We start from the raw sequence: 72,089 nt of genomic DNA on the forward strand, positions 1-72,089 counted from the left end.
GAGGGAGCAATCCCGCTGGCTTTTGGAAGCCCGCCCGTGATGAAGTAAAGTCCGGAGAAGGCCCAGGGGTTTTCCTCCAACACAAAATTATAGAAGTGTGCCATATGACTAATAACTGTGTCGGTGTATCGTTAAGTAAAAATAACCATGACATGGACCCTTCTTGTTCGAGTTCGTGCAAGTTTTGAACAGTAAAAAGATAACAAATACATCTCTCGTTACAGATAAAAACCAATTCTAGTGTTAACGTAAAACGAAAAAAAAACATGAGAGTAGATAACAATAAGAATAACAAATCAATCAAAGCGGAGGTGCGGAAAATGGAAGAAGAAATAAACTAGAGGTTTTCAATATTTTTGTTGTTTTGATACATCATCAATACCGTATTTTTACTTGAAAAGAAATCTTAAATAAAGATTAAAATACTGTATAAAAGAAGATGACGGACTGACGGCTTTATCAGTCTACAAGTTTATTCCCAATTTATAATGTCGGTTTAGGAGTATGTCACCAGAACACTATAGAAAATATTTGGTAAACAAACTACATCTTTACCAACAGTTTACCTGTCCATTACACGTCCAACCGTACTTGTAGCCTCCGTTGCCGAGTGGTTAAGGTGTCAGACTTGCAATCACTTGCTCCTGACCAATATGGGTTCGAGCCTCAATTGGGGAGTTAAATTCTTCAGGTGAGGAAGCAACCAGCTGTTTAACACAACGTCGGTGTTTCTACCCAGGTGCCCGCCCGTGATGAAATTATGCACGGGGGCGTTGGGGCGGAGGGCACCTGGGGTCTTATTCCGCCATTAAAGCTGGAATGTCGCCATATCACTATAATTGTATCTTTGCGACGTTAAACCAAACAAAAACAAAATAAATCTACCGTATTATCTCGTATTACGGGGTCGAAAAGTTGTCCTCCTTTAAAATGAATGCCATTTGTTAAGAAATTAATATAAAACAATAGCTGAAAATTACGTTCCATCTAGTTATGTGAAATTTCAGCACTGCGACAATATTGCAAATACATCATAACGAAGATATATAACATTTTTTTAAACTTTGGGGTTTTAAAGGCGATGAACTGTCTGAAAGTGTCTATTCATTCCGCCCTTATCAAGAATTCAATGTATATATCAGTAAATTGACAGTTGTTTTGTAAAGTAATATGTTTTACATGATGTTCAATTTTCATGTAAAACAACCCTTTCATTCTATGATTTTGTGTTATTTGAACAGATTTTATCAAATTATGGAGCTAACTACATAAGATCGCGAAATAAAGAAATGAAACTGTATAATAATCTTTCCTTTTCGCGTCATCGCGGTGGACTACATCTTTGCCGCACTCACGTTTTCCGCACAACTTGGATATCAAACTGGTTTAATGGAAACGCGTAGTACATACATTAGCAAGAAACGCATCAATCGTTTTAACTTTTGGCAATATGTAACTCAATTTAATGAAAAGGCAGTATTTATATTCCTGAATTCCACAAATACATTCTTTTCTAGGTAAACATATTGTAATTCTTTGAAATTGAATGATGAACGGTTAAATTCCATGATATCATCTTCAAAATATATATAAGAATGCAATATTAAAATAATATACTTTAGTAAATGGTGAGCTAAAAGATTTGAATAAAAAAATACAACACGGGAATATCGCACTCATTGACACATTTCAGGAGACTATGCGAGAACATTAGCACTTAGATACATTCTCTATATATTGCATTCATACATTTACTTTATAGACGACGTTACGTAATATTACAATTTATTTAATAAAAAGTCATACATTTGTCTTGAAAGGAATGTAGATATTACAGGTGGGCGGAGGTATTACAGGAGGCGAAGATATTACAGGCTGGCGTAGATATTACACGCGGACGGAGATATTGAATGGTGGGCGGAGGTATTGAAGCAGGGCGGAGATATTACAGAAGGACGGAGGTATTAATGGAGAGCGAAGCTATTACAGGTGGGTCGAGATATTATGGGTGAGTGGAAATATTACAGTTGAGCAGAGATATTACAGGTGGGTGAATATATTAGAGGGCGGAGGTATTACAGGAGGGCTGACATATTACAGGTGGGCGGATAGATTTTATATTTCACCGAGCTGTATGCGGTCTCTATATATAAAACAACCGCGTGCTTTGTGCAATAATGTAACAAAATCCATAACTGTGATGTAAAATAGAAATAATTTGTCTTATTTTCAAACATAAAATTGCTAGGAAATTATTGCCATATTTCTTATGAAGGCTAACTTAGTGACAGGTAATATGTTATGGAAACTAATGAAAATGATTTGTTTTTTATTAATTTTTCAATTCAAATTTGCATGGCTTTTCCGTGGGATACCAAATGTGAACTGCCTCAGTTATAAAGCTTTATATAAACGATCGTTAACTACGAATTCCTCCATGGTGTACTGTTCAAGAAGGAATATTTACATTCGCCCTATTCTTTTCCATTGTAACTTTTGACGTTCATTTCGTATGAACAGCAAAAGGAAAGGCGCGAAAGTTACGTCATCGATGCTTAGTGATAACCGACCGCTGTTTTGACGACGTCCGCGTATAATCAGGGAGAACTTTCCTTAGCTTAGATGACGTCGCAGTTGTTCCGTCTGGCGAACAGAATGGCCGGGGAGCTGATTTTAATGCTAAATGCTACAAATTATATGCAATTCATAATATTATATAGTTTACAAATGGAAAGGAAATATAATGTAAATATAAGAAATGAAACTATTTTGTTCGGTGTTCATGCGAAATGAACGACAGAATAGGATCGGCAAATTAAACATGAATCGCTAGCGCGATTCATGGAAATGCCGATCGTATGCTATCGTTCATTTCGCATGAACACCGAGAAAAATCATTTCATTTTTTAAAGGAAAGTTATTAATGCCAGCCCGGGCTCGACTCTGGACTCAGATATTTAATGTTGATATCACTGGGTACTTGTGTCAACTTATTGCCGTAATAACTACAGACTTGACTTGACTTTGTAAAGATACCTGTTAGATCTATATGTCGATCTTCTCAGATCGTTTAGCACTTTTATGTTGTGATATTTGTACTGTAGTTTTTCAGATTGAAAATTTTGACTTGGATGATTCTAATACTCCCAGTTTCATAGCTTTTGATATTGTAAAATTGTTGTCTTTGTACTTGTAACGTGTGTAAACGTTCTGTTCTACCCGGGCTAGAAGACGTGGGCGGTAGCATGCATTTCCGCTAATGTTCATGAACAGGCTCAATCAAACCGAGCCTTCAACATTTTCATTTTTGTCGTGTTTAGCGCGGCCTGTGGAGTTTCCATTATTTTTCATGAATTTGAAACACGTTTATCTGAATCAGATGTAAACAGGAAAAGAATTAAAACAAAGCCAGAAATATTGTACAAAAGCAAGATCATAACTTTATTCTGTACAAAACAGTCCATCGGAACAAGGGATGAAAGGTGATAAAAATGTTACACATTGAAAACTATTAAATATTTTAAGTAGTTAGAATGGATTCATCACAAAAGGCTTCTGAAAGTTGAAATTTCATTTTCATAATATGCAGGGTTACTATTACATATCAATCCGTTGGAACGCAGATCACTTTATGCAGCCTATTGGCCACGGCTTTCCTCACGTCTAATGATAAACCTTAGATTCGTCCGAAGGTGCATCACCACTGCATGTTTTTATGGCATTCACGTTAATATGAAAAAAGTTTGGTCGGAAAGTCATTCTGGATAATTCATTTTATTTTTCCCTAGAAAAATTTATTATACACCAGATTCGAAAGCTGTTTTTACAACGCTTTTCTTAGAACTGTCATCACTTGTCACAAAGTCAACCCATGATGCTACTATTTCGGTCATTGGAACTAGTCCATCTGTCGGGTTGTAGGCCTTGAAGAACTTGGTATCCAGTGCTACGTTTTCATGACCAATTGCTTTGAAAGCTATCAGAAACTCATCCTCAGAAATTGACCTATCTTTATTTGTATCAATTACGTCAAAAATGGTATTAAAACATTTGTTGATATTATCGACAAATTTTTTCTTGTCTGTTTTCAAGTCGTTGTTGAGACTTTCGACAAAATCGGTCTCTGAAATTTCTCCTCCTTTCCCTCTGAAAATATAGTCATTCCACCACTTTTCGAAGTTCTCCTCGACTAACTTTTTCTTCTCAGCCTCCAAATGGTGCAGTTCAGAAAATTTCTTCCTATTTTGAACATAAATAATAGCAATCAGGATTTAGTCAGTATTAATTGAATTAGACATGAAAGATCTGTTACAGTTATAGAAACAATGTGAAGTCGCATTTCAAATTTGTGGTTGTTAGAAAATAGATACTTTCAGAAAAATACAAAACAAATCATATCACAATATAATTCTCCACTCAATATCAAAATGCAGATCTGACTTTAGCCATGTGTCCTTATGTGAAAGTGAAAGAAACACTAAATTATACAAACTGATACGTGTTAAAACAATACGAAACGAATTGATACTGTTTATGGTAGCCTATTTTCTAGTTAAATCATTTGTTATGCAACCATAATTATAAAACGCCTGTTTGCATTTCTGACCAATAAATTCATTATTTACTAATTTTATGACAGAGTATCTAACAACTACGTGCAAATATTTAGTCATATTTAGTTTATATTGTAGTAAAATGATCATTCACATTGTAGTAAAGACTTCATATATAGTGTAGTAAAATATCGTTTATATTGTAATAGAATATAATTTGCATAGAAGCAATGTGCCATTCATGTTTCAGTAATGTATTATCTACATTGTATCAAAGTATCATTTATATTGTAGTAAAATATCTTTTGCATTGTAATAAAGTGTATTAATGTATCATTTAAATTCTAGTTTCAGACAGTACCTTGATTCTTCAACATCCTCTTTTGAAATTACCCCGTCGTGGTTGACGTCAAGTGATTTGTACCAGATCTTCCACTTGGATACTAGAAAGTCATTAGCCATTTCTGTCTGATAACAAAAAGGTATAAATGAACATATTATAATACAATTTATTATATACCTATATAAAATCTGTCAAAATACAGCTTGTATTTCACAAGTCAATGTGAATAGACGGACAAAAAATCCGTACTGTATCTTGCCAGACTATTTTCGTTTAATGTCTATAAATAGAGCCAAAAATATTTCACTAATTTCTATTTTAACGTTGACAAACATTTAAGATTTCGTCCGAACAAAAAGGTGGAGGTATATGATAAAAGGGACGTTAAAACAGTAGCTAGAGCTGGGATTTTGTATTCGGCTTTCGTAGATTTTGCAAGGATGGATTACACTCGAATGCGCTGGCAAAATCCACTCGAGCAGAATACAGCAACCTAGATCTAGCTATTATTATAATAGCCCCAATATACACCTTTTTGATTATCACTGATCAAAGAATACATATTTTCTTGATCTTACTAAGCATTAGTTAACATTAAAACGGCTTGTGTTAGATATTAATGTTAGCTGTTTAAAACTCGATAGCTCAAAATTCGTTGATTCAAGTAAATGTTTTACATTACCAAGCTTGTTACGCTCCAATAGAAATAAAGTTTGATAACATATTTAATGCAAATATCAATAAAATCTATGTAAAGATCCTTTATATCATTTGCTAGTATAGAACGCAACCAGACAACGTAAGAGTAGACTCAGTTTGATTGAGTCTGTATATGAAACACGAAAGCCCCCTGATAGGATGAATAAGGACACCACCATCGGTTTAACACCTGGCTTAGGGTGTAGAAGAAGCTATCCAACTAGTTTACGGAAGGTCGGTGGTTCTATAAAGGTGAGACTGTGTCTGAAATAATGTCAAGGAGGACACCTGGTGTGTGTGTTCATCTTGAAAGGCCGGAAAGTCCCCTTATGACCTAAGCTGTGCCGATATTGTATGAATTCCAACACAAAAATATTATCGAACTCGCCATGTTTCGAGTTAGCATTGAACAAAAAGTTTAATAACAAAATGCAGAGTATACACATAAAAAGTATAAGAAGGAAATATTAGCAAATTTCTACTATTATTCTACTTGTAGCAGTTTACATACTGTACGAATCACTTTTCTAAATGCTATTAATCTGCTAAAGAACCATTCTCCAGACCAAACCCTTCTGTCTCCAGGTAAGATGTTAGTCTTGACGTCGACTATCTATTTGCATTGTCTCGAATTAATAGATAACGTCGCCGATGAAGTCAATGAATCTTCTACTCCCTGGAGAATGCTTTCACTACACATAAACATGCTTCAATCAAAAACAATAAAAATATTTTAGTAAGAAATAATAAGCAATACTAAAAAGGAGCAATATTATTACAAAAATAACCTAGACATTGATTATATGAGTATAAGGATAATGTGGACTCAGCTCTTTGAATTATTAGTGTTCCACTCCGTCCTGTTATCGAATTGTACTCCAGGGGCAAACAATACATGGCACCAAGTTAAATGATACATTAGTGAAATATAATTAACTAAAGGAAGAAGTTCGTGGTTATAGGAATGAAATTATTTTCTGCATTGTTTTGCTGACATAATGCTTTTTTTGCATATAAGCTAGACTTCACCTTATTATCAGTGAAATTGCATTTTTATCGGAATAGAATATATGTCACAATGAGTCTCAGCTAAAGCTAGGCAAATGCCCATTTTTAAAAAAAAAAAAAAACGAGGAAGTGTAACATCGTACTATGCTTAAATATATTATCATTTTTCCAAAGGAATAAAAGACACATTGGTCGACAGGGCTAAGACACTTTCCTGTGAAGGCACCGGGTTCGATTTCTGGCTACTCCAATTGCAGTGTTTCCTTGAGCAAGGAACTTTATCACGACTGCCTCAGTCGAGCCAGATGTAAATGAGTACCAGAAAGTTGCTGGGAGTAAGGCATAATTGGTTTTAACTGTTCTTAAAATGGGGTCGCTAAAAAGCTCTACAGAGCTTATATTCATTGTTTCACAAAGCGACGGTAAATTAAAATTTACCTTTAGCTTTCTAAAAATAATAAGTTGTTACCTTCAACAAAACGAAATAACTTCAGTTTATCAAGTATATGCCACAGCTAGACACGTAAGTGTGATTTCTCTACAGACGAGCGGTAACGGTAATGCTAATTAATATAACCTTTATTGGTTAAGGATGAAATACTTTAAAGAACTGGTAAACAGCCATAGCAAAAATAAGGTATTGTACATGGAAATGGTATCAAACTAGTGGTGGAACGTGCTTCTTGAATTTGTAAATTGTACCGTTCTAAGATCCCGTAAGATCCTTTACGCATCCGTAACGTGAAAAAAGTTTTTGCGTCTCATGACCCTTTCACGCTTCCGTAGGATCAATATTTTTTTACACAAAATTCGTTTTGAAAATATTTCTGCAATATGTAGGTCTGCAGCTCTCAAATACGGAAATATCAGAAACTCGAGGTATATACTGACACTTTTAGATAACATCAAAAAGGACCTTTTGAAAGATTCGATGAAACCGCTGAAAATTAACTGCCCATTAGCAAGAAAAAAAAAAGAAAAAATAAGTCCACGCGCATACTTTTAGACGGGGTGAACCCTGTCCGTGAACCCTGACTATACACCAATGCAAATGTGACTTTCATTTTCTTTACTTTCGGAAAAAAGCTGAAGGTCATCTGATGTCAGTTTCTGTGATGTCAAAAACGTGGCTATGCCTGACATGATTACATAAAACTGTAATGGCCGTACTTAGGATATATTTCTTAGCGTATAAACGTTTTGCTTTTTACCTTGGTTTTGGAGTGTATATATTTGCACGAGCATTTAACGAATTAGTTGACCTAAATGTCAGTTCGGATGTTGCTGGAAACTCATGATGATGTACATTATACTTCGACAAATAACTTTTGCAGCAATGATTTTTACATTAACTATATTTAAAAGAAGATCTTTTGGAAGCAAAGAATGCAACCAAGAAGAAATAACAGCCTCGTTTTGATGAGTCTGTTCAAGAGAGTAAATGGAAAGTGCAACGCCCTTAGCACATTCTTGTGTAGAATTCTTACTTAGATAGTGAATAGACAGACTCTAAAGAAAATAAATCAACACCGAAGTCCCTTTTTAATCAATATTTGGCATCTCTGTTATGACGATCTTTCTGTTTTTTTCTTTTTCTTTTTTAATATTCTGGAAGTAAAATTAAGTAAGGCTCTGATTCCAATCTTTATCTTATTGTTTCATGTCCCATGAAAATTTGTAATTTTACAGCTAAAGGATTTTACAATGTTTCCATAGTTTCTTCTGTTACGACAATGTCAAATAAGAGGGTGTCCTTAATTACTATACCGTATGCGTGTATTTTAAATCTCCTGCAGTGAAACATCGCTCGCTCGAGGTCGCAAGGGGATGAGCTAAATGCTCGAGTTATCCACGGTTTCGATCGACCCAAATATTGACCAACATACAAAGAAAATTGAAGTTTGTTTTCCCAATTGTCATCGGGACCATTTACAGAGTAAACGGTGATGCGTGGTAATAACACACTTGAGATTGTGTAACCATCTTATTAACTTTTATGTGAACAAAAAATAAGTATGGCCGCAAATGTAACAAAAAGCAATTTTGCCTTATTCAAGTTCCAAAACTCCGATTTTACTGGAGTTATCTTGTTCATTATGAAACACATTGGATATCTTATGAGCTTAAATAGTTTATGAAAACAATTTTATAAGAGGAATATTTTGAAGCATAACAGGCAACTAAGCGAAAAAATAGCGGACCCAGATTTATTAAGTATGTTAGTGAGAGGTTATGCAATTTGCAATACCCTGAGATGCCCAAACGTATGCACAGGCATCGGCATTTTGTCGAAGATTGGTCATGAATAATTTAGTTACTAATCGTTTATCTATGTGTTATATGACAATTTTGACTAAGGGTCATGAGTCTTGCGTTATTGGAGCAATATTGTGCGTTATATTTGTGTCAGAGATCTTAAGACCATACATTCTTCGCACGGTTCATTTAACAGGCTCAAGAATTATGGCCTCTAAAATGTCAACAATGAGATATAAGGCAATTTTGATTAATTCAAGGGTCGCAACTCCGTTGTTTCTAAAGAAATAGTTCTTAGACTTTAGGCCATATACTTCTGTGTAAGTTTCACGAAGATTTCCCCAAAAATGTGGCTTCTTATTTGTTTACTTTGTGAGGCCTAGACATTTTGACGAATACAATGTGCCATATCACAAAAGTTACTGAAACAATTCAGCCTATTAGCTTAGCCATGTATATTGTGTACATGAAGCAATAAAGTCTGTATATTTTGTAGAATTTTGGACAGACATACGACAATATAAGAAAAGTGATCAAATTATGTCACTTTATGCTCAGGTGATCTAAAAATGTTGCATCACAGACCCTGAAGATCATCTTGCAATGGAGGGATAACTAATAAAATAACTCGATACGGAATTCATGGTCTATATTAAAACAAGGTCGATGACAAAGTATATCAGCCGACTAGTGTCTGCGACATTTGACGTCAAAGTGAATCAAAGTCATCGGTCACATTCCTACGTACGATCTGATGATGCAAGTCCCGCTGTTTTTATTGAAATGGCTGAAAGCGTTTGGATGATAACGTAACACCATCAATGACGTGAAAAGTCGCATCAACTCTCATCTTGTACGTCCATCTTGAATGAGGATGTTGCCGTCGGGACGATTTAAGTTGAAGAAAAACTGCCAATGTCCGCCAGTTTGCTCAACTATTGTCACTTGTCAGGGATTTAATGGTGAATATTTGGACCTAGGAAAGTAAATACTCTTTGCCTTATACACCGGCCTCAAATGCCTCTTTAACAATACTTTTTTTAGAACTATCGGTACTGGTAGCAAAGTCCACCCATGAAGTGACAATATCCCTCAAAGGTACAAGACCATCTTTTGGGTTATATGCCTTGAAAAAGTTTGTGTCTAGCGCGACATTCTCATGGCCATATGCTTTGAAAGCAATAAGGAACTCATCTTCGGAAATCGACCTATCTTTGTTAGTGTCAATCACATCGAAAATCTCGTCGAAGCAATTCTGCATCTTGGCACAAAATTTAGCTTTGTCAGCCATAAATTCCTTGCTGAGGGTATCAACAAATTTCTGCTCGGAGATTTCACCGGTCTCTCCCCTGAAAACGTATTTGTGCCACCATTTCTCGAAGTTCTCCATTACCATTTTCTTTTTGTCAGCATCAAGATGGTGCAACTCGGAAAACTTGTTCCTGGTAAAGATATGTGACATTTTTATATAATGTACAATACACTATACAATAAAAAATGAGATGCTACTGTACGTTTATGATTACGTGTACAACACTTGAACCATGTTTTCCCTGGCTCTGCAACCAAAGTGGCTTATATAGTTGCATGCCATGTTAATACATAGAACAATATTTATTCAAACTTTTGAACTTTGAAATGCCATTTAATGAAATGTATTTATAAGCGATATAAAACATCAAGAATTAGAGTTTGAACTTCTTCGCATCGTGCACATCGATAACGTATGTACAATATTTGACCAACCTGTACGAAGTAGGGACAGTGGAATAAGACACGCTTAATATATTACAAGTAGCGTACACAAAGGGCAGCATAATTATGGAACAACATTTAAAAGCCGTTCGGGATTGACCCATTTTGCCATTGGATTTTCACAAACGTCTTAAAAGTTTAATACATACTAAGACACTGCGGCCATAATTTGTTTATCACATATCATTCTAAAAAACATGATACAGTTGTTTATAAATGTCCGTACCAGTATTCAATTTAAACATTTAATCTGGTCTCATTTCTCTGAATATAAATGTTTTAATTAAATTATTTTATTCGATAATTTGAGAGTACATTCTTCAACAGGTTTGCAAAATTCTCAAACATGACATAAAACTATACACCTTTGATTCTTTTGATTCAGGGAAAATAATTTTAGTAAATGTTTAGTGTTTTTTAGAAATGAAGTTGTGATAATGCTGTAATAAGAACGGCATGCCAAAGAGATTAAGTAGGCGATGGTTTGAGCATCGGACATTCATTTGAATGAAACGTGTGGTAAGCACTTTTGAAATAGTTGTATCGGTACAAAACAATAAGAAATCTTGTTTCTTTCTTGCGTTTTATACATAATTCAATTAAAAAAAAAACATATTGCAGGATTAGGTCTGAAACAGATATATATTCAAAGGTGGTCAGTCACATTCGAACATAGGTTTATGACATTTTTTCATTTTTAGTATATTCCGTGGGAAGGAACAAAAAGACCCATTTCATGCTCTGAGTTAGATCCCTATCAGAAATGTGTGTTTTGGTATTTTTTATGAAGTTTTTTTACATGTATCCCCCCTACTTTAATATCAAAGTATTCAAAAAGTGGACTACTGCTTTTGAGTTCAATATACTTTATTCATTTACATTTGCATTTGGTAAATATTGAAATATTGCACTTAACAGAATCAAAACAGTGCGTAGATTCGAAAGTCATTTATTTTTTAATCTATTCTAGTTGCGCTTGCTAAAATAGCTCTATCTTAGTTGGGCAAACAGGATAGGAAAATCAAATTTTAAAAACACCTAAAGTGAAATTTTAACATGTATCAAGCAGACAGTGAACACACTGCCAATGTTTTTGTTAAGCTTTCGACCAAATCCATTACTTGATCAGAATCTGATTGACTTCCTTCAAATGCTACAGGTATAACCGTTATTGATAGCTCACGACGACATTAAGTTTGCATAAAACCAAGCTCCTTTTTAAATAAAGAGAACTTTACAAATCGAATAAAATCTAAATATTACAAATTCCTGTAAACATATATATTCATAAAAGAACTACTTACCTGGACTCCTCGACGTCTTCCATTGAAATGGTACCATCATGGTTGACATCCAGGGATTCGTACCAGATCTTCCACTTTTTAACCAAAAAGTCGTTGACAGACATTGTTACCTAAATGATACAACAGTGTTAATCGTATAATAATTTGGCGTAGAGTCCGAAAGTTACAATACAATTGCAAGGACAAAGTGGTGATATCTTTTAAAGTGGTAGAAAGGTAGAATGGTTACTAGAAACCAAACCGGCGTTTTCAAACATGAATTGTATATTAATCCCAACAGCAAGTAGCGACACCGCATAGACAATCTATTTCCAGATGATCTTTAAAAAATTAAATGTTTTGTTAAAACTTTTCCCACTTTTCACATTTCCCAGAAAACGCCAGGACAGTTCTTTGTGCTCTGTGGGTATCGGGAAGAACTCACGTGATAAAGGACGGCATTCTTAAACAGTTTGTAATACTGGGATAACGTGTAGGAAACGTTCGTTGGCAGCAAAGTTGTTTGGCGACAATAAAATCCATGAAAGATTTTCGGGAATTGAAATATGCATACGGGTACATGCTCTCTACAACGAGCGTCATACGATTTAACTGAATAACTCACTCAACGTTTTAACGAAAAGTTTATACAATTCGAATACGTTTGGACACGAGTTACATTTTCGGTTACATGGCAGTTTAGCTGTACATTGAAACTGCAATGTTAGAACATTTTTTTAAAATTCTTTTAAAATTAAAAAAGAACGACTTGTACCCGTACGCAGGTTTGTTGTTAGATAGGAAGGTTTACACCAAATGGCTGCTCCTTGTCCCTGGATACTCCGCCATTGTTAAAATTAAGGCAGTGGACCCGTAATGTAGATCGGTAATTTCCGTGCAAATTCGTATTCTATTCTCGTCTGTTAATTCGGAGTTCTTCGATCCATACAAACCGCAGAATGACGATATCACATAACGAGAATACGATATCAAACGGAAATTCCCGATTGTCATTATGAGTCAACCACATCTGGATATTTTAATGGTGTACATGTGTTGAAAATGGACAGTTTTTCAAGCAGAAGAACGACAACTGGGAGGAAGGGATTGTCTCCCTTACTGAAGGTAGACGGTGCTGTTGCCATGCTTCAAACTCGTTTGCATTAATCGCCGCTTTCATATACTTTATGACATTATTATTTGCCATTGTCAGTATAAAGCAAAGGCAGTTTTTCATTGATGTGTACCTGAAGAAAAAAGGCACACCTATAGGCATTTTTATATGTGCTCTTAAATCATGATAAATTATGAGACATAATTTATATACCTGACTCAGGCGATTCATTAGTGTGGAAAGATGTATACTTACCAGACGTTGAATTTCGTCTGCTCTGGAATGACTTTTGCGTTGCCCTTACATTCTCTTCGGTTATTGCAAATGAGCAAAAATGTTGCATAATTGTTCGCAGTGAGTAAAAATGTCGTTTACAAAACTTTTAATTTGTGTTTATTATTTGCACCGATAACATTACTTGATAAAAGAGATACAGGGCGTGTCTTGCATTTTATCGCTCGTAAAACTGTTTTTATGCGCATATACCGGTGTAGCAATAAGTAGAAAAAAAGAAGAAAAAAACAAAATAAAAAAAGAAAAAAAGAATGCATTAATGTGTTTTCGGTTGCTAAGGAAACACATAAATTTCTTTGATGAGCAGACTCCATCGTAAAGTTGTCATCAAAACAACGTTGTTGGTCGTATGTATTTGAACCAAACAAACCCTTAGAAACATATTATGGCTATTTTTGTGTATTTATATATGAGTTAGCGACGGTGTTAGGTATCATGCAGACAAGTTCAAGAAATTCAAAGGCATGCAGAGTTTGTATGCGTAAGTAAAGCAGGTTTATTTTTGCCACTCAGTAACTATGTATTAAAATACCAAACTAACTTGGTTAAGCCTAAATGAATTTATTGCAGTTATTAGAAAAGTTCTTACAATGCTGCTTGGAAGTGATTATAAAACATATTTCTACAAGATTTAAGATAATGTTATCATAAATATGTCGAGCTGTTCCCTGAATATTTAAACATATTAGTAATTAAGAAATTTAATCACGTTACATACACAAAAAACAAAACAAAATCAATGGCAATAAAGTTTCTGATACTGTTCCTATTTGCTTATGATAATAAATAAACATTTATTTATCGCAGAAACTAAGAAATATTTGTTTATGCCAGCTCACTCCAAAATATGCTAATAAATGAATGTGAAATGTTCAGTAAATGAGCAAAGATAATGAATTAATTATGCTGCGTATACATCATGGTGGTGATTCTACACGATTTTCTCGAACATTTTTTGAGGTAATCTCACTAATCGTTTTATTTGAACTGACATTTCGGAGGTCTTTTATTAATCGTTTTTATTTGAACTGACATTTCAGAAGTCAACTCACTGATCGTTTTGTTTGAACTGACATTTCGCAGGTCATTTCACTAATTGTTTTATTTGAACTGACATTTTGGAGGCCCGGCCTAGCAAAAATATTCGTTAAATGGAATTGATGTAGTCATGTGCACAGTACTTGATATATGCTGTTTGATTTCGACCAACGTTTTGTTTATACAGTCTGAGAGTAAAATATTCTACAGCAGTTTCAAAACTACAGATTACGTGAAAAACATACAAATTTTCTTTTTATTTCATGTTTTGAATCAATCTATCCATTTTATAGTTTCTTTCCAGTGAGAAATATATTTGATATATCTCACTGTGAAAATACTAGATATAATTCACACTAATATTTTGATAATTCATTGAAAAACATGTACATCTATTAAAGATATAGAAAAAGCGGATAACTTTTGAAAATATACGTAAACTATTGAAATATCTTGTACTGCTGTGGTATATTGATTTTATTACAGTATTATAAGCAAGAGTTTTAACATAACAAAGACTGCCTCTGTTGCCTAGTGGTAAAAAGTCCGCTTTGAGTGAAGAAGGTCGTGAGTTTGCTCCCTTCCCACTAAATTCAAACTACAAACATATTCCCAAAGCATTCATGGAAATGATACAAATGCACACATTGTTAAACTCTGATAGAGACAAATGGTAAAAATACTAAAAAAGAAAAAAAAATATTCATTTTATCTCTGATGGGTTTCAGTCTCCCTGAAATAGGTTGTATATCAAATAAAATAAATTATTTCGGCTGAAGTTACTTAAAAAAACAACCGCAAATATTAGTTGTAGTTGGGTAAATATGTCGTTAGACTTCGGTCAAAAATGAATAATTTTGGCTGAAGATAAAGATTGTTTTTTATACTTAAATGCTAGTATTATTCGGGTAACATTGCCATATTTCCTTATTCTTTGTCGAAATGAATAATTTTAGATGGCGTCAAAGCTTTTTGTACATAAAACACAATGACAGTAGTCATCGGGTAACATCGGCATATTTCGTTAGTCTTCGGCCGGACCCGAATTATTTCAGCTGAACTTAAACTTGTTTTAAACTTAGAACACGATCAAAGATGCTGGTAGTAATCGGATGACATCGGCATATTTCGTTAGTCTTGGGTCGAACCGATTCATTTCAGTTAACGCCAAAGCTTGTTTGTATTCTTAACTTTCTACTGCATGTAATTATCAGATAGGTTTTGTATTTTTTTTTTCGACAAAATATTTCGAAATAAGAAAAAACGTAGAATTACTAAGTTTTTGAGATCAAACATGCTTCGTTTTCTATAAAAAAAAATCCCTTCATCTCTCTAGGAAAAAAAGAGAAAATGTACTATCAAAGATCAAAGGGGACGTAATGATAAGAATGGATGGTAATGACTGATACAAGTGCAGTTGCAACATTAAGTAGTAAAGTGACAGTGTATATAGCGAATGAAAAATAGTCTCATTTCATTTACAAGGACATTTTCTGAAGTAATTTACATACTGAAAATGTGATATTTTGAACTTATAGATTAGACGCAATAATTAGATTTATATTACAATAACAGTGACTGCACGTTTATGATATAAAAAACAAAAAAGCGAAGAAAAAACATTGTATATGAATATTAAAATATAAAAGTAAGATTACTTTCACTGATACAATCTTTTTCATTCCTACAATATTAGAGGTTATTGGGTGTCAACAAAGTAAAATTATCAAGGTTTCACTGTACTGAGATTAGATGGGTGCGGCAGTCAACTTTTCGGCACAGAGCGGTACTTCTTATACGTAAATGTATACTAGTATATCCCTATATTTGTTTTCTTCCGTTGTGTAAATAAAACTGCAAACTAATCAAAAAGGATACCTTGCCTCCCGCAAATGTAACATACGCTTTAATTATTTCGTGAAAGTCTGAACATTTTATTTGGACTTTAATTTTAAAATGCTGATTTTTATTTGCTTTATTTTCATTATTATAACACACATTTCTATTATGCTCTAGTACACGATCAAACACACCTCTGATAGAAGAAACAGCATCAAGGCAAGTTATGGTATAACTAATTCTATGTATATACCAAATCTATGTCAGAAAACAAAATGTCCAAAGATACATGTATGTTTGACTCACTAAAGCGTCCATTGATTTGGAATTGCAGAGCATTATATTTCCATTGACAATGTCCAATTAAAAACATACGGAACGGTGACATTTCCCACACTAGCATCGCTTTAGACTATTCAGTTAAGACAGTTTAATTATGAGTGGGTGAAAAAAATAATTGGCTTCATTGAAATGTACTTAGAATAACGTACAAACAAAAAAAATTGCTTTAACCTCATCTATAATGTGGGTTGTAGCGTGGGTCGCCAGACTTTATCGCCTAGAAATATATTAATTACACCCATTCTCCTACTCAGTAACATTCTCTGTCTTTCGAATTTAGCCAATTTCTGTGTCAGATGTTAGTATCGATATATTTTCTTCAATAGACAAACTGTTATGCATTTGAGCCGCGCCATGAGAAAACCAACATAGTGCGTTTGCGACCAGGATCCATACTGTTCGCTTTCAAAACCTATTGCAATTAGACTGGAACAACTGATACGTATTAGACCTTCCTGAATTAGAGAAGCCGTTAGCGAACAGCATGGATCCTGACAAGAGTGCGCGGATGCGCAGGCTGGTCTGGTTCCATACTGTTCGCAAAGCCACTATGTTGGTTTTCTCATGGCGCGGCTAATTTGTTCTGTTGTTGCTACGCTACATGTGAATGATGAAAAAGTTAAAACAATAGAAGGTATCTCACAAGATTTATGCTGGTAATGTAACATTATAGAGAAATAATGTACTTTTTCGTGTGGTACAAAAAAAGAAAGAAAACTAGCAGTATATTTTACTTCGCAATCAGTTTTACATTTTCTTGCACACTAGGTAGTAATATCTGACACGCCCTTAGATGTGCACTATGTCGAATCCTGTCTGCATTATATTTGCATTTGTATGGAAACACATATCTTAATGTATGATGACATATGATTAGTCTACATCATGTCAGAGATCTGGCAGTTGTTAACATAATGTCATTTTCTTGACAACTTCTCTCGTTAAAGCAGCTAAAAACACGGCCATTAATCTAAAGTAATTATCTATGATGGTGCCACGAAAGATACTACAATGAAGATTTTATTTTGTACGCGCCTCAAACTTGTTTTTAGACATGTCTTCTTCGTTTGATTTGGAGTTGTATTAAATTTATCAAGGAAAACTATGATATAATATATGCTTTAAAGATGTATTCTGCTCATCTTTCATTGAAATATTTTATATTAAGACACTTACTTCAAATGCAGATAATCCTCATCAAATATATTCAACTTCACTAAATATATAAATAAATTGTCTATATAGAGCTACATTCATAATCAAATGTCATGTAGTAACAGCTGATCGTGTAAAAAAACTTTCAGTTTTTTTATGATAGTACACATTTATACTGCTTTCACCTGACATGTATACCGTGTGTACTATTATCAACCAAATTCATCAGTGTTAATACACATAAATCTGTTTATTCTATTTTCACATAAATTACTGGTAGTAATTATTTTCATGTTTTCAAATATGAAATTAGGGTCTAGTATACCTTTAAATGGAACCAATTGAAAGGGAATAATGATTTTATTGAAAATAACATCATTCAAAATAGCTTTATTTAATATGCTATTCATTATTAAATGATCACCATCGGTCTTTATTAATCTTTATTATTATATGACGACATATAAAAATCGTCGGTTCATATATAGTTTAACCCTTCCCATGCTGGAAACGATAGGTTTTGCCTTTGCGACTAGTGTAGATCATGATCAGCCTGCACATCCGTGCAGTCTGACCATGATCTGCACTGTTCGCTATTCAGCCAGTATCGTTTTGGTAAGCATCCCTTTTAACAGTCAATGGTACTGTCCAAATTGGAAAATGAATAAGTTCATTATAGAAATTTAGCAGGGTAAGGGTTAACAACAATTTTTGTAGGGCTAAAGTCAAAACTTGGATAAAAAAAGTACGAATGTCAGGTAATGAAACACTTATTGCCGGTCAAAAAGTATATAATTTAAATCTTAAACACTCTTTAAATTTATTACATTTAAAAAAAAAAATAATCAAACACTGCCATTTTCATCAGTATAAAAGTGGTAGTAATGATATGAAATATTTCAATGGAAACTAATTTTGAAGAAAACACTTATTTTATTGTTTGTTTTGAGAAGTTTAACGAAAAGAAGACTGTTAATAAAAAAAAAAAATACCATGTTTAACTATGTTTGCGTATGTTATGTCAAACATATTCCCATGGTATTTCGCAAACGTGTTTATAAGTTGCTAGGTACGAAGAATGAAGGTGCTAATATTATTGCTTACGAATCAATAAAGCAAGAATGTAAATGAAGAGTCACAACTCTCTGTTGCCATACAACAAAGTTGCTAATTAAGAGGTAACTATTTAGATAATTCCGACATATGTTTCTGGTAAGTTTGTCTATTTTCATTGGGGATAGACTCATTAGTTACTAGATTTAATGTAATACTAAAGGCAACAATCTATTTCTCTCCGGAATCATATTATTCAGAATGGATGGGATTAATAAGTGTTTGTTTCCATGTCTTTGGTAGTATTACTTCGTACATTCTTGCGTCCCTGTGTCTAACTCTCGCGCATATTTGTATCGTTCAAATCTCGCGAGGTCACATTCTATAGCGGTTTCGTCTTTATGTTCATGTTTTCTTTTCATAGATCGCATCTAAACTTTCACAAATACTACTCGCGCACGGTATTTGTAACGATAACATGTTTATGTTATTATTGAGAAAAGGGGAATCGGGTAGTGAAAACATTATCCGTGACAAACTAGTTGTACTACTTTCGAATCGTATTGACTATAAAGAAAACCCTGATTTACCATGAAGTAAACCCTGAATTACCAGTAAGACATAATCGACTTTCCGATAACGTTTTCGTTATCGTTTTCTATTTATACAACTTCTTTTATAATGTTTACCACGCGGCTTAATTTCAGAACAGTAACTGTTTTGAAACAATATCTTTCCAGTGATTGGGCCAATAATTAAACATTAATCTATTAACTTTAGACAATGTTATATTAGATTTTGACACAGAATGATATTTTAAAATTAGTCCTGAATTTCCAAAGAGAAATGAATCTTCTTTTATCTTCGAACAGATTTAAAATCTAGATACAAAGAGAAATAATCCTGTCTTCACTTTTAACACTATTACTGAAAGATGCAATGCGGTTATGTATTTCGCTATTTTTTTTACTATTCATGTTGCAATAGGATAAAAAAAAACTATCATTTCTTTTAGCCATTTATTTAATAAAACCTCTGATATAACTCACATAAGGTAGATCAATTACAAGACAACAATAAGAAATGGTCACTCTAGGATCATACCGTCCCACAAGGTAGAAACGTTGGCCCTCGGCCGGCTTCCGGTTGCAACAGACAACTTCACAATTTCGTTTAAATTAGTAATAATTCTTTTTTTTATTCCATTTGAGCCCCGCATATGTTTACTTGTTTAACTTTACATTATTATCATTTCCTCGTTAGCCTGTTACTAAATCTTTCTCTTTTACAACTAGCATAATAAGCCTTCTTTGAGCATGTACCAAGTCGAGAATAAATATATACAAAATGTCATATGTTAATCATGTTTTTGCATGTCAATGGTATATGGAAAGAATTAAACACCGGACTCAAAGGCTGTTTTTACAATGCTGCCTGATTTTGAAGAATCATCACCGGTGACGAAGTCTATCCAACTGTCGACAATCTCTCTCAGGGAAACAAGGCCGTCTTTTGGGTTGTATGCCTGGAAAAACTTTGTATCCAGAGCAACATTCTCGTGACCATATGCTTTAAAGGCGATAAGGAATTCTTCTTCGGAGATGGACCTGTCTTTGTTTGTGTCAATAACATCAAAGAAGATATTAAAACATCTGTCCATATCTGCCTTGAATTTGGCTGAATCGGCCTTCAAGTCGTTGTTCAAAGCGTCGATGAATTCGGTTTCAGAGATTTCGCCCGTTTTTCCACGGAAGACAAACTCATTCCACCATTTCGTGAAGTTATCTTGAACTTGTTTGCTCTTTTCAGCGTCAAGCTTGTGCAAGTCGGAGAACTTGGCCCTAAAATAACAACAAACATAAATTGGAATATTTCTATAAAATAGTGTTTCACTCATTCCTGATCTTCGTTGCTGCAATTTTGTTTTCTTTTTCTAATAATGCCTTGAAATAAATTTCGTTCATTAGTTTTCGTTCAGCCTCTGTCCCCTTTATATCTTTATATTCACTAGAGGTCTGATAAAATGCTGTTTTTAAATACACTCTTTCCGGTGAACTTTTTCGAATTGTGACGTTTTCTTTCTATAAAATGCGTACGCTAGAGTCTCTGTATACGAGATTGGGGATTTTTTCCCAAAAACAGAATTTCTTTAAACTTTGGTTATTGAAGGACAATCATCTAAAAGACAAAAATATGCAACAAAAGTCATAGGTCACTAGTATTAAAAAACACAGTTATCTGCCCTTGAAAACGGCATTTCCGGCAATTTCCGTACCTTTACGTATTCTCGTTATGCAATTCGGCATCCTTCGGCGATTAAACATGACTATCGTTAAAACCCGAAGAATGCCGAAATTTCACACGGTGAATACGTTATTTGTTGATCGTCATTATGGGCCCCTTGCTATAAATAGACAACCGCTGAGTTCGAGTTATGGTTACCTTTAAGGCAACTGGGCCTAATTCTAATGCATACCTTGACTCTTCTACATCTTCAATGGAGATTTTGCCGTCGTGGTTGACGTCCAAGGACTTGTACCAGAGCTTCCATTTAGCAACTAAGTAATCGGTGGCCATTTCGACTCTGTAATGGAAGAAAATATATTCATTAATACAAGTGAATGACTGTTTGAATAAAATTTGTAGGATTCGAAATAAAACGGTAGGCGAATTATGGATATGAAACAGGAGAAACTGAAGGTAGGAAAAGCACTGACGGAATCTTAATCATCAAAATGAAACATCAACCAATCTCCTGTTTCGTGTATACAGAGTCTTTTGATTTTCTAACTTCACGTTCACGAAAGCTTTCAAAACGTTCTGCAACATCGAAAATAGGCGATTTGTGACTGTTTAATTTCGAAATATAGAGAACAAAAGTTTGTAGATAAATTAAGTAACGTGAAGTAACTTTTTCTTTATCAAAAAATCGACAGGACTGCAGAAGATATACTACATCATCACGAAGATATATCGCATCATTACGAATACCGAGAAATCTTTCTAATACTGCTTATATTGCCACAATAGCCGTTTCAAGTTGCAGAACGCCTTCGATCAAAATAACAATTATTTAGAAAAAAGTTACAAAATGCGAAATCGTAATACTGTAAAAATTACTAAAATATATTCAAGACCAACGATATGCAAATAGTTTAACCGAAGGTGTCGTCACATGAACAGAACCTGTCGTTCTCTAGAAAGTTTCATGGGGTATGTTCGTGTCACCGAACCCGGGATACACCGGTCACGTGAGCGTTAATACAATAATTCTCGCCGGTTTTAGAATAGCGACGTCGACCACGGGGGCTGCAAGTCAAACGTAACAAATTTTTAACATTTTTATAATCCTTCTCCAATTAAGTCAGCGTTTTTTTTTTCTTGTGGTACATTTCTACCTTTACGAGTATTAAATAAATGTCTATCAGAAATATATGATCTGTCGCTTAGTTTATCCCTTAAGTCTGGCGCAGAACGGCGTACGCCGGGCAGTGCCGGAAAGTCTAACGGACGCCTATCTGGTTGCCAGTGGCAAAACGGCCATAAATGTGAAACGAATTGGCCAATGGTTAAGACATAGAAAGAAAAATGAGCCGTGCCATGAGAAAATCAACATAGTGGGTTTGCGACCAGCATGGATCCAGACCAGCCTGCGCATCCGCGCAGTCTGGTCAGGCTCCATGCTGTTCGCTTTTAAAGCCTATTGGAATTGGAGAAACTGTTAGCGAACAGCATGGATCCTGACCAGACTGCGCGGATGCGCAGGCTGGTCTTGATCCATGCTGGTCGCAAACCCACTATGTTGATTTTCTCTTGGCACGGCTCAAATAATAAAGCTGTTATATCTTAATGTATTTATATCTAATTTATTCAAAATCTGTATAATATCAAAAGGCAGGATGAAAAACTTTATTTTCCCAAAGAGAAGATGATTCATTTCAAGAATCTTTCAAAGAAAAAAAAATGAAAAACGAGACAGGCGGTCCTTTTTAATGTGACATGACACACAATTAAGAAAAAGAGTAAATACTTTAAAAAGTTTTTCTTCAGCAATCATTAATATTAGGACACTAACACAGCACTCTATGTTTAGTATATATCTTTCCTTAATTTCAGCATGCATTCAATGGAATAACGTTAAAACAAGGCATTTTAATCTAAACATGTAAAAGAAATAGGCAATCATAAAACATGCAGTTTAAAATAGTTTACTTTAAGTTTAGTTGTTTTATTACAATTATTTCAGCATTTGCAGAAAAAAAAACACTGACACGTACGTATAGCATCATGTAAAACCAAAGCGCATTTTGCAATCTACTTGTCAAGTACATTTGTATACTCTTAAAAGTGCTGGTTATTCTAAATTATAGTGTAATAAAAAATCACAGCAAAAAAAAAAAAAAAGCCACAAAAACCAAAGGTATTACCCTCCTTTGGATACAAGTTCTAGTAAAACAAATACAATTGCTATACTACGCAGTAATATTGCTAGTTAAGAATCACTGTTCATTCTCCACATGAAAGCCACACTACAATGTTAAGAGCATTCAAACTGCCATGTAAGAATAAAAATTTATCATTCGCCAATAGCACCGTAAATCATTCATTATATAACATAATTGCAGCTCTTCTCTGAGCAAATGCAGCAATAGCACTAAACATTCTCTAAGACAAACTCTTCAGTCACGTGACACAGGCAATGCAGTTGCTCTCTGCTTACCTAGCTTGCTTAGTGACATTGTATTCACAGTGTCGGTTGAACATGTAACCATGGTTACAGTTGTGTCTTCAAACCGTACTCCTCTGAAGAACTGTTGCTGATAAGCCTTGGCCTTGTTCGAAGACAGACGTAATACGACACCAGTTTTAATACGACACCCATATGCTATCATATTCTAATTAACTTGACATCAATTTACATACACGTGCACTGCTGCTAAATCTAATTGTAAATACTATAACGACTAGTGTTCTAGTGTTGTTGTAGGCGTCGAATTATCAGACCATTTTAGGAGACTTGCTTGTACCAAATCGTATTAGTAAAAATTTCTACCCACTTAGAGGACATAGTATAAATCAAGAAAAGGGTGATTAGCAACTAATTAAGGCAGTGTGCGAGTATGCGCTGCCATGGTTACAAGTGAATCACTAGTTGACAGAAAGCAATAAAGCGAGTATGTTTCATAGGTAACAATTATCAAATCCAGAGCGCTATTCGATTAAAAGCAGATGGTGCTATGATGATAGATCTTTCTATTGGCGTACGTACCCTACTGTTACATATAATATACCTTAATTGATGTGACGAGCATTTGCTGCATATTCAGCATTATATGAGCCGTGCCATGAGAAAACCAACATAGTGGGTTTGCGACCAGCATGGATCCAGACCAGCCTGCGCATCCGCGCAGTCTGGTCAGGATCCATGCTGTTCGCTAACAGTTTCTCTAATTCAATTAGGCTTTGAAAGCGAACAGCATGGATCCTGACCAGACTGCGCGGATGCGCAGGCTGGTCTGGATCCATGCTGGTCGCAAACCCACTATGTTGGTTTTCTCATGGCACGGCTCAATTATAAGAATATATTTCTAAAAAAATCTAAAAAAAAATGATAATAAAGCATACCGCGGCACGATATGTTAATGAAAACGATATGTTGTTGTTTTAATACGCTGCAAGGACACATTACAGCACTAACGTGAGAAACAATGTCGTGTTATGAGAGAAGAACAAGCTAACGAAAGTGCTAAGTTTAGACCGATGAATGTACATGATAATAAAAAATCGAAGCTCAACTTGAACACAATTTCCCGGGAGTAAATTTTGAATGATCGTTAACAAACGGTCTTAGCCTTTACAATGTACTGCTCTTTAAATGTTTGTTCCTGCCAACTAAAACCATCGTTTATTTTAAAGCAATTATTCTCAAACGGAGAAAAGATTTGTTTCTCTGCAAGGGAACAAGAAAAAGCAAATGATGTACATGAATGACAGCATTTACCTTTTACACAAGTCATACCATTTTAATAGTGGAGCTACAGGACATGGTCCAGTATTTTATAATTTTATTTAATATGATAAATAATAACATTTCAGTTTCATTTGTCAAATGCCATATCAAGATTCCTTGTAAATTTCATGAATTGTTGGATTTTAAACATACATCTATTTTCAAACAAAGTGTTTTTTATTGAAGCTAAAAAGTGTTTTTACTCTTTATCATAAAAATATATACAAGCAAAATTTTCAAATATTGAAGCCGAACTAAGTGCTTTACTTTTCAACATATAAATAAATACAACAAATGTTTCTTAGAAAGGTTTCTTACTGAAGGTTAAAAAGTGTTTTTACTTATTATCATAAAAATGTATGTAATCAAAGTTTTTTTTTAATCAAAACAAAAATCAAGTGTTTTTACTTCTTAAGCATCTTTAATATAACTGAACTTTAAAAAAAAAAGAATTAAAGTAAAGATGTTTTAGCGTATGTCAGACTTACTGAAAAAGTCTGATATTCAGAAAGCAACAATATGTTGGATTTTAGTTTTGTGATTCCCTACAGGACACGATGCTTGTAGAAAAATCAAATTACAATCCAACCAGGACGCCTGACATTTTCTGAACTTTAATTAGATAACGCCTTTGGCAGTTATTTTATTTGCAATGGGTTATCCGAAATGGCGCCGAGTAATATTATCTTGTTAAAATCCTGGCGTTCAATGTATTTATTTAACAGCCCGAGTGGTTAAATACTGAAGCATCTGAACGATGAACCGTGGTAAATTAGACGATAAATCACAAGAAGGTCTTGATTGTTTTCATTCTGACATGCACGTTAATATATTTCAATAAATATTATGCTGGAATTCATTTACGAGAGGAGTAATGCATCGGACGTCAGGCGGCTACATGACGTCAAAATTGACGTCATAATGCTCTCTTACCGGTCCGTGCGTCAACCGTTGTTTATCGAAGGATATATTGCGTTTGATTTTCTTCTTTGTTTAACTGGAAATCAATTCGAGCCATGTTAGAATATGAAATATAATGTAATTCGTATGTAGTTATGTAGAAGATGTACCACGTACATGTCTGAATAAAGTATCTGTTCCTTTTTTTTTCTGTCCCTAGTTCTGGTTTATGTCTAGTTCTCCGTTTGCATTTATGAATCACACAGCACTTGATATTTAACAGCGAAAACCCTCTATAAAAGGCTGTTTGAAGTTTGTTTAAATAAAATACTAGGCTTGACAAAAAGGACAATTTACTTATCTTGAAATTAACTGGCGTTCCTATATCTAATAAGTTTTAATTTTGCCATAAAGGATCATGCTTAAAAGCCTCGTTTTGAATTCAAGTAGACGACAGTAAAGTCTTTCGTCATTAGAACGCATACTGTAAATGGTTATGAGTCATACTAAAAACAATACCAATATGAACGCTGCATCTGTGTTATTTAAGAACGGTTGCAACGCAGCAACCTTACTGTTTTTATTATAGAATATGGGTCAATGCTATAAATCAAATAGAGTCATTACGTTAAAGCAAAAATTAGCTTTTTTTTAACAGTAGCTGTTTCGTTTCTATCTTGAATAATTTCATTAACTATCAGCACAACCTCATTAGATTTGTTGCTTATATTGTAAAACTATCATAAAGCTTTGTTAGGAATCAAAGAAATAGATGTTTTCTTACAATAATGAATGAAACAAGATATTCTTATTGTCAATATGGGACTGAAGTGTCAGTCAATGTTGCTATCACAATGTAGATCAATGCATATTTCATTACGTGTAGTGAGCTACTATACAATATCTTATTGTTGCAAAGCGCGTTTGTCAATTTAGACAGTTGTATCTAAAGGTCTCAGACAACTTTTGCTTAATTAGTGACATAAAGAATTCATTAAATGTCTTGTCTAGGAGCACTAAATTTGCACTGAAACAAATTTCTTAATCACACATTTTCAATAATATCACTACGCGCTTACGCATAACTAAAATAGCTTCGATAGTGTGCGTTGCGTGCTGATATTGCTGAATTCGAAAAACACCGAAATTTGATTGCTAATAGTTTTTCTTCTTCATAGACTGTCTTAAATACAACTGTATGAATTATGCAAACTGATTTACGCGACCTCACTGATTTGTTAATTAAATTCAGAACTGCAGTTCTTTTACTACGTGTATATAAGTTACGATACTGCGTTTTTTAGTTTGTAGAATTTAGAATATCTTGAATATTCCCTGTTGTAACCAGAGAATTTGTGATTATATTCCTGAACTGCTAAAACGAGTATTTCTAAATGCTAAAGTTCACTTTGCGCTTTAATACGCAATATTTGCGGTTGCGCTTCCTTACAAATTATGTTATGACAAAAAGAGAAATGGTAGTTTCTCCATCACTTTCTCAATATATGACATTTTACGTTCTAGATTTGTATGAATAAACGTCTCTAGAACTACACTTGTTTTGAAATTAAAACTCCTAAAGTTAGATTTACTGCAAAGTTATTAGAGTAAACGCAGTTACTTCACTAATGAGTAACAGAATAAAAGAGTAATCCTTTAGGAACGGTTATTTCGTTTGTACAGATTCAGGGTGAGAGCGAAATATGTCTAAATGCATATGAATAAAGAAGCACATAGATTACGTTTGCTTTAACTCTTTGGTATGTACATATCCTTGGATCATAATCTAGAAACATTTAGTACAAAACTGTAGTTACCCTAGAAATACTTTTACTTCGTATACATCTCTTTCTCTCTTTGAATGAATATTTTTTGTGCCGTTTTAAGGCTTACAAATTCTTTCTCCGGGCTGGCTGACCAGTGTCACCCATGCTACATGGTTCTATAGAACATATCATGTCGGACAAGTGATACATGAATTGACAGAAAAATGGTATCGGACAAGTGCTATATGTATTGAAAGAACAAACGACGCCGGACTAACTCAGTGCTACATGAATTTACAGAATAAACGATGTCGGACAAGTGCTACATGAATTTACAGAATAAACGATGTCGGACAAGTGCTACATGAATTTACAGAATAAACGATGCCAGACAAGTGCTACATGAATTGACAGAATAAACGATGTGGGACAAGTGTTACATGAATTGACAGAATAAACGATGTCGGACTAACGGCGTTAAACTCAAAACAAGCAAACAAATGTATTTTCAACCGTTTTAAATGAGTAAAGTTTGTGTTTCATTTTAGGTGTCAAACAACCTGTATAATGTCATCAACTTAAAATGAAAACTTTCTGGATTGCGCAAATAGGGAGAAGTTTCTACATTTTACACAATGATGTTTTTTGCTTTCCTGCCTTCATATGTTTATAAGAACAACATGAATATCACGGAGTAAGTAGAAGCAGTAAAAAGTAATAACCTTACGACTTTCGTTAGAAATGCGTATGAAAATAATCCCACTCAATGGGTTAATTAAGAGCATTTTATTCGATTCTTCCCACCGACTGGGTAATAATAACAAATGGTATTCCTAAGGATGAAAGATGTAAGATATAAGTAATTTCATTAAAAGTCTATTATAACCTATGTATAATGCTGAATGTACACAAATATCAATAGGTGAAAGTAACGGGTATTACTGCCAACTCAATCTCCACGTGCTCACGTGCTCTTAATTAATGAGTAACAGCAAAATAGCTACAATTTATAGAAGTACAAATGTTGTATGACCCTCATAATTTACAAATTCTTAAGATACGAAATGTATTTTGCACAGAAAAAGAGAAATAATGAATTAAAATTGCAACAAGATAGTCACAGTAAACGGAATGTCTTAGCATTGTGAAAATTTTCCGTCTTATCTGTAGCAGACTTTATGCAAGGAATGACTTTCAGAATGGTGGAAAGGGGAGGCAATTGTGCTATGTGAAAAGCATCTGTATTTAGAATAGTGCAGTATACTGGTATTTTCCCATCTTGATAAGTCAGAATATCATTACTTCCCCTTTGTTAGTTCTTTCTGGAAGAGTATACATTATAAGTGAAAAATCACCATGGAAATAAAAAAAATTGTTTCATTATATAGCTTTTTAAACAGAATGGAATGATTATACATGTATTAACTAATTGTCTTTGTTGTAACTTTTACGCTTATAAAATGCAGTTTTAGACAATGTGGTACATACTGAGCAAATATATGCCGCATGAATCTTTTTGGTACGCAAAATCATCTCATCCTCATCTAAATACTACTACGCTCTCGAAAATAGTTATAATGAACGAAAATCTCGCTCACCACTTTTATATCAATAATGTGAGCATACGGAATCTGATATAAATTGATCAATGACTTTGGCAAGACCTTAGTTCAGAATTGCAGAATAAGCTAGACAAATAATTAGTACTCTCAGCGCGAAGGCCATAATTAAGGTGATTACCTTGTGTTCTCTATTAGCCCGGTGATGGTATGTCTATAATGGAAAAACATGGTAAATATCGCTTAAAATGATACGCGGCTGTAATAAAGTAAGTAATAACTATGTCATTATTCAACTTTCTACGGTTAATATCTTGATAATACCCTACCCATATCATATTCAAGATTTGAATAATAAGTGAGGTTCGTATAAAGGGGCATATATCAAGTACTGATTATGGCAAGGATGCCTGTAGATTAAATAGTAATATAAGGGGCACTTCTGCCAAGAAATAAAACAAAGTGCTTGTATCCCAAAAATGTTATTGTTTTTCATCGTAAAAATCGTCAAAATAAACAGCCTTTTAAAAGTTTCTACCGAACATTATTAGATAAACGTATGTTCGTCATTCAACGATAAATATGTTTACTCAGTAATTTATAAGTCGGTAAAAATATCCTAATAGCTTGCATTGTATTTTTTGATCTCTTGACTCTATGCATCATCTTGCTTTCCACTTTTTATTTTTGTAAATCCCAAAAACGCTACATATATATCAGTCAGCCCATACCAAGGTTTTCGGTTTTCTTTAACAAATGCAGATTTTAACATTCTTGCGTAGACTTTGTTATTGCACTCGCAAAAATAGTTTATAAGCCGCTCTAAATCTACTGATATACTGTAAGCATTGTAGTTTGGATTTCATTTTTTTGTTTTGTTTTAGGAGGAACAAGGACCGATTGTTGAACTGATATAAAAGTTTATGACTGATTCATTTGATGTACAGAAGTGTACGAGTTAGAAACAGTTAATAGACTACAGGCACTCAACTTTTTTCGCAATAACTTTACACGAATTCAGTGCGGAATGGAAATTCTTTCCTATATTGAACACCTGCCACTTCTTTTGATGCTAACAATTAGCTCTGACACAGACCCGAAACAAAAGTAAGAAAATGGGTTTGCATTACTCTGAATGAAAAAACAAAACAGCGCACGTGTTCCCGAACTCTTAATTCGCATATTTCATCTACCAATGCCATTGAATATAAAATATTAGCAATATGTATTGCTTGATAAAACAGTGTTACCTACAGCGACAATTAGCTGCTTAAACTAATACTAATTTCTTAACTGTTTTTTCTCTGTCTCGGTGTTTGATTTATTCCACGAACAATCGTTGCAGTTCGGTTTTCACGTTCAATACTTAGGGCACATAAATTCATAAATAAGAAATGAGATGTGTCTAATAAACAAAACTGTTACCTACTTCTTATACACCTAGAACGGATTTCTCGTGCTTAATTATATTGTTTCTACTGTTTGCAATAAGCTTCCTTGTAACTTTTACTCGATATGTCGTAAATTAAGCAATACAAATATTACTATACTGTAGTAATTATGTCTGCCGCTGTGCTAAGACCATTTATTTTTAAATGCAGGCGTTCGCAGACTGATTCAGAAGTTTTTAGGGTACAGTATTTCCATTCAGATTCTTTTGCCTTATGATTAGAATTTTCATTAGACAAAACAGGACGTAAAAAATGTAGCGGAAGTTACTGATTTCACTGGTGGTAACAAATAAAACATTTTCCTAAAATTGTAAGACAAGGATTTCAACATGCAACGAAATGTAAGCATGCAACACATATAATATGACAGTACATAAATATGAAAGCACATAGAATATATGACTGTTCTTCTCTGTATGATAGTGTATGATATTACAAATAAAGTACGCAAAAAAAAAAAATAGATTTTACTACGTAACTGAAAAGAAACGTAAATAAAACAAGTACGATTTGTATTCAACAATAATTATGTATAAATTAATATCCTTTGCTTACATATTTTCTCATTCTATCAACTTAATGTAACAGACTTTACATGCGCATCTTAAAATGCAAAATAATGTAAAACAATGGAAACAGTATCTTAGTAGAAAAAATATTCATTTTTCTTTCAAATGTGTCCTGCGTTTTCACTCATTGAGCTTACAAATTGAATAAAATGTCGAATTCCTAACATGTCGCAAAAGACGAAAGCAGATATTATTAATTTCAGTTGCGTAATTATTTCCAATTTTACATTACACTGGTACTAGAAAATTAAAGTATACCATATTCTTTTTTCCTATAAAAACTCAACAACCTTTTCAATATCTTCCGATATGAAGAGAAAAGACAAAATATTTATCTATCTTTTACTAACATTCTGATAAAAATAATATCTATTATTTGTTAAGTAAAATATTATTGTCTAGGATATTCCAAGAATAAAATATCTTACCTTTGTTACTACAGCAGACGACACAAAAAAGAAAGTCCCTGGATATGTTATTCCTAGAATCCAAATGATCACTTCTGACTGAGGATGCGACTGTCGTCTGCTCTATCTAAGATAAGAGTGGCAGTTATCTTGGTGGCACGCGCTAAAAAGCGCGTGTATCTACACAGAAAGTGATGACGTCGACGGTTGATAAAAATGCATATTACCTTGTTAGTTGAAACAATAAGTAATAGAAAATTATCAGAAAGGCCAATAACCATGAACAGATGTTGTTAATCAAAAAGGTGAAAAGCTGAGAGAAGTAGCGCGACAGAACAGTTATGTTACACAGTTGTATACATGTGTTAATTTTCCGTTAATTGCAGACGGACTCTGCAGAAGATAAGAATCTTCGCAGCAGACGAAAATGATAACAGATACAAATGTAGATGCTATGCAAATTAGCGCCATTATTATTTTTTATCGTGTATGCACATCAGTTGCGAATAGATGTATATTGATACGTATAAAAAAATAGGAAAAAAACCCGATGGCTTTGTATTGGAAAACTATAAACTGAGATTCATGCATAACAATGGAATCTTAACGAAATAGAATCATAGAATGAAACCACAGTGAAACACTATGATTTCATTTATTTCCGAAAGACGTTGCTGTTCTGTTTTATTTTATCTTCTCTGAAAATTAAATTAAATTTGTTTAAATGCAAATGTAATTATCAAAACGTGTGAAACTTTTAAGCATTTTTAATCAAAGGCTGACATTTATTTTTTAACAATATTTTATTATTCAGGTCTTACATTCACGACGATTCTTAGTTAAATCTTTAAACATTTTTTACAAACTTTCAAAACAATCTCTATGACTCGAAAACACATTTTACGTATATGGTCGGTAGATTTAGATTCCATCCTCCTGCTTTAAGAAAAAGTAAGCCAAATTGTAAGAATGGTTTTTAACTGAAATGGATATTATGGCGCTTAGACTTTTTTTCCGCTAAGACGCACTATGAATAAGGGCCCAGCATCGAACTTGCTTCGTTTATCGAGGTACATCCATAAGATTTTTCGTAGATGTTTGTTTTTCATAAACTGTAAATATCAAATTGTTCAGAGCTGTCAATTTCTATGTAGTGTTGTTTTAACTACAAACCTTGACCTACTACTTGTACTATTATGGAAAAAATACTTTTATCAATAAACATTTTTTTCTATAGCTTTGAGTTGTGTGTGTTACATTTAGTCTAGGTACTCTGCGTTATGAATAATATATATCTTCTTGTTTTTCATTTTTTTTTTTTTTTTTTTTTTTTTTTTTTTAGAAAAGAGCAGTATTTGGTAACTTTGTCAGTTCAACTTCTTTCGTATCTTTTTTCAAATATTTTTTTGCTATTGTTTTAAATGTCCATGTTTTGTCATATTTTCAACAGCCGGACTACCTTGAAAAACTATGTTAGACATACAATAATCATAAACAAAATGACAAAATAGTTTTGGAAAAGAAGTTTTCAAAAATTGATATTATCTGCGGCAGGCAAAACATATGTTTCCAATCCAGATGATCTTTGCAGCATGTCTTACCAGGAAGGTCGTATCAATACTTCTGAATAATATTCAGTAACTTCTGAATAATTCAGTATATATATTTATATATTATGAATAGTAATGATCTGTAAAGTAGAAATGTATAATTTTTGAAAATCAGATTATAGCTACTTTTTTACAAGAAAACTGCAATATACGAATATACAGGACTTAACGTTGTACTAAGGATCGGAAGTCAGTTTCTAAAGTTTTCTTTTAATTTTTAACTAAACGATTATGACACTAAATTTTGGTTGTGTACAAGTACGTAGGATATGTTGTAGTAAAATGGCAGTGAATCGTTCATTTTAATCGAATTATTTACATAGGACCATTACAATTTTTTTTTATTTTTAAATTTCCGACAAGCCAACGGACATGCACCTTATTGTTTTGTTTTAAAACATAATGCTGAGACATATTCAATATTTCAAAAAATTAAATTAAACAGTGGCATAAATATCTTGCCATTATTTCAGTATTTCAAGAACAACATAAGAAGAAAATTATTTGATATTTTGATTCAACAATTTACTCAATTAACATCTACCCAACCAACCGGCTATCTCGAGAAAAAAACACCTATCCTGCGACCATTTATGAACAAACTTAGTCAAACCGAGTCTTCTATTTCTTGGCTTTGTTGCATTCTATTCTTCCAATCCATGCTGTGTGGAATTTGTATTTTCTCCGCCTGTGTAGTGCCAGCCGTATACGTAATTTGTCCAGATTTTAGCCTTTTTACACAAGTTTAAGCTTCTTACTGCTTCATATATATATGACATTGTACATTTCTAACAGGGATAAATATCTGATAATGGGTCTTATAATATACCCGTTTTAGCCTGCGTCAAGTTCCAGTGGAACTGGAAACGTCAGTATATTTCTATATTGACGTCAGAATATTTATTTACGTCAGTATGATCAATTTTATTTCGGCTATTGAACAAATCTTTTATATAAAATTGATATGTGTAGATACGTTTGTAAGAAAAAAATTATTAGCTTTGCATCGAGAAATTTGCACTTGTTCTTTAGCGGTATTATTAAAGGTTATTAGCTGTTTAGTCTGGAAATATGCACGACCTTCTGCAGCGGAAATACTGCGCGACTTTAGGAGCGCAATATTATTCCGTTAAAGAACGTGTGCATAGTTTTTCGACGTTTTTACTACATACGTGTCGTCACATAAAAAGATTATATCAATAAAACGTTATGGAACGACACACATTAACGTCACGCACCCGATATGAAATTCAAACGTCAATATATGGATTAAATATTGACTTTTCAGGTACCATTGTAACTTAACGGAGAAAAGAAACGAATATGTAATAATATGTCGCTCCTACAGTCGCGCACTATTTCCGCTGCAAAACTCTTGCATATTTCTTGATACAAAGCTAATAACCTATAATTATTATATGATTTTTTTCCATGCTGTAGGAATGAGACTAAACTAAATGCTGCGACGTACATCTTACGTTTTCCAGTCATCGGACCTTATTGTTTTCAAATACATGTACTAAAAGTTTTCTTTGTAATAAACACCATCAGCTAGATTGCTTATTAACTGAAGAAAAAAATCTTTACTGCTATAATACTTTACTTGCATGCCATTACCTGTTTCTTTGATCTATATGATGCCATATTCTATGTGCAATAATTAGCTATTTGTGATTACGCAGCGAAATGTTAACGACAAATAATTAAGTTGGATACAAAAATGTAATCGAAAATATGCAAAGTATTAATCAGTTCTTTAAATCTTTTTAATATATAATGAATTATTCATGTTCAGGTATTTACTATTAATGTTAAACAGCTTTCAGATTTCGAGTGTGTTACTACTTACAATTGTATAGTATTACTACATTATATAGGTAAAATGGTAAGTGTGTTTTAAACGCATTAATTTTATGCGTTAGTTAATAACCAAAATGTTTTATCTAATACGATTTTCGTGAGAATTGATAAAAAACTCACAGCAGTTTGAGTACAAAGTAAGGGGTTAAAATACATAGTATGTGTGGAAAACTATCAAAATTACTGTATAAGTTGCAATATTATGGCCCCAACTGATAAGTGTTCAATGAAAAAAAAATCAATTTAAAAAAAATAGCGTTCAAAGAGTTTCGCTGCAGATCTTAGCGCGCGACGCACACATAAATGTTCACAATAATACATACGCCGTTGTTGATGTAAAATCGCGACATCTGGAAGAAGGTGCGAAACAATATGTAAAAATACAGATCAAGGTGTAATCTTCTAGTTGTACAAACTTATCGTACTATCTTAATCTTCAAAGAATGCAGACTGATAAATATTGCTGATAGCTCCAGGCATGCGCAGTCAATTAGTTAATTACTACATTAATAATTATCAATGCATTAATAAGCATCTGATTAACTGCACATTGTTCCATATGACGTAAGAACGCGAAAAAATAGTTCGTTTTTTTTCTACACAAATTCAGAGTGTGTACTACTTTGGTTATTCTCTTATAACGAAGAGATTATGATTTGGGAAAACCAGTATATTTATACTATTGTTCACCTCACTACGGAATGGTGCCCTGAGTGCTATTATAACCTGACAAAGAAGTAAAAATATTTTTTATCTCTGTAAACCTGACGAAATTTTCCTTGGCGTTCAAAATTGTGGTTAAAAATTTAGCTTCCAGACACATTTTGGGCGTTTTTGTTTTGTAATTAAATATGTCTAAGGGTTTTTAAAATGTGGAAGAGGAAGGACGTTTACTGAATTCATACTGGACTGTCGGAAATGGAGTTAACGGGTATTTATTTTCTGAATCATGCAAAAGCTTTGCCTGTATTTTGACCAGCATTGCTTTTTCTTGATTGTATATAAATACTCGGTTTGCAGCTACGGTTAGCGTTACAAAGATGTCAAACTGAAAGGTTAGTGTAAGCAGTTATTGGTAAAAACGTCATTTGAAAGTAATCATGCTGTAAACCAAGACTATATTTTTATTTATATTAAAATGACGTAATATGGCCTATTTAAGCCTCGCTAAATGAATTGGAACAACGAACGATAACGATCCAAGATTCAAGATTTTACTTATAACACCCAGTTTGTGCAGTGATACAAATACAAGAGCAATATATTATAAGAATACTCCATTCTAACATTGTCATCGGTGATACATGGCATACGATAGTCAGAGGACAACAAAATTATTACTTGAACTTGACTCTTTGGAAAAATAAATAAAAAAATGAATGTAAACGGAATATTAAAGATCAGACACACTGTTACGTTGATAATGCAGGCTGTCTAATATATATACCAAAAAAGTAAGTTTTGTATGAAAAGGTTTTTAGTACAGTTAATTTGTATCATTCTAGTTTCATTTTCTTCACACAATACAGAAATACTAAACCCGATGTCTCGTTTAATGGGCTATGCGTAAAAGTTTGTGATGCACCTAAGGACATTATTTTTTTAAGAGTCTCAAACAATTTACGAGCAAAATTAGTCTCACTGTACATGGTATAACCATATGTTTTTTTTTAAATGAAAGGAAATGGTGATCAACAGTAACTGTTTTAAAACAGTAGCTGATTAAATTGACAAAGGACAAAGGACAAAGTATTTACGCGTTAGCATTATTCCCAAATGAAAATTAGTTTCATTTCACTTAAAGTTTTCACTGTCTTCAAGACGATTACTTGCGCTGGTATTGGTTTTACTCGAATGTGTTCCTACGCGAGTATTGCTCTATAATAGATAGTAAATTGGTAATAAAAATGTGTGTATTGTGTTCGTTTTTTTCCGCATCGAATAACTCCTACATCTGGATGGTAATAACTTAATGAAGTAGTAACTGTGTACCTAATTATATACATGCGTAGGAAGCAGAAACTGTACGTGGGCAATGAGTGTGAGGATGGAGTGGGTAGGTATATATTTTGCCCTTTCCCTCCATCAACTCCTACATCTTGACCAACAATTTATATTTTCGAAAATACATTTTAAAATGGTTATCAAAGACTTTGTTACCGCAGTGCATTACGGGTTAGTCAACCAGTTCAAGATTTGTGTGGTTTTGGGTAAAGCATGCTCACGTATGACAGACGTCGAAAATAGTCTAACATTGCTGATATGTATTACAGAAAAATACTGAAACAAGAAATATCATTCAAAAAAGATGATCGGCGCAATTTTAAGCATGCAAAGATATTACAAGTCCAGGCACTTTATCGTGCATATGTGCAACGACGCGTTTTTCTTAAAGCATTAATGAAGTAGTTGAAAATGCATATATCTGTACTGCCATATCTCCACGTACGTTTTAAATCATTGCTTATTTTTTGAAAGGCTTTAATATTTCAAAGGTTTATCACTTTTGATGAATTTAGTATAAAAAGAGCAGCTTGAAAAAGACATAATCCTCTGTCATTCATGGTGTAAAGTGGAAGTGAAAAACATTGCGTAGAAGAAAATAGTTCGCTGTAGGTTTAATATATGAGCTATAAATATGGACGTATTTAGCTATTTAGAGTACAAATAATTCCGTTATCAGCCATCCATAATTTATTTAGAGACATTTAACATTTCAATTCGATAAAAGAGTAATACACACAGGCGTACTGTTATTATAGTCTGTTTCAAGGGTTAATCCAGACAGAATACACGTTGTAGCCTCACAGGGAAATGTATTTTATTTATAAATACTTGTAATAGTTACTTAGCGATTTAAAGAATTACTAATGAAAATGTTCTGAAAATGGTAAACATTGAAATGTATGCAACTTCTAGCCAGATACTTGTTATAATCACGTTGATGTTATAACTATACGGACTACTCATGCCATTACGTACTTGTTGATATACATGTGCAAACAATATCTAGAGGTCCATGCTTTGAATAAGCGACTTCTTTGGATATTTTAATAAAATTAGCTACAAACCCATACGGGAATCTATTTGTTGACCAAAACACCATGTCAGTATAGTTTCTTGTTTTTAAGCGATACCTTCCCCTGTGCGATGACAACTCATACAATACCACATGGTTGTAATGATCAGGTTTTCAAGCAATACTGTATTTACAGTGATGGCATTATTGTACTTGTATCTTAAACAACGTTTTGTGAACAAACAATACATTTTGTTGGTAAAAATGTTTTATTTATTTTTACTTCGTGAAAAAATATATAGATATTAAATGTCAGTGTTTAAAAACATTTGGCCCTTTAAAGCTAATTTGACCAATCAGCACCCATGTCCCAAGCGCTGTATGGTTTATGAAAATTTGCAATGCATTCAAATGCGAATAGGTCTGGTTTACATTGTGAAAATTTTTGTACATTTTACCCGTTTTAAATAAATCAATCACATATCTATGGATATGCAATATTGTGCTTACTGATATCATTTGTTCTTTTTCCAATATCAAGAAAAGTTCGTCATTGATAATAATTATATGAAAGATGGGCCCTACCACCACAACTATATTCTTTATAGATTACAAATCGTATATCAGGCATTAATTGTACAGTTTTTGAAACATACTTGTTTGAAACATGAAATTCTGACCAAGATCTCTTTGGTTTACACCTGAAACTCACTGTTAATAAGCACGAGTACTGGCAGGTTTGATCTGAAAATACAGTAGACACTAATTCGATTATATTTCTGATTTGATAAGCATACCAGCTTAAAGCTCTCATTCTAACGCTTTTTGTGTCATTTTGAAACGTTCATTTTCATAGTATGTATCTTGTGAAGCATACAGGTAAGCAAATAGTAATTTCTTCGTAATGGTTTTTTAATTAATATGAGTTACATATGAGCCGTGCCATGGGAAAACCAACATAGTGGCTTTGCGATCAGCATGGACCCAGACCAGCCTGCGCATCCGCGCAGTCTGGTCAGGATCCATGCTGTTCGCTAACAGTTTCTCTAATTGCAATAGGCTTTGAAAGCGAACAGCATGGGTCCTGACCAGACTGCGCGGATGCGCAGGCTGGTCTGGATCCATGCTGGTCGCAAACCCACTATGTTGGTTTTCTCATGGCACGGCTCATATAATTCAAAGTCCTTAGATTATTTGAACTTACTCAAAGCGGTTCAGTGTACGGGAATGTAAAATGATATAAAGTATGTATTGTCCATTTGTATTCAATATATATATTTTTTATAGGGAATTTCGTAAAAGCATGACATTTGTGTAAATAGGAATTTTGCCTGCGTTATTGAAAGTGTTATAAAGAAATAGTACAAACAGGACTGCACTTCAAAAAATATTTACGATATTTTGCTCTGTCGCTTGATTCAGTCGCCTATAAAAGTTCAACGTTTCTCTAGCTGCAGAGGTCTTTCTTTTTCTCAAATCTGGATTGCGCAATCTGTTTAAAAAAGATACATGTATTTAATGCGAAGAAAATGCATTAAAAACATCACCCACCATTTTAGAGGCAAGAAAGATTTATTGTGAATATCTTTTATGCTGAACCGCTTTTGCGGATAGCTACCCACATAATTTCACCATGTCAGCAGCATCAAGGCATTTGCTAACTTATAATTTATGTTTTGCGACCGTTGCCGGAACAATCATTAGGTGTATTTAAATACAGTAAATGTTAGAGCCGTGCTCGTTGTTGTTTTTACATCATATTATAAATTCACCGCATTATATGGAGAAATGTTACAGATGAAATAATTAACAAAACAGCAACGTTTTCTGCCGAAGATAATTAGGCCTGCATTTCAAAGCTCGTTAATGATGCTGAATAAATGCAAAACAAAATGTTAACTGTGCAACTACTGCATAAAATATTTTGGTTTTGTTCACTCGCTTAATTCATAACGTCAGGACAATCATTGTTTCGGATTTTATGTTCCATTGTTATCATTTCTTGCCTTGCACAGCCATTATCATGTTTTTTTTTTAACCATTAGCCTGCTAAATTTCTATAATGAACGGGTCCATCATTCAATTTTGGCAGTACCATTTATTATTCGAAGGGGTGTTCACTGAAAATTTACTGACTGAACAGCGAACAGAGCAGACCATGATCAGACTGCATGGATGTGCAGGCTGATCTTGGTCTGCACTGGTCGCAAAGGCAGAATCACTTGCCAACAGCAGGCTAAAGGTTAATCAATGAAATATTCACGTTCAGAAGTTGGTAACGGTGTAAGCACTTACTAGCCGTTAACATGCGTATTATTTCGTTCGTTGCCATGGCAAATGTTACATATATTTCAGGAATGGGATGTTACATTTAAAACCATTTCGCTTAATATCCTCTTCTGACCTTGACCCATAATTATGTCAAATTAAATAAATATGAAACCAAGAAACCCAAGAAATGAGCATATTATACACTTTGTGAATGGTCACGGGGCAATTGTCAAAACTATTTCTCGAGGTCCGACGAACCGAGGGTTACTAGTTTTGACTATTGACCGGAAATATATTCAATAAATGTTTCATTGCATGAAATTAGAAATTAAATTTCAAAGTTTTATCTTTAAAATTTCGACTTGTTGTGCAAGTAAACATGCGCTGTATATAAACCGGTCATATTGCACAAACTATGGACCGGCGATATGTGATAATCTGAAATATTTGTTAAAGATTTTGCGCATTTCAAGTTAAATCACAAAATGGTTGATATTTAACAAAAACAACAACTAAAAACAACAACAACAACAATAACAACAACAACAACAAAAAAAAAAACACCCAAAAAACACATACACTGGCAGAGGGCTTGTACTGGGTTAGAAAAACTAGGCGTTTGTTTTATTTAGCGTCGAGAAAATATGTTATTATCTATAAATATTTTCTTACGTATTTTTTACCTAAAGGAAAACAAATTTCCCGAAAATATCATTATTTGTTTGAAAGCTTATTCAATAAGCAAAGTTTTACATTTGCTCTAGTTAATTACAATAAGCGCGAGTATGTATAGGTAAGAGGTTCTGATAACCGGGCGAAGCCCGGTTATCAGAACTTCTTACCTACTTATTGGCAAATATGTGGGGGTGAAGAAATCTGACCTTCCTAATTAACCATGAAACTGCTGTTGTCAAACAAGTTTGTGTCTTCAGAGGTATGTTGAGTGCGAATTACATCATTTATTTTGTCTGTAATTTTTGGAGCCAAAACAGATGTGAATGTCTAGCAAAATGATGGACCGTTTTCAGTTTGTTTCAAAGAATTATGTTGAGCGAAGAATTAAATGTTTAATTAAATATTTTCACACTTCATAATATCAGTATGTCACTTCATTCCTGTAAAGTACACCCCAATAAATTAGTCTGATAAATAAATTGCCTTTATCACCTGATTGTGGTCTTATCATGACCTTCCCAATTAAACCTGTCAGTTAAAAATTATGAAATAAGAACCGGGTTCTTACTGAATTTTTGGGGAATCATGAAGAACCACCATTAAGAGGCAGTTTGCCAATAAAAATACATAAATGACAGGTTTATTACAGACTTAGAATGAATATAATATTTCATGTAAATCTACAAACGGAAGATGGTATTAGCTGAGATAATTACATTCGTAAAGTTTATTTTGATGTTGGATTAAATGATGATATTGGGATAATAAAATAAAGTCTTTAACAATGTTGTTATTATAAAGAAGATGCGGTATTTTGAGGTATGACCTGAGGAAGCTAACTGTCGTCTGTATAATGCCCCAGTTGCGATACATTTTTTCTATAGGAAAATATACATTTTTATACAGAAAATATGAAACAACTATGTGAAAGTTCGAACTATGTTTCTTATAAATTATTCTTACACGATCCGATGTGTTTCCCAATCAAACAAAGTAGTCTGAAAGTGTGTGCTATTATGCAACACATGCAGTGTTTGTACGTCAAAATTTTTACGTAATAACGTCAAACGTCATGTAGCAGCGCGTTTGAAAACACACACACACACACGCACACACACACACAAAACATCCAAATATTTGGTGAATATCTTCAACGATGTAGATAATAATACTTGATAACGTGTTAAAATCGAAATAATATATCTGAAACTGTATTTTCTATTGAATAAAATCATTGTTAGATGCGTATTATTTCTGTAACAGTAACATCACTCGGGCTGTACCCTCGTCACATAATTCCTTAGCATCTGAACTCAACACTCTGATTTTATTCAACGACAAATCACTATCACTGCTTGGGATATAGCATTTCTTAAATAATATATGGTTATCTCCAACAATTTCTCATAATCGACGAAAAAGAAAAAGATAAATTGTTTTATCAATTGTGTTATTCAAATAGTCTGTGACCCTAATGTTTTCATGATGTGTACTGTATGATCTCTCCCGAACACATACATACAGACATCAGCGGATGGCGGCACGATTAATGAATTATGTTCACGTAAAAGATTAGGAGCGGTAATCCAGTGGTTGACCGCGCAATCTCAGTTCGAGCCCCACCGTAGTAACGACCGCATCTCGTCATATGACATCAGTATGAAGTAAAAATAGTATTACTAAGTAATTACAAAGTTTAACGAAGGCAATAAAAATAGTATTATATATAGGTAAACACTTCTTATTAAAGTCTAGTTAATAAGAGTTAAAAGGTAATTTTTGTTTTTCATATAGAAGAAATATCACAGCGAAGTTTGATGTTTGATCTGACTGAGTCTGAAACTTGAACACCCCTCGTACTTGTATACAATATTTGTAATACTGAAATGGTTTTCATCATGTCTAACCGGTCGGCAACAGTGCGTCGTCCGTAATAGCTCCCATTCGAATTTGGTAAGCATATCCACAGGAGAAGTAAATGTTTCGGGTTTTTTTTTCTAAGCTACATCAACAAAGTGCTGGACATATTTAATCCAAAATACGCTGTTTTGCTGACGACTCAAATTTCTATTGAACTGTTGACAAAACCCTTGATTCAGCAAATGTTTTGGTTAGGGACCACCAATTGTTTTCCCCTAGACTTCCATTAAGTATTATGGCGTGTACAGCCTTCCATAAATCAAACATGTATAAAAGATATCATTTATTTCAAGGTCTATCTTAGTATCTTAGTTCCACCAAAGTAACGGATGAAAAACATATAAAAAATAATATTTTATTTGAGTATATTTCGTGTGAATGATACAGTCCCCTTTTTACATCATGAGCATTGCGTGAGAAAACCATTTCATGAAACTTTTTTAAATACGCAACAGATGTAGCAAACATTATCAAAATGTGTATTAAAATACTCTAAACGCACTAAAAAGACTCAATTTCGGTAAAAGAATAACTTCTTCGGTTTGTTTTCTTTACTGACCAATCAGAATGGACTAAACTTTACCATATTCCCAGGCATACAGCTACTTTATTCCATTTAAGTTCCCTGTACTTTTTTAATTGGTGGTCTCTGACATAAAATGAACATTGACCTTAAAAATCTATAGCTGGGCTAAAAGCTGGCATGTCCAAACGTGAATCTATTTTATCTCAATATCAATTTCGCAACGCCCATACATTTATAATGAATAATTGTTAAATAAGTGTTAGATCACAAATGGAATCACAATACCCAGCGATAGCAAAGGCAATTACTTGAATACAGTGGTACCTTCAAAGACAAGACAACCGAAAAACAGGAACAAGAAAGTGCGTCTACTAATACCGTGTTCAGACTACGTTTTTAATCCTACATTAACTTGGGTTTATTTTTTAAACTCGTTTGCGTCCACACTATATGTGGTGTAAAACGTGAATTTTGTAAAGGTCAAGTGGTTTCTGTAATGTAGCATTAAAACTACCTCGGGAGGTGGTTTTAATACTACATTAAAAAGTAATGCTACATTATTTTACAAATGTGAACGCAAATGTGGGTTATAACTGGTTTTACAATCCCAAATCCACAGATCTTACTTTTTGGAGGAAGAATACCATGTGTTTCTCTTTTGTATCAAACAGTTGATGCTGTGGCTGGCAAAAGTAATTGGACTGTTGTTGAAACAAAAACATTAATTTGCGATATGGAGTCATGCTGACGCTCAAAATGGACAATAGATGGAATGAACAGAATTTCTTAGATGAACACAGAAGTTTAAATATTGATGACCCCTTCTTGTTTCTGTTAGCCTCAATTCTTTGTAACCTTTTTTGCTTATTGCAAGATATTTTTTAACTTCCAACATTGCATGTATATATTTAAACCACATTTCTTTGCCTAGTGTGGACGCAAACTAGATTATATTTTGATGGGTTTTGAATGTCAAATACCAATTATAGCCAATTAGTGCCTAATAAAAATTAAAACCGTTCTGCTAGTGTGAACACGGTATAAGGTAGAGGTTTTTAAATAATAACAGGGTCAACAATATATTCACAACGCTAAAATGGGAAATCCTGTCACACAATCTTATTCTCGTTTACATCATTAAGAATGACCGTACAACAAGCCATCTGGCCAAAATTATCGCCCACACCCCACCCACCAAGAAAGGACACACTCCTAATTAGACTAGACAAACTTTACGAGATATACATGGAATACCTTGAATACAGTGTTTTATCAAATTGCACCGTAACACTAATATTCCGTCATCTATACGCAAATGGGACTGTCTATCAAAAATATAAGAACAAACCCCTCTTCAGAAATTTTCAAGATCATAGTCACCTTAAACAACCCCTACAATATTAAAGAAAACTTAAACACGATAGACCTTCCTTGATTTCTAGTATGCACTGTGTCCATTAAGGTAATATGCGCCACCTAACGAAAGTCAACGGACCGTTATGAAATTTTGCCGAATCAAAATTGACGATATTTCCGATTGACTGGTATTTTTTTCATTTTTCTGTTATTCTCCATTTTGCTGCTGTAAATCTTCAAACATGACCACTAACGTCATTTTTTCAGCAGAGCGCAAAATGGCGTACTTGACTAGTTTTTCGATTATCGTTTTTATATACAACTAAAATACGGCAAAAATTCTTTATTTTCAAGTTTATATTAAAATTATCTCTCCAATGATATATAAAATGTCATGTTTATTTCGACGTCACATCAGAGGCAAACGATTTATGAACGCAAAACACGCAAAACTGACGTCGAGCTTTACCCAAAATTTTGCGTGAAGACACCTATATTTCAGAAACTGTCAGATAGTTTTTTGAATAAATTTGAGGAAGCGTGCAAAATTTCAATCGTTATCGATTCCGTAAAAGAAAAATGAGGGTCACCGTTTTAGATTTCGCTCTATTTACCGTGGCGCTACCCCTACCCCCAGTAAAAAATAACGTTTTTATACATATTTCGTAAATTTTCATAAATTTAAATTCCGCTTCTGTTTCTGTTAGTGGATATAATGCTATTAAATTCCAGTAATGATAAAAAGAAGATATAATTAAATGAAATTATTGAAATAAATGAATAATTTCAGGAAATTGCTCTCCTATACATGACACAGAAACACAAAGAGTCCTTTTTATTGAAACAGGATATAGGTATCGGTAAAGTGCATTTTAGCCGAAAGTTGTATTCACCTAGAATACGCTGATTTTTATTTGTAGTTGCAGCTTCAATTCTTAAGCAAACTTTGTTTAAATTTAATAAAATTAAAAACATTTGTCAAAACGCTAAAACTTTAGCAGAAAAGTGAAGCACATCAAATGTTAAAGTTCTAAGCAAAATGTTTGTAGTCAATCTTTAAGAGATTCTATTACCGGATATTTTGGTGTTCATCTTAGACTTCGTTAACTTTTAAATTTATGTTCACGCAGGTATGCTTCATGCCAGTACTGGATATTTCCATGTCAGTGTATTTTTATCTTACTTTGGTATTCTGTCGAACGCATGATAGGGACAAAAGGAACCGTTCTAGAAAATAATACTGCACGTGACTTGTGTGCACAAACCGTTATCTGGAGAGGAAGCGGGTACAAGTTCGAACTATCCCGCCGGAAGTTCAGTTTGCCGGTTCGTGTGAGGTAAACAGGATAAAATGGTTTATAAGAAAACGCAGAAGACGGTGCGGTCTTGATAAAAATGCAGTTATTTAGATACATGAGTGCAGTTTTTACATAGGTTCCATTAAAACAATAGATTATCGGGGCTAAAAGTGCAGTTTGGGAATATAAAGACTGATTCTTTGTTCTTACACATTCTTTTTTATATTTTAGTTGCTTTGTCATTCATGCTACTACAGTGACTGTTCAATATCTGTCACTTAAACGTCAAAACATAAATGAGCCGCGCCATGAGAAAACCAACATAGTGGCTTTGCGACCAGCATGCGCATCCGCGCAGTCTGTCTGGTCAGGATCCATGCTGTTCGCTTTCAAAGCCTATTGCAATCAGAGAAACTGTTAGCGAACAGCATGAACCATGACCAGAATGCGTGGATGCGCAGGCTGGTTTGGGTCCATGCTGGTCGCAAACGCACTTGGTTGGTTTTCTCATGGCTTGGCTCAAATGTTAAGATCGTCATCTAGATTGACTACACCGATGAAAGTTTGCGTCAGATATCAGGAGACGTAGGTTCAAACCATACAAATGCCACAATTTTAAATGTCTCATTTTAAAGGCATTGAAAGCATGCGCACGGTATATAGTTTAATTAACCAAATGTGGCCAGAAAATAAAATGGAGACTTTGTAAAACATGACTGTAGTATAAAATTAAATTATAAAATAGGGTAATATATAAAGCCGTGCTCACGTTTTGTGAGCATTTTATTCAATTTACTGCTTAATTTCCAGCAGACGTTGTCGGGATATAAAGCACGTGTATGAACCTGCGTCTTCTGATATCAGGCGCATACTATCCTCGGTGTTGTTTGTAACATTTGTTTACCGGGATATATAAACACAACAAGTATTTTGTTAAAGTACTAAACATTAATCAAAAGTACCACGAGCGAAACTTTGCAGTGTGAACGTCTTGGAGGTACAGGTGATTCTTAACACCCTAAATAAACTTATGGGACAAATTTCTTTCTCTCCTCATATATACGTTATGTCAAGGTCAAACAATACATCATTGTCTCAATAAGGTTTGCGCGGTTCGTGTCTGGGCTACATGCACCGGGTTTTGCAACTCTTTAAAGTATTCAGTTGTCAAAATCCTTGCTGATTACTGTCTTCTATTCTATTGTTTAACCTCGAAAACCTTTCGTTATTACGAGTAAGCCTGAAAAATGCCCGAAGATATGCTCTAAGAACATTTTCTGTTAAATTAGTAATAAAGGTGATTATTTGTATACTTGTTATGTACATGAATAATGAAATACATACTGTTTCAACCAAGTAAAGTAATTTTTAAAATGCTTAAATCAGTGTGTGCAGATATGGTATCTTTGTGTATCTTGCTTGTATACTGTGCTATAGCAAGAGCTGGGTCCTCAGAGCCTGCCTAACGTTAGGTTGTTTTTACGGTATTCATCATCGAGGGAGATTTAAGTAGCAGCTGATAATCTCAGCTGATGAGGGTGTGTTCTGGGGAATACTCGAAAGAGATTTGTCGTACATTCATGTTACACGCAAAAAAAAAGCGAGAGGGGTAAATGTCTTTTTGTTCTCATTTATACTAGTACCCTAAATTCTTTCGCCAGGTATCCAAGATGCAATATGTCTCGTCAGATGACGTAATGAGAACTAATTGCATGTTGTAATAATACTGTTGCTTTTAATGCATAACTCGCACATCACACGTGTCAGTAGACTTATCGTAAATGTCACACGTGTCAATAGACTTATCATATCATAAATACTGATGTCAAAGCTGTACAAGAGAAGCAGAGTAGAAAACCTATAATAGTGCTCTTCAATATTCTAATTGACATTTACAATCATCCTTTTGAAGATAAGAGTGTATTTTAACCCAGGTACAAAAAAACAAATTGTGTATGACGGATGCTTTGGTTCAGGTGTTCTTATTGCATACACATGGGATCAATTTGTTATGAAAACGCTTCAAACGTTATTAAGTCTTACATTTCACATATATAGTTTTGTATTGCAGTAGATTTTATCGTTTGACACAATTTCTGCATATACAGCGGGATATATAGACAAATGGATTCTTATCGAGCGCCCTCTACCGCACCGTACTGCACTTCTACTGAATGGCAGGGAACTATATTTCGCGATCTGATAGAGAACTGACGTAGTTGTGCTGTTGGCTGTGCTTGCATTGACTCACGTTATAAAATCATAAATTCAGGTCATCATTACGCTCTATGGGCAGATTGTATCCCTTCATTTTCAAGATGTTACTTAAATGCAAAAGTCAGGTCAAAACAATTAGTTCTATACCGTTATTTCCACCCTAAAAATGCAAACAACAGAATAGAATATCTAAATGTTTCTAGGTCCATATATGGAGCTTTCCTGTTTATTTCAAATACTTTTTATGCATGGAGTTGCATAACAATTTTGCAGCACAATTTTATAAACAACCTCGTGTGTGTCATTATAAGCCAATCAAATTTCATCGTGTCCGACTATTTTACAGGTTCCCTACACAAATCGGACTGGTTCACGAATAACATGAAATGTTACAACATGTCCTAAATAGGGCATTGATATATTTGTTGTTATCTAGCAACACTTCAAGTACTAAAACACACAAAAGTCATTCTTAACTGAAATACTCTCAATCGCATATTTTAAAATTTACGATGCATACGTTGATGCGTGTTAGCGTCTGTTTTCTGTGCTTCGCGAATTCTTTTAAAGGAAATCATTTAATCATGTTAATGTAGAAGACATCGTCTCCTTTACCTTGTTTTAAATCTTAGTCATACACTGGAATGACTAAATATCTCTGCATATAACATGCATATTTATTTATTAATTATTCTAAATTTGTTGCTGTCAACAGGTAAATTTCTTACCCCACCCCCTAGAAGATAACTATTTCTGACTTAATTACGCAATTCCGCCCCCTGTCAGACGGTCTAGAATTGATTCACGTGCTTAAAACTAAAATGTGTAATAAGAAAAGAAAGATAAACACGAAAATTAAAACAATGCAGTCTTATTTATTCCACGGCAGACAAACCCCAATCAAAAAAGGCCATTAGAGACCAAATATTGTACAAATTTGATTATTAAACGTACCTCCTTTATCCTGTATCTTTTATTACAATCTAAAGAATATAGGTAAAGAATTATTTTTATATAAAACTGATGTATTCCATCCGTTTTTAATATATTTTATATGTATAACGTATCAAAATATAGAATAATTTACAAAGCAGAAGAATCTTGTCCTTTTGAACCTTTTTCATCCACTTATTCAATGTTGTTAAGACACTCACATGACAACATAACCTGCATAAAAATTTCTGGAGCAAACTAAAACACAGTGACTATAAACCACTAATCTTCCAGCCCGCAACCTCTTCCCCGTCCGCCAAAAAAAACCTGACTCGAAAAAAAAAAAAAAAAACGCATTGCTATGTAGCGTCTTTAATAAATAAACTTTTGTCTTTCGTATGCGCCACATAACGCTAACATTTTATCTATTACTTATCTATTATAAAATAACAGCATCTGCACGCGTTTCTATTGCTAAATTTACGAAATAATTATGTTCCTGAGCGATACAAAGCTGATTGACATACCAAAACTAAGACAATAACTTATTTCAGGACCAGTTTAACATTTTGATTTCAATTCCAAGCGGGTTGACAGTAATGTAAATATTAGCTAAATAATGGTTCAGATGTGCGGTGCACCTCATTTGCTATGAAAAAATGTCATTACATAGTCTTTTATGCCCAATTGTTATCCTCTATCAGTGGTAGCTGCTTACAGCCCTAGATTCTGATACAAAAAGAGAAATACGTTTTAAAGTATTAGTATTCTGTTCTGAAACAACGTCTTATCTTGTCCATATTCAAATGCATTCAAGGAGTGAATGAACCAAGAAAACACATACCAATTTTAGGCTGCGCTCGTCGCATTAACCTTCTTTATGAAAGGAAGAAGTACGTTTAAATAGCTGCATGGAGCAAAGACACTATACTGCAACGGCTGTGTCTCAGCTAGGCCTATATAGGTTGAGTTTACAAGGACCTACGCTAAAAAATAAATCCAGCTCATCACAATTTTTGTTTGGCAAATTGGTTATCTCCATCATTAAGGTCCAACATGAATTAGAAAAAAATCAGAATCTTTTAGCATGGTCAAAACCATTTATTTCATTCCGTAATTTCCTGACGAAGAAGTCGTTCTTAATTTCAGAGAGACAGTCAAAATTCCCGAAAAAAAATATTTTAATGTTTCTAGGGCCATTGCTACCGCTTTTCTGATTATTTTCAGGTTTTTTTTTGTGCATGGACATGTGTCATTATCAGCCAAATAAATTTCACTGACTATTAACACGAGGTGGAAATATGAACCTCTGGCATGAACCGAGGATAGTGACCGGATCTCAGCATATTCCTTTATAAAATGTTACTTAACAATAAATTTCACTTTTTACGATTTACATTCACAAATATGTACCATTTAATTAATAATTAGATGACACATACCAGTCAGTTTATTTACTGTTATTATTCATGTAAACAGTTTTGTGCCACCATATCATTCTTGGGAAGGGCTTTATGTAATCTAACGAAATTTAGCCTTGATTGACTTTTCCACAAGTTCCGTACACAACCGACTCGTACAAACATCGGTGTATTCTCTTACTCTAAATCATCACACTGACAAAGCTTGTTTGTATTACCAGAAATAGTTCAAACATATTTTTGTCATCTCTGTAAAATAGTGCAAGATGTCAATGCCGTTCTGTACTACGTAGATCAAAACAACATTTGGTTCTACTTTTTTTCTTGTCTTATTGGAAACATATGAAGAATACTCATCACATTGCTAGGTATGTTACCCACTGACGTCACGTTTCGTATGCAACTGCACAGGGCATAGATCTATGTGTACTTAGTTTTTGCTTGATCATTGGGCGAACTAACATTTTTAGTCAGCCAATAGTGCGGCACGTCTCAAAAGTTTAACACACAACGATCAGCAATGTTTTTTTCAAACTTTTTATTTTTAATTTTATCTTACAGATAGTACACTCACATTGTATGATTCACTTATTCCATGTCAGTTGTAAATCATTTCAGATTAAAAAACATTCTGACGACGTTTGTAAATGGTTCTGTGTGTTAATTGATGAAACTATCATAAGCGATGTTACGCCTTGAACTTGAATACAAACTTTATACTTGGGAAATAGATTTTAGTTATGAGTGCTAAGTTGGCAAATAAAACACGGTTTTGAGTTCTGATGCGTACGAATCTAATCACGAAGGCCGAGGAAGAATGCAAAACTAAAATCTATTTCCATTCTAACACGTTCGAATTAAACCAGGAAAGGATACTTATTTGGAATCCTTTTTTAGGCGGAATAGCCAAAAGTAGGTAATGTTGCGAAACAAGACAATACACGGTAAAATCCTTCTTTGTTCATATAAATTTTTTTTTAAATTGTTTGAATCATTCTTTAAACATGGAAAGTATATTTACTTCATGAAATAAAGTAACATGAATATGGTTGTGTTTGTTTCTATGTAAGGTCATTTTTATGTCAAATCTACTAGTACTACATTTTTAACTACAAGTAAAACATACAATTGCGCTGTCGTTAGGGTGACGGGTACATAATCCAGAGGCTCGACCTGTGCTTATAACGTAACAGTTCTCCTATCTCATTTGAACCAGTTTGCATAAAAAATCGTTACTATGTATTTTGTGAAAATACCATTATAAAAATTATAATACCTTTTACTATAATATTTGACTCTAATACTCTCCAAGTCACGGACATGATAACAAATTGATTATAATATTGTAAAGAATATATATAAAGAAATATAACTGTCAGACGGAATGTAGTCTGCCATTATTCTAAGTGCAGATTTTTTTTCTGACATTTTGAATGGAGAACACATGTGAAAATGAAGAATATCTTTGTTTATGTGACTATTATTCTTAGATAGATTCCTTGAGATGTGTTTTATGCAAACCTGTAATTTTCAGTCTACATAGTTGATTTTTATTTATATTGTCTAGAGAAACTATGTTAGATACAGCTTACTCAGTAAAACTTCTTTTATAATCAAATTTTTTAGTACAAGCTTGAAACGTTCTGTGAAAACAATTGGTTTTATCCATGGTCTTGCTTTTTTATTTACAATCAATTCAACAATTTTGCGTTATTGGATGAGAATAGAATTATGTTTTTTGGGAAATAACTATTACTTGAATAATAAAGATCCTTTGGCAAAGACGACACACAATTTAGTTTGAAAGCTGTTGCAGAATCGAAAACGATAGTTCGAAAACCTCTGCTATAATTGTTTCATTGTTTTAAGAGGAGAACTACTGGTAATCTACGGAAATTTATTGTAAATGTAACCATTTATTCCGGTGGCATTTTAACAATTTCACGGAATTAAAAAGAAATCATGCAATCGATTGTGACAGTACATACAAGTCTCATTTCTTTTACAAGTCATTCAACCGGTGATTCGGTAAAATTGTTAAAATGCCGTACGAACAAATGGTCTGCTGAAATTTTATCCTACCGTGACAGCTCTTATTTCGTTTTGTTGCGCAAACAAGATCTGAAACAGAAAGTAGAAATTAAGACTTAAACATTTCTGCCTTCCGCCCTACAAGTACAGCAGACAAGTGGACGCTGGCATGTCAATTTTCGCTGCGTGAAAAACAAATTATGTCACGGGAATATCTTGGAGCGTAAACGTTGGGTCAAGAAATTGAATTTACGCTACTATTGTCGCGTCATTACCATCGAGTTTTTCCAATTTTCGTGGTAAATATATAGCACTTGAAATTTGATGTTTGATTTCAAGTTGTCGCGTGTATACGATGTCGAAAACAGGATTCCGTATAGAATTTCTTCTTTCATGACATGTTTTAATACTTTGGTTATAGTCTATGTCACTGCAATGTGAAAGGGCTACCTGAAAATATGGCAGAACAGCCAGTGACCTACGGTTACCTACGGGGATAGAAGTTTCAGGGTTGCCGCCGCAAAACTATGGAATTCTCTTCCTGACAATCTCAGAAAAGATTCATCACTTAATTCATTCAAAAGAGTTCTCAAAACACACCTTTTCAAAATTTTCTACAACACATAGATACCAACTGTGACTGTTCTACCCATAATAAATATGCCATCGTTATTTTTGTGATACAGAACTACGGCAAGTCATTCGTCGCTGACGAAGATCTCTTAACTGTACAATTCATCATGTAATTAACTAAATTGACAATTCATATTTTATTTCTTCATGTTACATTTTAGGTGTTATGACGTTCTATGTGTGTGTTTTTGCAAGACTTGAGTTTCATTTGAAGTGTGTGGTATTTCTATCTAATACAGTATACGATGGCACCATTAACCGGGGCGTTGAACCTCTATATGCATCCCGTCTGGGCGTACCAGGTGCTTAAAGCACTGGTATTGGCAATAGGGGAAAATCGACCTCAAGGGGAGCGGTGCGGTCATGGCTGTTTGTTACAATAAGGCTGTAAATATTATCATTGTTCATTGATGATATTGTTGTAATAATTATTGTTTTTATTATTATGTACAACGCCATTGAATGTATCATTTATGAAAAAGGCGTTTAATCAAATTGTTCAGTTTCAGCTTTGTGATTGCATATGTCATGTTTTGTTATTTTCCTACATATCTGCGATATGACACTAAACAAATCTGGTACAATAATAATAATAATAATATAATAAATAATGAAAAGGTGCATGTCATGTGACATTTGGGAAAGGATAATATTATATGGACTGAAATAGACAAGTTAAACGACCACATGTTTTGTTGTTTCGTGTCTGAAATTCTGCAGAAATAGTGGTTTTAAATCCATCAAAAGAAACAAGATGCAGCGTTTCAGGGACTGCTGTTAGTTTTACTTTGCGCATAAAAATAAGCAATTTTCTATACAAGATATCCTTCTTACTTTTTCTGCTGGCGAGAGAATTCTGGCAGAAAGCTTGATACTGTTTACCTGAAAATATCATTGTTTGTTTGAAGACTTCATTAAGCATTTAACAAGCGTAGCACAACGTTTATTGAAGTTTTATCCATGAAGCACGTGCATAAATAAATCAATCTTATATTTATGACAGACTTGGAATTCATATATAAATGAAATTTTTTTTGCAAAAGCCACAAACGGAGTGCTGAGATAGCTTAAAAATTACGTTCTTTACGATTACTTTGAAGGATTAAAACAGAATATTGTGTTATGTAGATAATGTCTTTGAGTCCTAATTGTAGCCCAAGGTGTACTGAGATTTCTTGACATCTCTATGAAAGTCTAATTGAGTTTTTATTTTACGAGAAAGATATACCTGTTCCGCGGGGAATGATATAAAAAGAATTACATGACAGTTCAAAATAACTAAAGCATACATTGACACATTATGATAACTTATGGTCATTTACAATGGTACCTACCCGCCAAACAGGAAAATAAGGTAACATACAAAAAGAAACCAAAAAAAAAAAAATAGTTAAAATAGTTACAGAAGTTTTTGCTAACATTAGTGTTTAAAAAGAAAACTTTTTGCTTCAGTTCGATGCTTACGCGTAGGGTACTTGCAAAATCAAGTCAGAATGCAATACAATTAAATCCACAAATAGAAATTAAATTTTCTGTAAGTTGCTTAGTTTACAGACAAATGACTTACAGAAGTGTTATTTCATTGTTACCAGAAACATTATTGGAGACGTAGATGCAGGAAATTATTTCCAAATTAATTAATTAAGTGTATTGCAGAAGTAGAACACCCATGTACAGGCAGAGAAAAAATGTAAAGCTTTTTATAATTTTGCTTATACCATGTGATTAAACATACACTAAAATGACAACTGGGTCAATTAAGCCTGCTCCGAAATTGCAGATTTCTTAAGATAATATATATTATGATCAACAACGGACTTTTTACCAATTGAGAATGCCGGTTGAATTGTGTGTTATGAGGAGGATGCATGATACAATTTGGATACAGCATAACTTGTCAGTCCTCATACTTAAAAAAATCCTTGTCAAACTTCCAATATTAAGAAGTATCGTAAATATCATCATTACAACAAATAATGTAAAACAATAACTACTGTTCTTAATGCATAACTCGCATAATGAAATTATCACATATCCCAGCGTAATTGTCATTATGAATTCTGATGACAAGACTGCATTTAAAAAAATCTGTGGGAAAAAAGAAAAATTTAGAATACCCTGCAATATAAAAAGTGACAATTATTATACTCAGTAGATATGTGTTCGTTTGTAACTCAGGTATTGTGGATAAAGGATGTTTGGCTTGGGCGTTCTTCTTACATGCATGAAAGACAGTAACCTAAATACCATTATGGTTCAAAATGTTGAGGCAAATGTCGTGTTTGATTAGCGGCCTGCAGACGTTTATGAACCTTGCACGACAAAAACTGAGAACAGCTATAAGTAGTATATTTTTTTCTTAATTCCTTAATATTGTAATAAACAATTGTTGGCTGGTATTTATCTAAAGAAAAATACTATGCGAATATGTGTTATGACTGGTTACTCTGTGTTTCATATTTTCAAAGACATAATGATTTTAATTAGCGTTGTTGTTTGAAACAACTCGATTTGGTTTTCTTCTTTTTTTACAAAGCAACAGAGAGTCAGTAATGTTTTTGATAATAGGAGCATATTTCTTTTAACAAGAGGAATAATTACCCTACTTTAATAATTTGCGATCTTAATGAGAATTACCTCGTTCCAAGACATTATTTCGCCTTCTATGATAGACAAGACTAATACTGGTACATTTAAATTCTCTCAGACTCGATACTAAGTGTATTGAAAAGTAATTTCTGGCTCAATGAGTTTTAGGATTTATTTAACACATATGTTTACGTATAACTGTAAAAGATACACATCTGGACTGCACAACAAATTGGAACTGGTTCAATATCTGCATATGATACTCAAATCTCGGTATCTTTTTAACTGATATGGACCCTAGCAGCTGTGTGAAAAGTATTTTCTCTCTGAAAGGTAACTAGACCACTAGCATACCATGGATTTATTGTGTGCATTAACGGAATATTTAAATAAATAACAATTTAATTTCCCATACGAGAGATCCACGAAGATACCAGTTCGCTCTATAATCTGTTACAGACAGAGATAATTTATTCGAAAATATAACCAAAGTACATCAGACCTATTACAACAATAAGGTGGCTGTACAGATGGGAGTGACTGATCATGAATATTCGAATACAAATCCACCAACTCAAAAAATTTGTTTCATTCCTACTTTATATATGGTTCAACATTTGCAGATATACTGTTTTTTCTAACATATCTTCACGTTATTACGCATTGTTAAGTATTTCAGATATTCATTTTAAAGATATAACGTGTACTTGCTTCATTCTTGTTTTAGTTAAGCAGTAGTTACTGTAGTTACGATAATGCACATACATTTATGGTGTACCGATGTCTTGCAAACACAAAGAAATGGTAAAAGACACCTTTTATATGAGTTGCCTTCGGCAGATAGGTACTGCGAGTCTGGCAAATAGTTTTTTATGAGGGTCTGTACTCAAGTTGTTGCTTTTTATATTATGCTTTTAAAACAGACGCAGAGAATGTGATATAGCAAAACTCAAGAAACCAATATGCAAAAAAGAAAACAGCTTGAAATCACCTCAAATTGTACCTCAATATATAAAACTAACAAACCTACTTCGTCTTCTTTCCCTTTATAACAAAGTATGTTAGTAAAACAGCCAAAAGTTCAAGCATTATTGGTTTTGTTAGCCCTGTGAAATAATGCAAGATATCAATGTTGCTCTGCATCAAGGTCATAATATCAGTTGAAGCTATTTTTGTTTTACTTGTATTATTGCAAACATATGGTGACTGCTAAAATAGAACTGAATGGTGATATCACAGTGTACAAAAGGTCAACTTATAAATATACCCTTATAACATTTTGAGATAAATTGCAAACAGCTGACATTTTCTAAAAGCGGTAACTGCTCAATGACAGCTCGATGAAATAAATGTTACAAATAAGTATTTCTTGAAAAGAGACATTCCAACAGTATTAATATTTCTTTTTTCATAATATACGGAATTTTGCTATGCCATTTCAGCTATTTACAACTTTCATTTGCACACATAAACGAAAAAATGATTCAGCTTTTCATCTTTGGCTGGATAAATCAAGAAATAAATGTAAGATAAATGATCTATGTCTATACTATAACTTTCTTTATTTTCAAAACTAAAAAGGTACGAGTAGACTCTTGGCAAGCACATAGATGAAACTACATGTCTCAAAGTAGGCCAGGAACAAACTGAAACTGTACTGGAAATATATTGTGGACGGTTGCATTAGTAAGGTTGAAAAAGTTTAGCGGACGGAGAGGCATGTAGACGTTAGGAGGGAATTAAACACGACCAACATGCAAGACAATTTATATAAGATACGAAAGAAAACAGTCAAGCGGCAAGTTGAAAATCGGGACTCCGCATTGGAACGGTTGGTAACATTTATGTATATAAAGAAAAGTGATCAGTTATAACACGTATTGAGCATGTAAGCTCAAAAACATACCATATCTTCAATTTTCCAGCCGAGACAGAGTAAACAAAATTACTCTCTGCTGAAAAAAGTTGTAACATTAGTGTCAAAATACCAGATTGTATGAAGTAAGACATACAAATAATGTCAGTCCTAATTAAGTATCAGTACACAATTGAAGAACACCAACACTTTTAAGGGTTTACGAGGCAAGGTATCAGTATACAATGTAAGAACACCAACACTTTTAAGGGTTTACGAGGCAAGGTATCAGTACACAATGTAAGAACACAAACACTTTTAAGGGTTTTCGAGGCAAGGTATCAGTATATAATGTAAGAACACCAACACTTTTAAGGGTTTACGAGGCAAGGTATCAGTACACAATGTTAAGAACACCAACACTTTTAAGGGTTTACGAGGCAAGGTATCAGTATACAATGTAACAAAGGGTTTACGAGGCAAGGTATCCGTACACAATATAAAAACACCAACTCTTTTAAGGGTTTAAGAGCCATCACAGACAAAATTTATTTAGATCAGACATGATTTACCAAACACGTTGTATTGCATTGATAATGTGTATCTAGACTGACATTAAAATCATTTTGCTAACATCCTCGGATAGTATTATTGATAAGGAAAACAAAAAGCTGGTTATATTTAATTACATAGTAGATGCGACATCCTGTACCAAGAGACATTCTTATTATCTGATTGCTAAAAACACAGCCTGAATATTTGCACTATATAAATACATCCCATTATGCGGCAAGTAGCCCAAGTACGTGAAGTATCTGCAAAAGTACCTAAGTTGGTCATTTTCACACTCGTCTAACTCGTCTAATGCGAGATGATGATGATGATAATAATGAGGATGATGATTTAATGATATAATGATTGAACGCACCACACATGTTTGTATCTTTCAACATATTACATTTTAAGGTCCTTTGATACCAAAAGTAATAACAACACCAATGATAACATATAGTAATAGATGCGATAGAGAGGTGGTTAGGATGTGAGGCCTTACTTACCTGGATTTCTGCAAAGAACGGAACAGTGCTTGCAAACACTTGTTAAATTCATCTGAGCAAAAATTGCTCAATGAGATACGTGCTGTTACAGCTGTCAGTAGCTTTTCCTAAACAGCTGATTTGATAAGATTATGATATTTGTTATGACCGTGCTTATGTTTAATTAATATATACGAAGTTGCACATTTAACTCTTGATATTGTTTTTGACCCTACTGTTCTCAGAGTCTACGGGCATGAAGACAAATTGGTTTAACATTGCTTTTTATAGGACACATAAATATCAATGTTGGGTTACATTTTGGCATGAAAGTGTATAGCTTTGCTAAAGTTTTGTAAGAAAAAAACGAGAATTATTGTTATAATGGCACGGTTTATCTACACAAGTGTTTCATGACACTGTCTAATTTTCGAAAAAGACAGAAGGCTTAAGAGGCGTGTCATGCAGAACTGTTAATGTCATTTCATAAGAAGATGCAGTGATTTGATAACATTATATAGTTGTAGCTTTTCTGTGATTTTCATGTTCGAGAGCACTGTAACCTTCGTTCATAAAAAGAAATTTTTAGCATCAGTTTTATGCAAATGATTTTTAAAATCTGCTGCAGACTCGATTTACTTTTACCCCATGCCATGCTATGTCTTGTATTTAGAAATATATTTGGTTTAGTTACTTGAATAATAAAGATACCATTGCAGGATTGTTAAGAACAAATTTAATATAAACCTGCAGTAAAATTGGAAAAAGAAAACTAATTACATCTATAAATATATTTAATTATCCTAGTTTTGGAAGCGAAGAGTTAAGTGGGAATATTGAAATTAATCTTCGGTTTAAGAAGTTTATCATTGCTACAAAAGATATCCAGGGAACTTCTTTATCAAATTCTCTTTTTCAGGGAAAATGACAAATACACATTTTCTAACTTAAAGGTAGGTGAAATACATTGTTTTTTTTGTAAATCAAATCCAATCTTTTGTAAATGTTACAAGTTCGAGTGTTGCTATTTTTGCATTCAATGTACATGCTTGAGCCTTTTAATATTTTAATAGACTGAAGCCTTTTTATGTAATAACATGCTTGTAAGGTAACATAAATCTACATGCATTGATTACCAGATACTTTACGCATGATTCAGAGGGTCATTGACAGTGCAAATATTTAGCATTTAACCAAACCATTCAATTTAAATTTTTTGAAGAAAAAAGAAAACGTTATGATCCTAAAAACTTTTCAATAAAAAATTGTCATATTTTTCTTTTGTTACAGTTTTAAAATTTTGTATATACAAAGTAAGGGGCTACCTCGCCATATAGCTGTTGAGGCTAAACAACTGCCATGTTCTATAAATTTTGTAAAAACGCATGTTGTGGAAAGGTTCCTTTTGTGCACGTTGTGTTTTACACTGACATCGGTTTACTATTCCAATATCTACTTACGAGTATTTGAGTAAATTGATTGGTTAAACTATGATGTTTATACTTTAATGAAACCATTGTAATAATATTTCATTCGCATATAGCGTCTGTATTATGGCCAGACAGCAATGGAATTCGAACATCAAACAACTTTGTTAAAATTGTTAAATTGTGATCGGTCAGTTTCTATCTGACGATCAATGCGTCGACTTAAAATGTGTTCAAAAGTTATTTAGTGACGAAAGATAAAGAGCTTTAAAAGATGAAAAATCGCCACGGAAATAGGTTTAGTAAAAAACGATCCGGAATAAGATGTTTTTAGTATTCATATTTTTAGCCTTCGGTAGGATTAATACATGTGTGGGTATCAAAAATATGCAAAAAATCAATTCTTCAAAGTGGAACTAATATGATGGATAGCTATTACTGTTTAATTTCTGAAATCAGCCGAATGAATTGTACTTGACAAAATAAAACAAGATAAAATCTGACAATTGAAAATAAAACAAGGTAAAATCTGACACTAGGCTAGTTTCAAATGTAATTTAAACGATAACATTTTTCCAGACTTCCAAGATGCAAGAGCTGTCATAAAATGACGTTTTGAGAACTAAATGTGTTTTGTAACAATTCATTGCTTTTTATGCCCCCGAAGGGAGGCATATAGTTTTTGAACCGTCTGTCCGTCTGTTAGTCTGTCGGTCTGTCAGTCTGTCCGCAATTTTCGTTTCCGGTCCATATCTTTGTCATCGATGGATGGATTTTCAAATAACTTGGCATGAATGTGTACCACAGTAAGACGACGTGTCGCGCGCAAGACCCAGGTCCGTAGCTCAAAGGTCAAGGTCACACTGAGACATTAAAGGATAGTGCATTGATGGGTGTGTCCGGTCCATATCTTTGTCATCGATGGATGGATTTTCAAATAACTTGGCATGAATATGTACCACAGTAAGACGACGTGTCGCGCGCAAGACCCAGGTCCGTAGCTCAAAGGTCAAGGTCACACTTAGACATTAAAGGATAGTGCATTGATGGGCGTGTCCGGTCCATATCTTTGTCATCGATGGATGGATTTTCAAATAACTTGGCATGAATATGTACCACAGTAAGACGACGTGTCGCGCGCAAGAACCAGGTCCGTAGCTCAAAGGTCAAGGTCACACTTGGACATTAAAGGATAGTGCATTGATGGGCGTGTCCGGTCCATATCTTTGTCATCGATGGATGGATTTTCAAATAACTTGGCATGAATGTGTACCACAGTAAGACGACGTGTCGCACACAAGACCCAGGTCCGTAGCTCAAAGGTCAAGGTCACACTTAGACGTTAAAGGTCATTTTTCATGATAGTGCATTGATGGGCGTGTCTGGTCCATATCTTTGTCATTCATGCATGGATTTTAAAATAACATCGCATGAATGTGTGACACAGTAAGACGACGTGTCGTGCGCAAGACCCAGTTCCGTAGGTCAAAGGTCCTAAACTCTAACATCGGCCATAACTATATATTCGTTCAAAGTGCCATATGGGGCATGTGTCATCCTATGGAGACAGCTCTTGTTATTGATATATATGACTAGTAATTCTTCTGCAAAAAGATCATACGTATCAGAAGACTTAACATCGTGAGTAGCACAGTGCAACCTCTGCAGAGCAACACCCTTTGGGAGATACAAATATTGACAGTTATGTAGAGGTTGTTGTTCCCGAGAGATAAATTTAAGCTTATTGAAATTTTGATGATGTTGTTATAGAGAGGTTTTTGCTTAAGAGAGGGCCGCTCTGGAGAGGCTGTACTGTATATTCCATTGTAACAAAATGTGGTAAAGTAAAAAAAAACGAAGCCGCTCAACAATATTCTTAATTACAGTTAATATACTTTTGTGTTTATGATTGTTTTGCTGACCTCGGTGCAAAAATATGTGTAGAGAATGGACAATTTGGAGCAGGCGCTCTTATTACAAACACATGGGATTATAATAAACATTGCAATAACAAGTCAGAGGATGGAGCACGTTCCATGTTTGATCCGTACCTGGAGACAAACAAGTGCTGTACTGCAAAAACTGCGAACACCTACAGGTAATTTATGATAAGTAATTACAAACAGTGGCGGGTGTTTAGCTAGACAAAATTATAGTTCGAATCTATATAATACTTCTTTACATTTTCGTTCATGTTTTCAGTAGAATATTATTTTTCGTTTGAGCTGTCATTTGGTTTCCTTTTTATATAATTAGTAGAAGAAATAGAAACAAACCCTGCATTTGAAGTAAGAGGGTGTTATCTAAGGGATATAATGACTCCCTTTGACAACACCTCATCTTCATCTATTTGATTTAGTTGAGATTTGGTTCCATCCCAGTGCATTACTTCTTCAAAAAGAATAAACGATTTTTATTGTGATACATATATGTTTACCTCATTATCTAAATGATACTAATGGATTCTAGACGTGTTTTCTGGAATAGTGTTAATTTAGTTTTAGATTGGTGTTATTCATTTGAAAAGATGCTACACATTTTTGTTTTATAAATTACAAAAAAATACAATGCTTTCCTAGTTTCGATGGACCGTCACAGACGATATAACAACAAAGGACCAGTGATTTGACAATCCAGCTTAACAAAGACACAGCCTCTCCCAAGTATCTCAATGAAATCATTTAGGAGCAAGGTGCTCTCTGACGGGTTACTAATAACATCTGTGGAAGGATCAATAATATATAGAAATATAGAACAGAACAAAGCAACATAATGACAGACTTGGCTTAACTGACTCTGTTCTTCAGAGGTAGTGGAATGTACACACCTTATATGTCCCAGAGCACCAGCTAAAGTTCTTGACGGACTTCATTTTCAAGTACATGTAAAATGAGTATTTTAAACCTGGGTTGAGAGTTCAGGAGATGTTTCATTTGTTCAAGCAATTGCAACGCTAAAAAAGGAAAGGTTTCAAGAGGAGTTTAGCATGGTAACATGCAGAAGATGGTCATATAACAAAAGTTCGGTAATAAGTTTGCTTTCTTATCTTTGTAAAATTTATTATGATGTCAGTGTCGCCTTTTAACATACCATGTAGTTTTATTATGTATCATTTGTCTGATGACTACTGAGATAAAAAAAGTATGATATCATCGCATTCCTATCAATATTTCTGAGAGATGTCACGCTCAGTATGTAATTGCATTGGGCGTATTTGAAACATTAGAAAACATTTTTCATACTAAAGATGTCAAATTTTCTACTTGATATTAACGTAATTTGGTCAGAATGATTTGTATTTCTGCAGTAATGAAAAGCTCTTCAGGATGTACATCATACATGCATGAGGCACCTATCTGTCTTGATGGAGATGTACCCTGTGCTAACAGTGTACATTCCAACATTCTGTGTCAATATCAAAGGGAAAACATGAAATTAATTTCTGTGTTGATTTACTATAAGACATACCGTTTGAGAATAAACATGTAGAATAAAACATCATCTTGTTTACGAAACTTTGTTTGAGTTTTTGATTTATATTTACATGATAAAGATAAATTACAGGCAATATCAGATACACTGGTCGATTGCAAACTGTTCGTGATAACGATAGCTACGTTTCTTAGTACTTGTGTTTTAAATTATTATCTTAAGTTTACTCCAGAAATAGTTAATGTTCCCTGATGGCACGCTATGTCTTGTATTGCGATCAGTACAAGAATTGATTTGGTTTTAAGAATGTCTTCAGGGAAATTTTACCTGAATAATAAAGATACTGTTGCAAGAATGGCAGAAACAAATTAGTGTGAAAGCTGTTGCAGAGTCAACAAAAACTGATTAGTTTGAAAACCATAAGTATATTTCATTTGCCTCTGTTTGGAAGATAATTAGTAGAACTGGAAAGATGAAAATATTTTTTACGGAAACACATTGAAATATGAATTTTCTTCTGTAAGAAAATGTTTGTTATTGATTGTTGAGTTGAACTCGACTCTTCAACCAATTATATCTTTCAAGAACGAAAGCTTACATAATATTTCAAAGAAAGGTAAAAGGCCAATCGAATGCGTCATGTACAAAGTGCCAGTAAGGCCTCCCTTAAGACCTGAAAAACTGCTCTGTTCGGAGCTAGAAGGCATGGACGGTGGCATGTATTTCCAGTCCTTTTCAGTCCATGAACAGGCTAAATCAAACTGAGCCTGCAACAATTTCATTTTCACTTTTTCTATTTTGATATTTCTCATCTTAAACAGTTCAATGAAGATACATCTTCTGTCAATCGAAGATCTTTTGGTGCACTAAATTCATAGAACAATGACGATTGCTCTTGCCTCCGAGTTGGAATGATCTGTTACTGGAGCTGGATAAAAAAAGATAATGTTTATCATAGTGCATAAAATGCATCAGGAAATAGCTTTTGAGAATTTACAACAGCATTAACGACAAAGTAGATTAGTTTGTATTTTCATTCTTCTGAGCTATTATATTAAACTGCCTCGACTTTGATGTTAAATGATTTGATATTATTGAAATGATAAATTAAGCTGGAGAACGCCTCACATTATCAATACTTAAATACGACATTATCTTCAATACGTATCATTTCAGTAATTGTACAAGATTGATCAGAGTATGCCTTGAAAGTATCTGAATTTGACCAACTGTGACCAACTGTTTGTAAACAGTTATTTGCTAAAATATTTTTCTCAGTGATCGAAAAAATGTAAATTGTTACATCCAACTAGAATATTATTTCGAAGGTTGCAAATAAAATGTTTATATCACTTTTGTTACACTGATTTTAAGTTGAGTTTAACACATGTGAAACATTAACATGTGTAGAAATGCTTTCAATTACAAAATTTACAGACACTTGGGTTGTAGAGATGCACTACTTTTGTTACAGGAAGCGTGATTTGTAGGAAATTATTTGAGCAACGCCATGAGAAAACCAACATGATGGCTTTGCGACCAGCATTGATCCAGACCAGCCTGCGCATCCGTGCAGTCTGGTCAGGATCCATGCTGTTCGCTAACAGTTCCTCCAATTCCAATAGACTTTAAAAGCGAACAGCATGGATCCTGACCAGACTGCGCGGATGCGCAGGCTGGTCTGGGTCCATGCTGGTCGCAAACCCACTATGTTGGTTTTCTCATGGCACGGCTCATTTATTTGAAAGATGAGTAAGCTTATTCTTAGAAAACTCTTCAACAGTTCTTGTACAAACATAAAATCTCATAAATATCACAGTTTTTTATATGCAGCTTGATATAGGGCTGGTGTTATGATGGTTCCACTAACCAGCAGTTGAGTGTCAGATAATATTTCGCGGTTTGAAAACTTATCGAGTGATACAATTGCGCTTGTGCTCTTAATGCAAAGTTAGCATTCTATCGAAGAAAACTAACATTACAATAATTATTATCATTAATACCGATGACAAACCAAATGTATCAAAATTGAAAAAAGAAATACATATTGTACAAGACTTTTATAGCGCCCTTTCCATGATAAACACGTTAAAAGGCATTTTACATATTAGTGTAAAATGCCATACAATAGTCTAAACGGCATCTATTTTATCATTCTTTAGATATCAGTGTTTTAGATAAAATCTGCCTGAATGCTTGAGGATTTGGTGCAGGCGTACCTATTACATATCCGAAAGCTCATAATTATTATGGCGCCGACATAGATACCGTTTATAGCAAGTGCTATATTTGATACTTACCTTGTAGACGTTTATACATTTGTACTACAAAACTGCTTTTATCTACAAGTAGTATATTATCATAAAACTATGTTGCGTAATAAGCAATTGTTGGAAGTTGTTGAGTTCAATCAAAGTAGTGTTTAAGTATTTATATACACTAATTTGAAAACGTCCCATTTATGCATCTTGAAAACTTGATCCCATAAGACTTTCGTTATGCTGATTTTTATGATATGTGCATGATAAACAAGGGTTTTAAAAGGTGACGATTTTTCTAAGCTGAACAAAGCGTAACTTCAGTAAAAAGTTATAAATTTGAAGGTAGAGCTATTAATGACATAAACGTTTGAAATTCGGCAGCGTGACGTTAGAATGATTTACGCTGACGTAGATATGAACGTTTATCAGACAACAATGTCATTTTGTTGTGCCTTATGACTTGCACCGGTTGTACGTATCAGATCTCAATTACTACTCAAAAACATTTTTGTAAAGTAATTTCTAATAGAAAATTACTTACAGTTCCTTGGAAATAGATAAAATATATATGTGTCAAATAATTGTAATCGAAAGTAAATAAAATGAATTACTCAAAGTATCTACGATTTATTGAACAATCCTTTTATGTTGTGATGCAATAGCAAGTACACACTAAATTCCGAATCTATCGTTTAAACAGTATTATATAAGATATGTCTTTTCTGTAGCGTAGCCGCTCCATAAGTTCTCTTGATAAATAACTCAGTACACTGTTTTTGTATCTAACTAATTTATTTTCTGTAACCGATTGTATAACTTCAGACAGACATAGCTAACAAAATTCCATCTAGCACAAAATAAGCCTTTAAGCATTTCACAACTCTCTGTCTCCGTCTTCAGTCCTTCTCGGGCTGTGCACAGCGCAAGGCCTTAACCCTGGCCGGCCTCCGAGCCACCACGTGGTTGCTGTGTGAGCGGGCGTCCAACAATACACATTTTGTCTCCATATTTATACAGACTGGTCAAATACATCATTTACATAAGCAAAATTAATGAATTCTGGTACAAACCGAAAGTAATAAACAATAAAAATATTTCTCGTAAAATATGGATAAATTGTCACTCAAGTTACACACAATGTCCATCATTTTACTGCAATATAACACTTATATTACCTGACCAATAACTTTAGATGTATTTTATGTGCACTTCGTTAGAAAAACAACATGTTTTTCTATAGTGACGCATTTACTAATTAACCTAGATCTTAACCTGTTTACTCTCGCCTTTTTGTAAGAAAAGTGTTTCTTAACTTATGAAAAGATATAAGGAGAGTGCGTTTTCTAAAATTCAACAAAAAGAAATTATATCAATTTCTTTACATCTCCCACTGAAACAAAGATTTTAAGTTCATTTTAAATGAAGTTAAATTCTTAGCCAGTTACACTGCTTACTAATGTTACCTAATGTGCCGTTCTTAGTCCCATCCTTTAGTTGAAAGGAATATTTATTGACCTAAGTAAAAAGGAAGCGTTTTATAAAGAAACTGTACTCATTTCTATACATTTCCCTACAAACACGAGAACAATATATATAATGAACTGCAAAGATCCTTAGATTTACTAACGACCTATATCTACAAAGTTACAAAGTCGAATGAACGCAATGACCAATAACACCCCAAAACGATTATGTCAGTGTTTGAAAAACATTTCAGTATTATAAATATACAGGAAAGCGGACTGACTAGATAACAGACTATAAATGTTGTGATGCAGCATCATGTACATAATGAGTTACAAATAAGTTCCTTCAAATCTGTCCTACACATGTCTTTTCCCAACAAATATGAGAACAGAGCTTTTTCATTATAACGCGTCGCAAATAGCCTTAATTATTATCAGGACCTTTCTCTACCTTAAACTGTAACAATATAATAAGATAAGTAAGAAACCAAGCATATTTGCATCATTCTGGATTTGTCCGAGTCTATTCATGAGAGTTGCAACATCTCTTACACCCCAGACACCATCTTAAGAGACATTCTGAGCCGTGCCATGAGAAAATCAACATAGTGGGTTTGCGACCAGCATGGATCCAGACCAGCCTGCGCATCCGCGCAGTCTGGTCAGGCTCCATGCTGTTCGCTTTCAAAGCCTATTGGAATTGGAGAAACTGTTAGCGAACAGCATGGATCCTGACCAGACTGCGCGGATGCGCAGGCTGGTCTGGATCCATGCTGGTCGCAAAGCCACTATGTTGGTTTTCTCATGGCGCGGCTCATTCTATTATTTTAGCAAAACTGATTTGACATCATCATCTCAAAGAGCCACAAAATATAAAAACACTCAATCCAAGCACAAAATATTGTTACAGCCGCCGCTAGGTAGGTGAGTATTGTTGTTGAGATAGTTGATCAAATCGGCAAGAAGACTGTTTGTATTTGCAGAGAACGCAACCAAGGAAAATAACTGCAGAATTGGTTTGACCGAGTACGTTCATTAGAGGCAATTATATTTGCAAGATCCGTCGCATCCACTAGGAGGAACCTTTTCGATTAAACTATAGCTTTAGTCATTTCAGAAGTCTGTAAAAATTGCTATTAAGATATACTGTAGAAAGAAATCTCTAGCTCTTTTTATGTATGAAAATGCATATAACCTCTCTGATCTATTCGCCGAAATTCACAGCAAGGTGGTAGAATGAGATTTGTTTTTGTTCAAACATTATTGTATATCTTTTTTTGTAAAATAATGCAAGATGTCAAAGCCTGTACCTAGATCAAACAACATTTGGTTTTATTGTTTTTATTTTGCCTTATCTTATTACAAACATATGCTGACTGCTAGAAATAGATCATCAACACATTCCTAAGTATGTTACTCTAAGAGTTCACGTAAAGTATGCAAGTGCAAAGAGTACAGTTGATCCTGTATGAAATACATCTTGGCTTGATCTTTTTGGTTACCTATTTTCGAAAGAGATCTGACCATTTAAGCAAGCAATACATGTATGATAATAATTAGCAATAGACTCCGAGTCCTATCAAGGCTAAAATATCATCGTAACATATATATGATTCATTGATTCCATGTAAATGGAAAAATACATTTAGTTGTAACATCTTTGCGTCTTTAACTATGTAAATGTTCTTGTGTGATGCATTGATGAAACCATCAGATACAATGTTACGGTTTGGAAAACAGCAACAGCATTAAAAATAACATTTTAGCAGTAGTTATTGTTATTGTAATTTAATATATTTTTTTATCTTAAAATGTAGAAGTAAAATAATTATAATGCGGTAATATTAAAGGACAATGTAAGCCTGAGAGTAAATTAGTTTCATATGAAAGCCATACTCAAGCATTTTATAACGCTGAAAGAATTTTTAAAATCAGACCACTATTGAAAAAGATATGGTAATTTGAAATTTAAGAAAACTGCTGATCATGGATGCAGCCATTATGTGTGTTTATGACGTCATTTACACACTGTTGAATTCTTTACGTAGCAAACAACCTCTTAAATAGATTAATTTTATATATTTCTCGGACGAAAGATGTTAAACATGGTAATTTCATTCATTATAACTGGAAAAAAATAGAAAAATCTGTTTACAGATATAAGTAAATACAATTCTAAGATGTGTCTAGAAATTTAATAAATCCGCCATTTTGATTCTGTTGCCATGGAAACAAAATGGCCGCCATTTTGATCAAATTTTTAAATACTCGTAACATTCTCATTATTAGGTCGATTTTGAAAATTCTTTCACTTCTTTAAATCATTAAAGAAATCCCAGCTGATGAAATTAACATCAAAACAACATTGCTTTTCCCTTTAAAGAAATAAATATGAACATTTGCTTTCCTAAACGCTATCACACATTTTTAACCACATCTCGTTACTGGTCGAAAATATATTTTATAATTTTTCAGCCGATTCAAGAAGAATGCAAAGAATTCACAAAAAGAAAATATACCCAAACTTATACAAAACCTGGTGTTACTGTTTTAGCTCCAAACATACTTATAACATAATAAATGGTACCATTTGAGTGGATATAAAATGATACAACAATCATCTAATTCTTTCACATAACATTGTAGTGATACCCTAATTATTTTATCATTAACAGTATTTTCATCTTATGAAACAACGCAACAATAGAAAGACACTTTTCATTATTTATGTAGATTTCAAATACTTGTACGTTTAAACCCCCTATGATGTTAAATTGAATGACAAAACCAATGGTACTAAAAGTTATAAAATGCGATAGCACGATTGCTAGTTTGAAGGTTCCTTAATTCGGTCCATATTTATTGCATAACAATATATGATGCCAATTCAGTTTTCCTTAATAGTTTGAGCTAATACGTGTCCTTATTATTAGTATATACCGAAATACTAGCATAAATGTGGGTGCTAGTTTTCTTCTTGGTTGCATTCTTTGCTTCCAAAGGATCTTTTTACATATTTTATTGACATTGTATTCTACTTTTCTATTCTCTAAATGTACATATAATCAACAAACTGATATTGTAAGATCGTATTTTGTAACATACATAGGTGTCTTAGTTAAGATGTATTTTGTCATATAAGTGTGTATTTTTTGCTATTCGTTGTATAAAAAATACCAACATTTTTATGTTAATGTCGCTGTTTATTTGGATGGGCCGTTTAATGGTTGCATGTCGAATTTTCTCTTTAACGGAGATGCTTGGCAATGCTCATGCAGAACAATTTGTGGCATGATAACATAGTACTACAATATTATTTCTGTAATTTACATTTATGTGTTCTAGAGAAATAACCATGTTAAATACAAATGATCCGATAAAACCTGTTCTTGTTAACATGCTTTTTGATAATAAACAAATAATATTGAAGCATTTTGTTGACACAGGAAGTGTTTGTCGCTGCCATGTTTTTCTAGTTATTTTGTGTTTTCTGCTGCCATGTTTTATCTTGTCTTTGCCGCGGACTGTTTAATTTGTTTTTACCGCTATCATCGTTTGTCTAGATGATTAGTGTTTGTCGCTTCCATGCTTTGTCTAAATGATTTGTGTTTGCAACTATCATGGTTTGTCTACACAGTAGGTAGTGCTTTCTACTGCCATGATTTGTCTAGATAGTTTATGATTGCCGTTGCCATGATTTGTCTAGATCATTTGTGTTTGCGGCTGCCATGATATTTCTAGATAGTTTTTGTTTGCCGCTGCCATGGTTTGTGTTGCTGCTACCATGGTTTATCTAGATTATTAAATTTTGCGTTTTAATCGTTTGTCTAGATAATTTGTGTTTACAACTGTCATCGTTTGTCTAGATATTACAATAAGTGTTTTTCACTACCATGCTCTGTCTAGATGATTTATGTTTGTTCATGCCATAATTTACTAAGATGATTAGTGTCCTTTACCAAGTTTTTACCTGATTATTTTATGAAATCTGGATAGAACGATATTAATAAAATCAAGTTAGGAAATGGTTCATCTGGGATTGAAATCTGTTACTGGGATAAATCTGGGAAAAAACTTGTTTTCACTTTAGGAGCCACACTTTCCACCCGTTGCTTGTGGATCTTTGCTTTTTGGTAGGGTTTTACGTCACATCGACACAATTATAGAACATATGACGACTTTCCAGCTTTGATGATGGAGGAAGATCCCAGACGCCCCTCCATGCATTATTTCATCACGAGCGGTCACTGAGTAAAACACGAGCGGCTACCTGCGTAGAACCACCGACCTTCTTTAAGCCAGCTATGGCTTACTCTTATGAAGAAATAAACGCAACGAGTGAACCCACATCGCTGATGAGCAAGTGATTTGAAATTAGCGACCTTTCCCTTTTGTTTTCAAGTTAAACCTGTGTACTTTTATTTTCTTTACTTCTTTATTAAAGCTAAAGCTCGCCTGACGTCATTATTTCTATGTTGTCAAAAACATAAGTATCCCTAGCAAGATTGTATAAAAATACGGCCGTCCTAAGGATACAAAGCTAGACGCTTTTCAACTGCGGTAAAAATAGCTTACTAGCTTATAATAACTATAAGTAAAAAAGTTAACCTCCGACTTGATTTACATCAAACATGCACGAGACACTTGTCTATCGTAGCAGAGATATCTCAGTCACGGTAATGTACAATCCAACATTCTGTGTAAGTATCAAACGGAAAATACCAGTTTCTGTGTTAACTTCGCAGTTAAATTGGACGATCTGTCTAATTTACTTTAAGATATTACGTTTGAGATCAAACATGTTGAATAGAACAGTTACCGTCATGAAACTTTGATATGAGTTTGTGATTTACATTAA

General features: G+C 33.7%; 1 protein-coding gene across 3 annotated transcripts; it reads right to left on the reverse strand.

Annotated features, from left to right (window-relative positions):
- Positions 1-3,415: 3,415 nt before the first annotated feature.
- LOC123531380 (sarcoplasmic calcium-binding protein-like) lies at positions 3,416-31,619 on the reverse strand. Of its 3 annotated transcripts, none has more exons than XM_053517699.1 (3): positions 31,416-31,573; positions 4,915-5,021; positions 3,416-4,239 (listed from the first exon to the last, which is right to left on the reverse strand). In XM_053517699.1, the coding sequence occupies exons 2-3, from the start codon at positions 5,013-5,015 to the stop codon at positions 3,798-3,800; spliced, it is 543 nt and encodes a 180-aa protein (XP_053373674.1). In that variant the 5' UTR covers positions 5,016-5,021; positions 31,416-31,573; the 3' UTR covers positions 3,416-3,797. The 3 variants fall into 3 exon arrangements, with proteins under 3 accessions (XP_053373674.1, XP_045168190.1, XP_045168191.1); XM_045312255.2 differs by lacking the exons at positions 3,416-4,239; positions 4,915-5,021 and adding exons at positions 9,494-10,301; positions 11,919-12,028 and having other exon boundaries at positions 31,416-31,572; XM_045312256.2 differs by lacking the exons at positions 3,416-4,239; positions 4,915-5,021 and adding exons at positions 19,738-20,573; positions 21,209-21,316 and having other exon boundaries at positions 31,416-31,619.
- Positions 31,620-72,089: the final 40,470 nt, after the last annotated feature.

The sequence above is a fragment of the Mercenaria mercenaria genome, chromosome 11 (assembly GCF_021730395.1).
Source record: "Mercenaria mercenaria strain notata chromosome 11, MADL_Memer_1, whole genome shotgun sequence".
Taxonomy (NCBI): Eukaryota; Metazoa; Mollusca; class Bivalvia; order Venerida; family Veneridae; genus Mercenaria; species Mercenaria mercenaria.

Excerpts from the sequence above, each read along its gene's own strand:
- LOC123531380 (XM_045312255.2), bottom strand. The coding sequence starts at position 12,022 with ATGTCTGTCAACGACTTTTTGGTTAAAAAGTGGAAGATCTGGTACGAA. Across the intron at positions 10,302-11,918 it reads GAAGACGTCGAGGAGTCCAG|GAACAAGTTTTCCGAGTTGC; the intron begins GTAAGTAGTTCT and ends TATCTTTACCAG.